This window comes from Rousettus aegyptiacus, unplaced genomic scaffold (assembly GCF_014176215.1).
Source record: "Rousettus aegyptiacus isolate mRouAeg1 unplaced genomic scaffold, mRouAeg1.p scaffold_m13_p_15, whole genome shotgun sequence".
Taxonomy (NCBI): domain Eukaryota; kingdom Metazoa; phylum Chordata; class Mammalia; order Chiroptera; family Pteropodidae; genus Rousettus; species Rousettus aegyptiacus.
In genome coordinates, this window is record NW_023416290.1 from 38,754,499 (window position 1) to 38,826,587 (window position 72,089).

Genomic DNA, 72,089 nt, shown 5'->3' on the forward strand with positions numbered 1-72,089 from the left:
AAACTCTGGCAGTAACTGAATATAATACATTTTAATTATTTTAAAATTGATAATTTATATAATGTACACTTACCATTTCAACATAATCCATAAATCAGAAAACTTATCTTCCAATTGCCAAACATAAAGAGTTTACATAACATAGTTTCTAGAGAGGTCAGTGTCAGAAGACTGAGAGAAGAAAATACATTCATCACTTATCTATTATGCGCCATGCAGCTTGAGTCTTTACTCATGTTGTTCATCTTGTTGTTTTTTAAAAATTCGTTACTTTAACAACTCTCATTGAGAATCCATTATGTGTCAGTTGAATTAGGGGTCACAGTCTCTTCCTTGATAGAATATATACTTGTCTATAGAATTTTAGTCTTATTGCAAGTCTTTGAATGAAGTACTTATAGTTGACTGATGGGCAGAGGCTGTCTTCCACTTCATTTTCTCAGCCTCCCTCATAACTAAGAGGTGGACACGTTGACCCCAGACTTTGAATAGGAAGAGAATGCCATGATGAAGCAGAGGCAATTAAAAAAAATCTTTGCCTTATCATCTTCTCTAGTCTTCCCTGAGATCCTGTAAACCACTTATTATCCTTTAAATAAAGTATTTTTCCCCCTAAAATCAGCTAGCATCAGTGTTTGCTGCTCGCTTCTAAGAATCTGAGTGATTTAATATTATTTATCTTATTTCACCAAGGAGGGAACAAACTCAGAAAAATGTAAGATCAATGTGTCTTCAAAGCCGATACTTTCTCTTTAATACGTCATGCTGTAGAGATGGCTTCTCTTGACAGCAAAGTTGACTCTAGGTTTAATTTTACCACCTGGTGGAAAATCACTGGTGACTTACTATAGTCTTTATGCCTTTCTGCAGTGACAAGTCTAATAAAGGCAGGAACAAGCTTTATCATCTTAACTCAGGTTTTGTCTGTGGTACTAAAATCTTCCATTCATCCAATTTAGTGAGAAAAACAGTACAAGAAATGGCTGAACAAATAAAGCTCAGCACTGTGGAAGTGGCTAATTGGCTTATTGCATGTTTTACTTTTCAGGTCATTGTTTTGCTATCAAGTATAAAAGCACAGTGTTAAAGTAAAACCTGGTCATCTTCTACTAGAGAGGGCAAGGCTATTTGAAGTTTTGCAGAGCTGGGGCTGAGGCTGTGGTAACATGTCGCATTCCACACACTCCTGCTGTTATGCAGAACAGGCTCTTAAGATTAATGTTTGTTTTGAAGTTAATTAGCCCAATGTTAACCTCATGTGCTTTTGATTAATCGGTTTCACACTGGTGGACTCCGATATGCACGCATAATCTAATGCCAACACAGAAATGGAAGAACCCAGGCCAATGGTGGGGAGGGCCTGGTGGCGAGATGGGGGGCGGGGGGAGGTCCTTCCATAAGATGGCATTTTGTTCTCTTCATTCTCAATCGTGTCCAAACAAAAACCTGATTACACTTTACAGTCTCAGAGAAAAAACTTGTGTTTTACAACCCACATCATGATTTCATGATCTATCACATTTCGTGTTTGACCTCACTCCTGACAGTTACAATATGTGTGTTTTGTTAACCTTGGCATATATTTTATGAAATTGTGATGGTTGTTATAAGTCTCTTTGTTGCGTACCAGAGGCTTTTCTGAGTAAATGCTCAGTTTTTCAGATCCTGTCCTTTCCTGTTTTCTTCCCAAATTGAGTACTTGGTCTTTGGGCAGTTAGCAATGTATGTGTGATGGTGGTAGGCAAGTCTTCAGATCTGCATGAAGGTCTCCGGGTTGTTTTCTGGGTCCTTGCTGGGTCCTTGCTTTATGGTTACTCTTGTCCATGAGGTCACTGCTTGGCCTGCTGGCCCTACCGCTAAAGCCTACGGCTGGAGAGTTTATCAAAAGAAATTGTCATTACTGTTCCCCCTTCCTCCCCTCCCCTCCCGAGCCTGCCCCCTTGCTCTGTCCATCCTTCTCCTGTTTTCCCCTACTCATCCTTTCCCTAGAAGGAACCACTCAGGCTTGTCCTCTCTCACAGGGTACATAAAAACCTTTGGATACCCTCTGCGTCATATAAGGGCAACTGGCAGAAGTTCTAGAAAGATAAACTCAGGCTTCACCATGTTTACTGTGTGGTGAGCACCCCATGTGGGTCTTTTCCCATAAATGGGAAGCCAGGCAAAAGCCCTCCCACTTGGTTTTCCCTTCAACCTATCAAATACGCCTCTTGCCCCAACCTGAGATTTTGGCTGATCACTCATCACTGCTAACTCTTTTACTCTTTCTCTCTCATCTTCTAGGCTCCTTCCTCCTCCTCAAGATGACATCTGTCCCATTACCATTTCCGCATCATGATAGGTGGTCAAATTGCAACAAAAGAAATTGGCTTATTCTAAGAGAATTTCCAAAATTTTTATGCTATTTGTGTGTGCATTAGTTCTATTGAAATTGTATATGTACATAATATTTTTCTGCACCTTGTATCTGTAACTTGGCATATCTTTTACACAATTCTCTTAGAGAAGTAGGTATATATAAATGCTTCAATGAATTTGAAAAAAAAAAAAGTCAGGAATCAATAAGTGAAGCCTAGCTACCTGTGTTTCTCTTCCCTAACCCTTTCCTGTTCAGTCGAGGGAAGCATTTTTAACGTTTTATACAGTTTCTGTTTACATTTTTCTGATAATTGTCTCTATGTCACTAGATAGTGCGGTATCATTGTGAGGAGGGAAGCAGTCAGCCGACAGGGAAATTCTCACTCCACCTGGAGATGAACTTGGAATTGAGTCCAGGGGTTATGAGGTGATGCATCAGTTGCATATGCTATGCTGTCTCTATGCAGACTTATAACCATCTATTTCTTATCTAGAGCTCATTACATACTAACTGTATGGGCATGATTAAATTTACTATAGCATCTAAATTAAGCATGCCCAATTATTTGCAGATGTCTTAAAATGTGAAAGCCACAACATTTGTAATAAAGATTACATATATGTATTAGGTATTTGAAATTGATAAATTGAATGTATGACTCATGGGATGTGATCAAAGCGCTGTCTCCCAGTGCCCCTTTCAACTTTATTCAATGGAGGAAGACTTTCCTCAGGTGCTCATTAGTTATTGAAGTAATAGACTGTCCTTCCTGGAGTCAATTTATGTCACAAAATAAGTACAGTTTAAAAACTAGAAGCATCTGGTCCAAGCTATTAATTAACACTACAATCTCTATTCAAAGACACATCTTCTCACCTTCTCCCAGCTAGAACCTGAGGCATAGTGATCACCTACACTCTTTTTTATTCTGTCCTTCTGTGGCTGTTCTCTACCCCATCAATAATGAGGTGTGGGGAGAGAAGAGAGGTAACAGGATGCAAGTGTTGTCTGGGTGGCTTCATACCCTCTGGGATTAGCATGGTTAAAGCCCACTCTTTACATTGTGGTTCATTATACTGGCTCTTTTGAGAATCTCAAACGGGGACCTCTAGCTTGCTGTTTCTTGCTGCAGGATCTCTTCCCCATCTAGAATAGGACTCAAGGTGACCTCTCACTAGCTCTCACTTTATTGAGGCTACAGGAGCTTACCAAATATTTGTTAGACTCATAGATGAAAGATTACAGATCAAATAGATCTTGAGAATGTATGTTCTTGTACGTTGATGTAATTTCTAAAAGAGCAGAAAGCTAATCATATAAAAGGAGAATAAGAGCATGCTAATGTTAGGGAAAACATTCTTATTGCCAAAGGAAGGAGATGTTGGTTGTACAGTGATGAGGCCAAATGGTGTCTTGGAAGTAAATGAAAAATGATTATCTGGTATTACATGGTTTTCCTAAAGTTAGTCAAAGAAGGAACCAAGAAAAGTATCATTAATAATTTTAACTATAAATACAATCAGAAAGCTCAAACAAATTAATATATATTTATGTGGTCAGTAAAAATAATGGCTGTCATTTATTAGAAACGTAGTATGTAATAAGCATTGCGTAAATGCCTTGTGTATATAATCATAATAATTATCCTGTCAACCTAGGTACTATCATTATTCCCCCTAGTAACTGGGGGACTGAGAATTAGCGAGACAATGTGAGTTTTCCAAAGTCACACCAGTTATAGGTAGAGGAACTCAGATTTAAACCCATATGTTCAATCATACTCTAAATCCTTCCTATTATATTATATACTTCAAAACCCTCTCTAATTCCCCTTCTTCCTACAATCATGCAAATGAGGACATCAAAGCATGGAGAGATCAAGAGATTATCTCATGGTCACACAATTTTTGACAGAGCTAGAACCAGATTACAGATCCTTTGATATTCAATCCCAGGATGATACATGTTAGGCATCAGCAGGAGCAAAAAGAAAGAAAAATGAAGAGGTAAAAAAGGAACTGAAGTAGAAAAATGGAAAAAAAGCTAATAGAAAAGAAAATTAGAGTTAACTAAAACAAAAAGGCATTTGTGGTGGGCAGTGGTAGACGCTGTTGTATTTTTCTGTTATCTACCTAGAGTACTTGCATTCTATTCAGCTGAACAAATTATTCCCAAGTTCCCAGTATTGTCTGTTTTTCCCCAGTGGGCTGAATGAAATCTAAGCCGTGTTGTTTTTACATACTTACGAGCTGTTAACAATGTCTAAGTTGTATGGTCAGGCAGGGGTCATTTAAGATCAGATTATTAAGGGCACGCTCAAAAGAAGTGTCTTCTATGGAAACAAATTGGCATTACCTAGCTCTTGATTGAGGGCAATTAGATGGACATAAATTTGGATGTTCTTTTCCATTGGATGGCACCTGAGAGTCACACAGATTACAATGACAGCTCTATCCTTATCCTTGCTTTGAAGACATCCTTCTCTACTTCTGGGGTCACCTTTGGTGTGAAATAATAAATCCTAAATTCCTGAAGAGTTCACTGCTTCAAAAAAAGGACAACCAGGCTCATCCTCAAAGCTGAAGACATGGTGACCCCAGGAAGAGAGGGGAGTTAAAGAAGAAATATCTTCCTTCGCAATATCTATATGGATAGGTAGCTCCAAGCCGCTTCTTAGAATGGTTCCAGGAAGTTGCACACAGTGAAAGATTGTCAAAAAGTTTGCAGAAATATTTTACGTACCCTTGATAGGAAGACCTAAATTTAATGAGCCTCTGAAACCAGGATATAGATGAAGGAGAGACAAACTGCCTCTCTTCCAAATGATCTCTCTCTCTCTCGCTCACTCGCTCGCTCGCTCCCTCACTCCCTCGCTCCCTTCATCCCTGCAATGATTCCTCAACAAGTCTTGTATGAAACCTCTGCAGGCAGTTAGAATTAGAGAATAGAATGTTTCTCTTGCCAGCAAGGCCAGATAGGATGGAAGTCTCAGCTCCTGTTCAATTCCTTTGTAAATGAATGAGGGTGGGAATCTAAGTTCTATTCCAGGAACATGGTCTACCATGTGTCTAGCCATGACTGATTCTAGCACACCTCTCCATGGGTGGTGGGAGTGGGCCAATACAAGCTTATTCCAATAACTTTTAAGTTTTTATGTCTCATCCCATGTTTGATGATGGTCTCGTGATTTTTTTGAGTCTTTATCTGGAAAGTGAGGAATAAGTCATTTTTAGATTCTGATCCCACAAGTCTGTCTGGGGTTCATATGAAATTCTCCAAACTTAGTGCATCTCTATCCAGATCTATTTTATATGATATAGCTAGGTGGAGGTCAAGGTAGTGGAGTCAAGGGAGATAAATTTTCACTCATGATGCATACTCCTAAATCCATGCTAGGGATTCTCAAGTGGAAACATGAGAGCTAAATCTGGCTTTTTATGATCAACATGATGTTTAATTATTTGTCATCATTCAAAAATGAGAACATATTATACTTAAATCTGGGTATCTATTTTTTTTTCTTTAAAAAATCTCAAGTAGCAATAATTAATTGGAGATAAGTAATGGGTGAACAATTTAACAAACATGTCCTCTCCAGCTCATTATAGTCTCCACTATTTCCCATTGTCCCTTCAACATGACACTGTCAATTGCCATATATTATCACACGTACTCAAATCTTATAGTCTAAAAGTATGAGAATAATTTTCACTAATTTGAGCACAGCTGAATTTATAATTGCTTCACATGTTCTGTTGAATTTCTACAAAGAATAAAATGGTTAGAAGAGTTGACTGAGCATTGGAATAGAATAAACAGGTAAAGTCAAGTCAACCTATATACTTTAAAAGTGTATGACGATAGTCATTAATAAAAAACAGTGAGGCAGTGATGTTAGTCGTAAATTGCTACAACGAATACCAATAATTATTGCTAAAATACCTTTCTGATTTTTTGCTTCAGTGAGACACTGTCTAAGGACACGTGAGAAATGCCTAAAACCCTGTTTTCTAGACATGGCTGTGGCTCATTTCTTCATCTCCTTCAGCTCTGCTCAACTATCCTCTATTGGTAAAGCTTTCTAAGCCCACACTATTTAAAATCTCAACACTGCTTAATCCTATCTCTTTTTCTCTTCTCTGTTTTTTTTTTTTAAATGTACTCATCACCTTTTAAAATACTATATTTTAAAAATATTTGTTTATTATTTACCTTTATCTCACCTAAACTAAAATGTAATTTCTATGAGGGCAAACATTTATATTGGTTTGTTTCATTTCATTACCTTAAATTGAATAAGTGTTTAATCAGTCTTTTTCGAATAGTTACTGAAGGAAGAATCAGAATTTGTTAAATAAATAATGTGTGTTTCCATTTTAATAATATAAACTAATTTTTCCAAAGCGAACTATTCTAAGATTAAAGTGTTCTGAATTACTTAAAAGCAAATTAAATCAGTCATTTGCTCATTTTTTACTATAGTACTTTGCATTGCTTAAGATGAAACAGCGGTGATCTCAAGGAAGATTATAGAAGATAGTGTTCCTGTTATATATTTTAATGTAGAATTTTCCCAGAAGAGTATGAATATTTTATGATCAGCAAAAACCATAAATATTTATTATAGTGTTTAGTTTTAATGTCAGGAATTTATAATATCTGGACTAAGGGCAAATCTTAGTCCAGAGGGTTAACAAAAGGCTGTTAACAAATGGGACACCAATTCAGCCATCTGGAATCTCAATATTTACCATTAATTTCATGCTTCTTTGCTATGTATTTACCAGGGCTGAAGAGTAAAATTGCTAAATTCAGAAAGCATCTTTACCCAAGGAGAATTCTGTATATATCCTAAGAGATTATTATAAGCAAAAGTAAGCTAGTCAAAATGAAAAGGAAATGGCACATTTAAACTTTTATTCCTTTTTACGTAATTCAGAACTTTTGTTGTTTTTCTGTCTAAATCAATTTTTGGCATGCCTTTATTTTGCTTTTTTAAAAATCTGTTTAATATCACTGAGAACATTGCTTACGGTTCTGATTTTTATGACTTTCTTTTACTATATTTTTTAAAGCAAGAGAATGTGTTTAAGGTAACACATGTAATAATATGAAACCTCTTTAGAAGGGATTCCAAAGTGATTTATAAAAATTGAACAGTTTTGTGAGATAGTTGTGGAGCAGATAGTTCATTTGTCCTAGTTGATGCATTTAAGTCGAACTTATCTCCATTCACCATATGGTGTATTTTAGCTTTTTCACACATTTTCTATGACCCACATCTCATTGAAGTAGTTGGGGCAATTTACAAACTGTGGTATCACGGATAGATGGCAGGAAGTAGAACAGAAAAAATCCTGAATTCCTCAGTTGTTAGATGAATGTGTTTAGGTCTGACTGCAATAGTAAAAGCTTGAGGAAGATTATGGCTTTTGTATTATGAATATAGAGCAATAAAGACCTTCTATTAGAATACTCAGTCACATTTTTATATCATTATTGTAGGCTTAGTTTCTGTAAGCCTCGGTTTCCTCATCTGTAAAATGGGAGTCATTTGACACATATATATTTTACCTACCTGTTGTACAGAAGTTCTATAAGTTATATATTCTTTTAAAACCATATGAATTAGGCACTAACTCTGCCTTTATGGTATCGATCGGAGAGGGTTAGTGACTTAAGATCTCATAACTAGTAAGTGGCAGAGTCTAGTGAAGCCTGACACAGCTTCCAATACTGCGTTCTCCCCATTATACCCCATGAAAATCAGTTAGCATCTGCCTTATAGGACCCGTGCCATCCAAGAGATAAAGAAATAAAGAGTGGGGAATATTGAGAGACCAAGAGACGTTGAAAATAAGATGGAGAACAAATGAGAGAGAAGTGATACCTCAGAGTCTAAAGATATTTTATTTAAATAATTTTTATTAAGATATATTTGACATATAACATCAGTTTCAGGTATACAATATAATTATTTGATATTTGTATATATTGTGAAATGATCACCACAGTAAGTCTAGTTAACATCTGATACCGTACATAGTTACAATTTTTTTTTCTTATGAGAACATTTAAGATCTACTGTCTTAGCAAATTTCAAATCTACCATACCACACAGTATTATTAACTATAGACACCATGTTGTACATTACTTCCCCATTACTTAATAATTAATAACTGAAAGTTTGTGCCTTTGACCCACCTTCTCCCACTTTAGCCCCAGACCCATACCCCAACTATGGCAACCACCAATCTGTTCTCTGTATCTGTGGAGCTGTTTTGTTTGTTTGTTTCTACATGTGAGATCCATTTGACTTATTTTACATACCGTAATGCTATCAGAGTCCAGCGATGTTGTTGCAAATCTCAGGATCATCTTCTCGTTTATGATTGAATCATATTCCACTGTATATACATACAGAAACTTCTTTCTTCATCCATCCATTGATGGACACAGGGTGCTTCTATGTCTTGGCTATTGTAAATAATGCTGCAGCGAACATGGGGCTGCAGATAAGTTTTCAAGTTAGAGTTTTCATTTCTTTCAGATAAAAACCCAGAAGTGGGATTGCCAGATCCCGTGGTAGTTCTATTTTTAAGTTTTTGAAGAAACTCCATACTGTTTTTCAGAGTGGCTTCACCAATTTATATTCCCCCCAACAATGCACAAGGATTGCCTTTTCACCACATCCTTGCCAACACTTGTTATTTCTTGTCTTTTTGATAATAGCCATTTTAACAGGTGTGAGGTGATCTCATTGTTGTTTTGATTTATATTTCCCAGATAATTAACAATGTAGAGCACCTTTTCATATACCTTTTAGCCATCTATATGTCTTTTTTTTTTTTTTTAAGAAAAATATCTATTCAGATCCTCTGCCTATATTTGAATTAGGTTGTTTGGGGTTGTTATAGAGTTGTATAAGTTCTTTATATATTTTGAATATTAACCATTTATCAGATACATGATTTGCAAATATTTTCTCCCATTTCGTACATTGTCTGTTCATTTTGTTGATAGCTTCCTTTCTGTTCAGAGGCTTTTTAGTTTGGTGTAGTCCCATTTATTGATTTTTGCTTTTGTTGCCTTTGCTTTTGTGTCTAAAGATATTTTGATTTGAGTGAAAGTGTTGTGGAGCCTAATCATGAAAGCGAAGCTGTCATATTCACATTATACTTATCCAAATTCAACTACATGTGTTCAATATAAAAAATCATCTAATACCTATTATGAGATGGACATTACATATTAGCTAACTATCTTTGCTTGGTGCCTACCAAAACCAAACAAACAAAAAGCAAAAACAGCAATTCAATCTCCTGTTGGAGAGAAAGCATGCACAAAATCACAGTGTAGTTAATGATGATTTAATGGTATTTGTGGGTAGTTTTGACAACATGCAGTTTCCCCATTACGCACTTATTTTAGAATAAGCCCATATATTAGAGGTGATCTCATTGTGGCATTAATATAATGATTTTCTATGAGTTCAATGAATTTTGCATAATCTAATTTATAGAACTGAATGTTTTTTATGGTGATATGCTTATAAATCTATTATTTCCTAGTTTGTTCATATCTATGTAGTTTGTAACTTATTCACATATTATATTCAGTGCATAAATGATGGTTACTGCTCTCCCAACCCCAGAAACTGCAATGTATTCGAAATGTACACTCTACATTTATAATGAAAACAACAACACAATACCAACTCGAAAGTGAATTACCCTGGATGACACATAAAGCAGAAAAACCTACCCAGAAAAATGCTTTTGAAAACCTTGGAAGAAATGCGCCACCAAAATACAAATATGTTTTCACTTAAGAAGAAAGAAAAAATCTCTGGAAACTGGTTTACATAGGATTTGGAGTTAACATTCCAATTTTCCAACTGATTGAAACCATTGGCTATTTTATTTACCAACGTTCTGTGGATTTAGTACCATCTGCTGTTCATTGTTAGGGCATGCAAAATTCCTGGGGTTACATATTCTCCAGCAGATTTCTTTGTTATGGTCCATTTTTGTAGGCCTGTTGGTTCAACTTTCATTGGTACCTCCAGTATTTTTACTAAAATCTGCATTTTGATATAGCTCTTCCATGAACTGAACTACAAATTCCTAATTTACAGAAAAAAAAGCAAAGCGTATGTAAACTATAATAGCTTAAATTATTCTGACCCTATTAACTACATTTTACTCTTTACTTTCAATAACTAGATTTGTTTTCTTCCCTTAATTTTTATTTGTTCCTCAAACTAAAATCATTTAACTTTGTTGTTACCTAAGGTGTTGTTAAGTAATATTTCACTCCATCAGACCATTAAGAAAGTTCACCCTGAGCTGTTGCTAACAGTATTGGGTTGGTTTTATCGCCCTGCCCTCTTCCCCAATAAAAAGATGTATTGAAGTTTTAATCCTCCAGTATCTCAGGATATGGTCTCATTTGGAGATAGGGTCTTCAGAGACATAATCAAGTTGAAATAAAGTCATTAGAATGAGCCCTAATCCAATATGACTAGCATCCTTATAAAAAGAGGGTAAGTTGGGAACACACACACCCTCCCTCCCTCCCTCCCCGCCCCCTGCCATGTGAAGAAAAGAGTTATGTGGCCGTAAGCCAAGGAGCTACCAGAATCTAGGCGAAAGGCATAGAACACATTTTTCTTTAGTGCCTTCAGAGGGAGTGTGGCCCTGCTGATACTTTGATCCCAGATTTCTAGCTTCCGGACCATGAGACAATGAATTTCTGTTAAGTCACTCAGTATGTGGTACTTTGTTATAGGAGCACTAGCAAACTAATACCCTTAACTCACTAATCTTGGTGCCCATTCTATCTCATGTATCTTCCTGTCTTTCTGAACTTTCCAAATTCTTTGCCTTTTTCATTGTTATTCCTTTATCATGCACTGCCCTTCTCTGACTTCATATAGTCAAAATTTACCTTCCATTTAAGGTCATGTTGCTCCAAAACCAGATCGTTTATGAAGATATCTTTTTGTGCTTTTGTTTCCTTCGGATACTCTGAAGTAAAATTGTTGAATCATATGGTAATTCTATTTTTAATATTCTGAGGACCCTCATATTGTTTTGCATGGTGGCTGCACCAATTTACATTATCACCAACAGTGCACAATGCTTTCGTTTTCTCCACAGACTCGACAACAATTCTTTCTTGCTTTTTTTTTTTTTTTGGATGACAGCCAATCTAACAGGTATAAGATAATATCTCATTGTGGTTTTGATTTGTATTTCCCTGGTAATTAGTGATGTTGAACACCTTTTCATGTACCTCTTGGCCATGTGTATGTATTCTTTGAGAAAATGTCTATTGAGATCCTCTGCCCACTTTTTAATTGGATTTTTTTGTCATAGAGTTTAATAAGTTTTTTTGTGTGTGTATATTTTGGATATTAACCCCTTATCTGATATTATTTGCAAATATTTTCTTCATTTCAGTAGATTGGCTTTTCATTTTGTTGATGATTTCTTGCTGTGCAGAAGCTTTTCAGTTTGATGTAGGCTCACTTGTTTCTTTTTGCTTTTGTTACCTTTAATTTTGGTATAAAATACAAAAAAATTATCTCCAAGACTAAAGTTAAGAAGCTTACTGCCCGTGTTTTCTTCTTGGAATTTTATGGTTTCAGTTCTTATGTTTAACTCTTTAATTCTTTTTGAATTACCTTTTTGTGTCTGGTTTAGACCCAGTTTTTTAATTTTTTTGCATGTGACTTTCCAGTTTTCCCAGCACTATTTATTGAAGAGACTGTCCTCTCTTATTGTATATTCTTGGCTCCTTTGTTGTAAATTAATTGACAATATAAGGGCAAGTTTTTTTCTGAACTTTCTATTTTTTTTCTATTGATCTGTGTGTCTGTTTTTGTCCCAATATCATACTGTTTTGATCACTATAGCTTTATAAGATAGTTTGAAATCAGGAATTGTGGTGTTCCAGACCCTTCCTTCTAAAAAGTGCTTTTGCTATTTGGGGTCTTTAGTAGTTTCATACAGATTTTAGAATTGTTCGTTCTACTTCTGTGAAAAATATCATTGGAATTTTGGTAGGGATTACATTAAAACTCTAGATTGGTATAGGTAGTATGGACATTTTAATAATATTAATTTTTCTAACCCATGAGAACAAAATATCTTTCCATTTATTTGTGGCTTTTATTTTTCATAAATGTCATAGTTTTCTGTATACTAGTCTCTCAGCACCTTGGTTAAGTTTCTTATTTTCTTTTTGATGAAATTATAAATGAGATTGTTTTCTTAATTCCATTTCTCAGTTTGTTATTAATGCATAGAAGTGTAATAGATTTTTGAATATTATCTGTATATCTTGCAACTTTACCGGATTGTTTATTATAACAGCTGCTTTTTCTGGAGTCTTTAGGGTTTTCTATATATAACATGTCATCTGCAGATAGTGACTTCTTCCTTTCTAACATGGATACCTTTAATTTATTTTTCTTGCTTTATCGTTATGGCTAAGATTTCTAATACTATGTTGAATAAAAGTGATGAGAGTGTGCATTCTTGTTTCTGATCTTAGAGAAAATGCTTTCAGCTTTTCACCATTAAGTATGATGTTAACTGTGGGCTTGTCACACATATTATAACCCACTTTGTAGAAAGATTTTATCAGAAATGGGGGTTGATTTCTGTTAAATGTTTTTCTGCATCTATTGAGATGATCATATGATTTTTTAATTTCATTTTGTTAAAGTGATATATCACATTGATAGATCTGCAGCTGCAAATAAGATGAAGTTTTGCTCATTTTCTGTATTTTGCTTGCTTTTTAGACTTTGCCTATTTGTCATTACAAGTATTCCTTTGTCTTATTTGTTTGCAAAGGTTCTTTTGTAGTCTATACCCAAGGTCAGCAAATTTCCATCTGTGGGCAAAATCTGGCTTGCTGCCTGTTTTCATAGAGCAAATGATCTAAGAATGGTGTTTATATTTTTAAATGATAGGGAAAAATAAAGAGAAGATAGATTTTGTAACATGTGAAAATTACATAAAACCAAGCTTTAGTGTTGATAAATAAATTTGTGTTGAATATAGCCAGCTCATTGATTTATGTATTGTGTATTGCTGGCTTTATACTAAGGTACAGAGTGGAGCAGTTCCAACAGCAATCGTATGACCCACAAAGCCTAAAATATTTATTAACTGTCCTTTTGCAGAAAAACTTTGCTGACATCTGGTTTGAGAGAGAGTTTCTGATTGATTTCAGACATTGTAAATTCCTTCTCCCAATTATGTTAATTTTTCCATTATAATTTTCAATCAATAGCCATTATTTTGATTAATCAATGTTTACATTATTTTTATCTGATATAACATTCTTTTAAGGTCATGTTTAAAAGGTTTATTTTCACTCCTATTTTGGAAAATACACAAAAGTGTTTTCTCACATTCTCTATAATTAGTTTTATAATTTAACTTTTACATGTAGGTGTCTTATAAACAAACTATAATTCTATCTTTGCAAATTACATTAATGATGAGAGCTAATTTTAATTTTTCTTTGTATAGTGAACCAACTTTTCCAAATCATCTAATAATCATTTCTTGAATATATGGTGTCATCTCTATCGTATATTAAGTTCCTATATGTTCATGGGTCTGTCGCCAAGCTTTCTCTTTAGATCCTCTAACCATTGTCTATTTACTGGTTATTGTAATAACTAGAAGAGTAAGTGTTTGTCTTTCCTTTTTAAACTACAAGTCAACTTATTTGCATACTTTTATTTGTCCATGTAAATTTTAGAATGTTTTTTTCTTAAACACTCCAAATGTAATTTTTTTTTTGGATTTGGTTGAGTTTATAGATTTAATTGGGGGATAACTGATATCTTTATAATGTTAGGTAGACTCAGCCACAGCAAAGAATATACTCCAATTATATTCAGATAATTATTTACATACTTTAGTGAAGTTTAATATTTTTTAAAATGGAGTTTTACACATTTCTCATAAAGATAATTTTCAGGTACCTTAAATTTTTGTTGCTATTAGAAAGACACTTTTTAAATCATATTTTCATAGTTAGTTTTGTTAGAGAATCCCATTGTTGTTTATATCCGGATTTTGGCTCTTGCAATCTTGAACTCATTAATTCTTATTGTTTGCTAATTTAGTTGATTTGTCTAGGTAGATGATGATATTATCTGCAAACAATAACATTTTTATAGCTTCTCTTATAAGCCTTATGCATTATTTCTTCATCATCATCATCATCATTATTGTTGTCATTATCCTACTTTATAGTATTGACCAGGAGTTCCGGTTAATTTTTCATAAGATGTAATCCATATACCACAGAAGTCATTAGTTTTAAAGTGTACGGTTGGGAGGTTTTTAGTATATCCATAAAACTATAAAAACATCACTACCTCTAGTTGTAAAACATTTTAATCACCCCCAAATGAAACCCTGTACTCATTAAGCAGTTATTCCTCATTTCCCTGTGTCACCAGCCCTTGGCAATCACCATGATTCTTTCTGTCTCTATGGATTTGCCTATTCTGGACATTTCATATAAATGAAATTATATAACATGTTATCTTTTGTGCATGGCTTCTTTCACTTAGGATAATGTTTCCAAGATTTATTCATGTTGCAGCATGGATCAGTATCTCATTCTTTTTGTAGTTAAACAAAATGTGATATATCCATAAATAGAATATTATTTATCCATTGAACATTTGGGTTGTTTCTACTTTTTGATATAGCTAGTAGTGAAATTGCAGAGTTGCAAGGTAACTCTACATTTAACTTTTTGAAGAATTAAACTATTTTCAAAAACAGCTGCATCTTAATTCTCATCAGCAATACGAGGGTTTTACATATCTTTGTCTATGCTTATATTTTTAATCTTTTTTTTTTTTTAAATATAGCCATCCTTATTGGTAGGAAGTGGTATCTTATTGTGGTTTTGACTAGCTTCTTCCCAATAATTATTAGTCATTTGTATATCTTTGGAGAAATGTCCTATTTTTGCAATCAGGTTATTTATTTTTTTGTTATGGATTGTAAAACTCCTTGCTAATATGGATTCCTTTTATTTTTCTTTCCTAATTGCTCTGTACAGTGTCGAATGGAAGTGGCAAGAGCAGACATCCTTGTCTTGTTCCTAATTTTGGAAGAAAATCTTAGGAGGAAAGCTTTCAGTCTTTCACCTCTAAGTACGATGTTAGCTATGGATTTTTAGTAGATGCCCTTTATCTTGTTGATTCTTCGATTCCTAGTTTGTCTAGTATTTTATAATAAAGGGTATTGGGTTTTGTTAAATGCATTTTCCGTATCTGTTGAGATGATCACATGTTTTTTATTCTCTTTATGAATATGGTATGTTACATTGATTTTTCATACATTGAAACAACCTTATATTCCTGGAATGAATCCCACTTGCTCATAATGTACATTTTATATGTTGCTGGATATGGTTTTCTAGTATTGAGGATTTTTGTGTCTATATTTACAGAAAATATTAGTCTATAGTTTTATTTTCTTGTCTGTCTGATTTGGGAATCAGGCTAATATTGATCCCATAGAATGAGTTAGGAAATTCTTTTCTCTTCTATTGAAGAGTTTGAGAATTCTTGGTGTTAATTTTTCTTTTAATTGATAGAATTCATAACTGAAGCCATTTGTTCTGGGATTTTCTTTGTTTACTATGTAATATCTTGATACGAATCTATTCAAAGTTTCTATTTCTCTTTGAGTCACTTTTAATAGTTTGTATCTTTCTAGGAATTTGCCCATTTTATTTAAGTTACATAATTTGTTGGCATAAAATTGCCAATGGTACGGCCTTCTGATCCTTTTTAATTGTGTAGTCAGTAGTTATTCCTCTTCTTTTATTTCTGACTTTAGTAATTTGAGTCTTCTCTTGGTCAATCTAAAGGTTTGTCAGCTTTGTTGATCTTTACTAAGAACTATTTTATTGATTTTCTTTATTGTTTTTCTATTCTCTATTTCATATATTTACATTTTAATCTTTATTATTTTATTCTGTTTGGTTTGAATTTGGGTTTTCTCTTATTTGTTTACATTTTTAATATAGAAAGTTAAATCGTTTTGAGATTTTAAAATGCTTTTTAATGTAGGAAAATTTTCCCACAAGCACTGCTTTAGCTGCATCCCATAAATTCTGCTATATTGTTTATTTTTTTCATTAATCTCAAGGTATTTTCTAATTTCTCTGATTTCTTCTTTCATCTATTGTTTATTATTTAGTTAATTTAGTTGTTTATTTTCCACAGATTGTTGAACTTTCCAAACATCCTTCTGTTATTGATTTCTATTTTCATGCCATTGTGGAACATTTTGTATTATTTCAATCTTTATTATTTATCTTGAGTCTTATTTTATGGCCCATCCTAGAGATATGTTCTGTGTGCACTCACACACACAGAAAAATGTATATTTGGCTGTTGAGTGTAGTTGTCTGTAAATGTAAGTCTGGGTAGTTTTTATTGTTTTCCATGTCTTCTATTTTCTTGTTAATCTGTGTAGCTGTTCTCCCCTTTATTGAAAGTCAGTATTGAAGTCTTAAATCATTATTGTTGACCTATCTATTTCTCTCTTCAGTTCTGTCAGTATTTGTTCAATGTATTTGAAGCTCTGCTGTTGCATGCATATATACTTATCATTGTTATATCTTCTACCTCAATAATACGCAAAAACTTTGTTCTTATATATCACTATTCTCTCCTCCATTCTTTGTGGTGGTGGTATGAAAATTTCATCCTTATATATTATGTACCCATCAACACTGAGCTGTAATTTTTATTTTATATATTTTTAATAAGATAGGAGAAAAAAAGCTACACTTATGTCATCCCTGTCCTTAACATTTACCTATGTACTTAGTTTTGCCTGAGCTCTTTATTTATTCAAGTAGATTTGTTACTCTATAGTGTTCTTTTATTTTTGCTTGAAGAAATCCCTTTTTAGTATCTCTTCTAGAAAAGGTCTGCTAGTGAAAGATTTTCTGTTTATGTATTAAGTTTTTCTTCATTTTTGAAGGATACTTTTGCTCAGTATAAAATTCTTGGTTGACAGTCTATTTTTTAGTACTTTGAATGTTATTCCAGTCCATTTTAGCTGTTAATCTTCTGCTGTTAGAAATATACTGTTAATTTTATTGAGGCTCCCTTGTACATAATGGGTTCCTTCCTTCTTGCTGCTTTCCAGATAATTTTTTTTATATATAGTGGTAAAAACACTGAGCATGAGATCTACCCTCATACAATATTTTTAAGTGTACAATACAGTATTATCTATAGGCATAATGTCATACAGCAGATCTCTAGAATTTATTTTGCATAAGTGAAATTTTATACCTGTTAATTAACAACTACAATTTATTCCTCTCTAAACCCTGGAAAATACAATTTCACTCTTTATTTTCATGAGTTTGACTATTTTGGATAACTCGTAAAAGTGGAATTGTATTTTTCCTTCTATAACTGGCTTAATTCACTTAGCATAATATCCTCTGGGTTTAACTTTGTTGTTGCTTATTGCAAAATTTTCTTCCTTTTTAAAGCTAAATAATATTATATTGTATGTATATATCACTTTTTCTGGCATCATTCTTCATTCAGTGGACACTTAGATATTATTTACACACATTGGTTATTGTGAATAAATGCTACAATGACATGGAAATACTCTTCAAAATCATGATTTAAATTTTATTGCCTAAATATCAAGAAATGAAACCACTGGATCATAGGGTAATTCTATTTTGTTTGTTTGTAGTACTTTCATACTGTTTTCTATAGTGGCTATAACATTTTGCATCTTCTTCAAATAGGAAAGAAGTGTTTCAATTTCTTCACATCCTCTCCAACACTTGTCTTTTGATTTTTTCATAACAGCAATTCTAACAAGTATGAGATGATATCTCATTGTGGTTTTAATTTTTATTTCCTTGATGATTACTGATGTTCATGTCACCCTTTTCTTACTGTGGAGGATATTCTGTACATGCATGCCTCTCTTTCCATCAAGAGAGAATTATTTTTTCTCCACTTGAATCTGTGCTGGCCTATAACTTTCAATAGAATGTAACAGAAGAAATGTTATGCTAATTCAGGCCTAGCCTTTATGAGTCCAGGCAGCTTCTATACTGTCTTAGATCCTTACACACCAGCTAAGAATTCTAACCTTCTAGCTTGAGAGAAATAGGTCCAGACTCCATGAGGAACCAAACAAGGCCAATGTGGAAATAACAGCCTCAAATAACTGATTGCAGACAATACCGATTGGAACAGAACAACCACTCAGCTGATCTAAGCCAACCCACAGAATCATGAGAGTAAATAACTACCAAACCCCACTCCTTAAGACATCAAAATTACAAACTTATTGCTGTATCCAAGTATCCCTTCAAGCTATGCTTTGTGAGCAAGGGTGGAAGGTCTCTAAACACTCAGATTAGGAAAATAAAATGCCCTGATGCTCATCAGGGGTGGGGAGGGTGGACCTTATCAAAAGTTAGCAAAATTCAAAGAAGGTTTGAAAAGAAGGTTGTAATAAAATATGTTTGAAAAGTCAAACACATTTTTGAAAAGGAGTTATGAAATTTGTTCAGAAAAGCAAAGGGAAATGTATTAAAGATTGGTAATGCAATTATGAAGTTTGTTCAGGTAATAGACTAATAATTTTTGTTCAATTTTTAACTAAATGTATGACATGAGGGTTTTTTTGTTTTGCTTATGAATGGGCTGATTTTCTCAATTTTATAATTTTTGTTTTTATATTGACTCTTTATAGTAATTGGAACCAACTATAAAAATAAGTTGTAATTTTTTTTTTCTCTATCTGGCTCCTTCCTTAGTATCATTTTTATATGCCCCTTCAAGTTTATGTATTACTGTCGGTAAGAGGGGAGGATTGTTTAGAAGATTGAGACTAGTTTGCTCTCTAGGATAGGCATACTTTGAAGACATCCACAACTGAATGTTGGCACTATGACCAAGACTGGTCTGGGGAGCAATCATTTATCACAGAAAATAAAAATATTTTGCAGTCAACATTGTTCTAGTCCAGTAGGTTATTTTTATTTTCAAGATCAGATGAGGAAGATTTGATTAGTATTTGTAGGGTATCTAAAGCCAGGATGGGCAATACAGAGAATATTTACAATTTTAACACACCCATAATAATTTGACATTTATATATTTTCCCTTTTGTTAGAATATTTGAGCTTTCAGTGTTTAAGATTTTTAGTAAAAATTCAAGCACAATTGTCAGTTTTCTTAATAATTTTCCATGTCAAGAATCTTTTTTATCTTTGGTTTTCAATAGTTTGATTATGATTTGTTTAGGTGTGATTTTTTTGAGTTTTTCCCACTTGAAGTTTGTCAAGCTTCTCTAATGTATTAATATTTCTCAACGAATCAGGACATGTTCAGCTATTATTTCAAATATTCTTTCTGCCCCCTCTCTTTTCCCATTATGTATATACTGGAACATTTGATGGACCCTCACATGTCTCTCTCTGTTCCTCAATTCTTTTCCTTGAAATATCTTCAAGTTTCCTCATTCTTTTTTCTTCCAGTTCAAATTCCTTTTAGGTCTCTTTGGCGAAGATTTCATTACAGATATTGTATTTTCAACTATAGAATTTTTCTTTAGTTCCTTTTTTATCATTTATCTTTACTGATAATCTCTACTTGGTGAGATGTTATTTTATACTTTAGAGATGATTTTCTCTAGTTCTTTGATCATATTTCAAATAGCTAATTAAATCTTGTCTAGAAGTTACATTTGTTTTCCTTCAGGAAGTTTCTATTAACTGATTTCCTTGTTCATTTGCATGTGTTTTTATTGAAAACTGGACATTTTGAATAATGTGGCAAACTCGAAGCTCCAATCTCCCTCTTTCCCAGTGTTTTTTTTTTTTTTTTTGCTTTTACTGTCTGTTGTCATTGCTGCTGTTTGTTTAATGATGTTCCTGAACTAATTCTGTTAAGTCTATGTTCTTTGTTGTGTGGAGCCACTGAAGTCTCTACTCAGTTTAATGGTTGTATAATGATTTGACAGTGATTTCCTTAAATGGCTGAAATCAGTAAGTCTCCCAGTCTTTGCCAAGGGGCCATGTGTATATGTTGGTGCAAGCTTTCTACCTTCAGCCAGGCAGTTTACAACCCTGCCTTAGCCTTTACTTCCTTGACATTAATGTTAGCCAGAGATGAGATCTGAGGTGCTTTCTCAGGACTCTTCTGAGCACATGCACAGCCCTCCACATGTGTATGGCCTTCTAAATTCCTCGGAATATGCTGGGATTTTTTAAAGCCTCCTTTCATCATCTAATTTTCTTTTTCTTTTTTTTTAAAGTTTTTTGATCAACTTCTTTGTCCCAGCCATTATTTTCATCTCAGACAGCTGAGACATTAAACAATCGCTGCTAAATATCTTTGACAAGTGCCTCCAGGAAATGATTATTTGCATTAGGTAAACTTGAATTTTTTAAAGGGTTTAAAGGGAACTGTCAGACAAGTCACATAATGACAATTATCTGGGCCTTTGGAGAAACCCCAACCCTATTCTGCCCCTTTTAGTGGCTGTTATGCTGCTGGTCTTCCTGTGATTGTGAGTTTTCAGAGCTAGCATAGAGCTGGAGAGAAGAGTATGAAAGTAGGCCAAGTTCAAATACTGCAAGATCATTGTTCTTAGAGATTCATCCATTTTTCTTGAATAAATGCTCTCCAGATTGTGTTAAAAATTTAGTTAAATCTTTTTACAAGATTCTGAAAAAGTTGATTTGACATTTTTTGCCAGTGTTTATGTTGCCATATAGGGGAGAGAATTTTAGATTATCTTTAGTTCACAAGTTCAACTGACTTCACTCATTCATTGAATAATTTCTGATACAGCATTATCCTTGGATAACACTAAATGATTATAATGCATAATTTTAAAAAATATACTGTTGGAACTTTTAAAACTAAATTTTGAAATTTTTGTATTCAGATGCATAAGTAAAATTATACTTTTCTTTTTCTTTAGTCATCTGAATTTGAAATCCTAGCTACATTTGTCCTAGGTGACATTCTAACTAAGGTGCCATTCAGAATGACAATGAATGGTCACTGATTAATCATATGGAGAATCAACCAATCAGAATGTCACAACTGATACAGCTATATAGGTGAGAATTGACTGAATATTACCTTTTCATATAAATTAGGCTATTTTCTTTGGCATCTTCTGTCAGAGTGTTATCGTCTGTTTCTTGAAGGTTGGCAGACTCATCTATAAAACCTAGGTCTATTGGCAGGGGTATGAGGGGGTTGTTGGCTGTAATTTAAGTTTCTTTAATGGTTCTTATTCTATTCAATATTTCCATTGACTTTTGATTCAATTTTGACATTTTATACTCTTCTGGGAATTGAATATTTCGTGTAGGTTTTAAAACATATTAATACGAAGTGTTTCTAATACTCTTGCTTTTGCCTTTGCCTCATTTGTGACCTTTGTAGAATTTTTCCCTCCTAGTCTGGGATCTAATCTACAATCAGGCATTACACTGAGTTTTTATGTTTCTTTAGCCTTCTTTAATCTGGAATGATTCATTAGCAATTTCTTTGTCATTCATGACTTTGGCATTTGAAGAATTCAGGTCAGTTATTTTGTAGAATGTCCCTCAATTTAATTTTGTCTGATGTTTTTTTATAATGAGATTCAGGTTATATGTTTTTGGAAGAAATGCTTTCAATATCATGTCCTTCTAGGAGTCATAATTTTCTTTTTAATGCAAATGTTTAAGAACATGTCATATGGTTTCCAAAACTATAGGATTCTAAAGCAGTTATTTTCTTACAAATTTCCAATTTATTACATAATAATCAGAGGACAGAGTATATTGACTTGAAAAGTATTGAAGTTTTTTTTTGTAAATATTTTATGTGTACCTAAACAGAATATATATTACAGTGAATAACAAATTCTCACTTTTATTTACATTATTTTCCTCTTTCCTACTGTAAAGCTTAACATTGGGGAAGGAAGTATGAATTAATTTTACTGTTACCTTGTTGCTCCTTCATTTGTATTCAGTCTTCCTCTGTATCCATCTCAGATTTGATGGAGAGGAAGAGAAAGGTTTTATTTTCCTGCTATTACCTGCATCTGTATTGATGCTCATTAGTTGTTGAAAGTTGAATGTTTCTCTAAGGATGTTTTCAATGGGTTCCCCAAAGATTTCTCAGCTGGAAACGCTTGACTATCATTCCCTGATGCAGGAAGTGACTATAGCTGATGGCTCATTGTCTTTTCCCACCATACCAGGCTTCTGCCTCTAGTGGTAAATGTGCCCTTCTTTCTACTAGTAGCATTGCTATTTGACCTCCAGAAAACTGGCATCTAGCTCTCCAGTCATTTCTTAAAGTGCCTCATTAGACATTAGGACATACCTCTTTCTTTTACTTATGAGGGAGAGGAAAGAAATGCTACAATACTCTAAAATGTTTTACCGTGTGAATTTTCTCTCCTTACCTCTTTAACTTACACATATTTGTCTTTGAAGTAATCATGGACATCAAGTGCCACCAGCTACTTAGCAGCTACTTCAAAGATATTTAGTCCATCATGTTGGAATAGATACTACCATTTTGATTTTGCCTCAGGGACTCTGCCAAAACACATAGAAAGAGATCCATTTTGGTATTTAGTTATAGACTCATTATAATAATAATTATGTTCTCTAACAACAATGCAATGAAATTAGAATTTGAAAAGAATGTTTTAAGTCAATAAAAACTTACTACACAGCTATAATAGTTAAGATAATGTAGTACTGGAACAAGATTAGACATATAGACAAATGAATAGAATAGAGAGCCCAGAAACAAGGCCATACATATGTGGGATCACAGGCTATGACAGAAGTATTAGTATAAATTAATTAACAAAGAACTACAAATTACAAATGGTTTTTGGGAAACTGATCATCCAAATGTAAAAAAATAATAGCTATCTGCATATATAGGATTGGGTATATGAACCTGGGATGAGAATGATACACAGCACCTTCAGGATAATGCTTTTACTGAGGAGAGGGGGAGGGGAAATGGGGTGTTAGAGTCATCAATTGGGCTGCAACTATATTTAATGTTTGGCTTCTTTAAAAAAATAGCCTAAAGAAAATATGGTATAATGTTAATATTTATTGTATCTGGGTTTGGGTACATGAGTTTTCATTATGTTAGTCTAATTTCCCATATGTTTGAAATATAACAATATTTTTAAAAATCTCAGCAGGGTGACACAATAACAAGATAAAATATAGGAAAGATAAATAAAAAAATCTTAACCTTGAATTAAATAGAAACCCCACCAATTGGATATATACACAGTAAGGGGCATGTGGGTTAAAAGAAGAATTTGTTTAAATACCGTGATTTGATTTGACTACAGTTTCATGTATCAATGCCACTAAGGCCTGCCAACAAATCTAATTTTTCACAAAACTAAGCAGTACGAGTAAAATGTCTAAAACAGAAAACTGATAGTAGTATTAGACATTGCTTCGGTCAAAACTTATGTCATTCAATTTTATAGAAACTAGAAGCTATTTAGAGGACAATGACTAGAATTACGAGAGGAATTCTGGGTTGTGTCATGGGCAGCACCAGCAAATGCTCGGTTAAGGGAAGGTAACTTTCAGGAGGAGTATGGCAACCATTGCTGCTTATGGCTGTTCTGTGGAAGTGGGATTTGACTCATTTGCTGTAGCCTGAGGGGAAATTATAAATGTCATGTTTCACCCTAACATAAAGAACTTTCCTATATGATATGATCTTCCCCAGAAAGTAGTAAATTCCTCACCACTGGCATTGCTTAAGCAAAGATCCTGACTATTTGGTTTTGAATTGTTGGTTATGGGCTAGACCAGAATAGTGATACCAAAATTTTGGGTTTCATGGACCAGTACAACTTCAAATGAATACCTGAAGAACCAACAAAGAGTTCCCAACTTTCTAATTTGTTAAGGAAGATTGTTATAGATAAACTGAAAAACATACATGGAAACTACTTCTTTCTATCATTAATGAAGTACATCATCTCAGATTTTTTTTTTCAAGGAGAGAACATTGGCCACTTTGCACTGATATTTTTTAAAGAATATATATGTTCAAATAGAAGAAAATTATAACATTTTGGTTTTTGTTGTATGTAACTGTTTCCTTGATAAAATATCAATTCAGGAGCTCATACTTATAATTGTATACAACAAAGTATAATTCAAATATTCAAGCTATTTTTTTTTTGATGTCTGATCTTATTTGTTAGTCTTACAAAATCTCATTTTCGATTGGACTCAGACTTAGAGGTAGAAGCTCTCAGAGAGGACAGTCTACGGCTCTTGACTATCTGTTCCTGGCATTTCTCTTTGGCCTCATTCATGCTCTTGGCCAAAAGTTTAGCATATTCTGCAGACTCTTCCTTATTTTTTTTAGTATGCTGTTTCTTCAGAGCAATCTTTCAACGTTTATGTTGCAGAACACATGGAGTGACAAGACGCTGAACCTTGGGTGTTTTGGTCCTAGGTTTCTTACTTTCTTTGTTTAGGGGCTTTCTCACAACATTGGTGGACGTCATCTTCTTTAGAGAGATTGATAAGTTTGCGGATTCTGCTGGCTCTTTTGGTCCCCAGATGGCGAGGCACAGTAGTATCAGTGAGACCAGGAATGTCTTTCTCCCCTTTTCTCACAATGACTGAGTCAAGAACATTCAGATTGGCATCCACAATTCAACCCTGAACAGACCTGCTCTCTTTCCCCAGTCTTCCTCGTTCTATAACAGGAATGCCCCTTACTCAGAAGCAGTGGGTCAAGGCAGCCTGCTTCATGGGGAAACCTAGTTTGCCATTCCCATCACTGATTCAAAACATATAACTCTTCCATTCTTCACCCAGAGCATCAGCAGCAGCCTCTGTGGCAATACATTTCTCATGAAAGGTACAAAGTTTTCATTCATCATCCATTTCAGTGAGCTTCTGGCACCAGTGCCTGGGAAAGAGATGTTCAGCTTTATCCTGAAGCAGCCGATCCCCTCTAAGGTACCATGAAAAGGGCTCAGGATATTCTCAAAATTTACTTTTGTTTATGGTCATTGTCAACCATACTGCTTGGCTTAAAGGTAGAAGCAAATTCAAAATGTCATTTCACTTAATTTAGAATTTACAGGTGAGCTGAGAGAAGCTAAAGGACAATAGCTAGTACAGCTCTGGCACCCCTTTTTGCCTTTTTTTTTAGGACCAAGCAGATCAGGATCTAAGAGCCAGGTCTGCTACAAAGAGAGGAGCAGGGCTAAGGGCTCCAACTAATTCTTTACAAAGAGGACCTCCCAGCTCAGAAATAGGAAGAGATACCCCACTACACGGCAGGGGGAGTGTGGTCCAGATGGCTGCTTACAATGAGGAACAATAAGGCCAGAAATCAATAAGACTGTACTTCCTCACAGATCGGGCTGATCCAAGGGACAGCTGCCTTTCTTAACCTCTCCACTAGATATTTTGGGGCATAATGGTTTCTTGTAAGGGGCTATCCTGTGCATTATAGAATTTTTTTGCAGTACCCCTGGCCTTTGCTCATTACATGCCAGTAGTATTTCCTGCAACTCTAGCTGTGACCATCAAAAATGTCTCTGGACATGCCAAATATTCCCTAGGGGGCAAATTGCTTGCAGTTGAGGACCACTTGTTTAGAAGATCTTTAGACTTTTCTCAGCCTGGAGATGTAAGAATCAATTTTGAATAGCACCGACATGTATAAAAAAGGATTCTAATAGTGACCCTAGAATCACTTGTTTTTGTCATCTTTAGTACACATGAAGATCAGGTAGGGGATAAGGGTAGGCAGTTTTTTGAACTCTCACCAATTGAGTCAGAGATCTTTCTTCTTTAGGACATGATAAAAATATCTGGGAACGAGTTTCAGCTGCATATGAGTGCAGGAAAACTGGTGAAGCTTTAAATGCTGTTGCTGCCCTCTTTGCATTAATCAGTCTTGATGAAGGCTATGGCCCTTTTATCATACTTTCTTCTTTTTTAAAAAAAGAATACCTGAAAGTACTTGGAAAACATTTTTAAACTTTTGTAGTCTGACCATTACATTTCCATCATCCTCCAAAAGCCATCAAAAAGTTAACTTCATTATTTGGGGAAAATCCCTACTTACGTAGGCAGCTTTCTCTCAAACACATACATATGGCTTCTCTTATTCTAGGTTTGGCTTTTTGCCTGGATCAAAAGTAGGAACTGATCCGCACTTGCTTTTGAGAAAGGGATTTGTGAACCGATTTTGTTTTCCAGCGCTGTTTTATAGAAATCTGCAACCACATACTACGCAGATGTAAGTTGCCACCTTTGTTTATCCTAATGGAAAATTATACTTTGTATGGAGGGACTAAAAACTGTCTATAAGACAACATGGGGACTCGAGGAAACATCAAGGGGATGAAGTGCTATACCAATGAAATGAATATTTTCCGGGATTAAATATGCAGAATAAAACAAAGAATAAAGAACACAGATGTTGGAGCAGAGCATTGTTCACATGAAGATAATTATTTGGTATTAGTAAAAACAAATCATATAATTTTAATACAGGCTAAAATTCATTTCAGTTTCTTGATAGAGCTGTGTATGGTATCTGGATCCTGTGCTTTCCAGAATTTTAACTCTTGCTTGTCCTCAGAATCCCATTTATTTTAATAGGAGAAAGAAATCTAAGGCACCAATTATGGTCTGCTATGTGCAGAGGTAGCTCAAAGAACGTAGACCTAGTAGCCCAATAGTTCTAGGATTCCTCTCATGCGTTAGAAGTCATTAGCTGCTTAGAAAAGTGGTATAATGGGATGGAGCCAGAGTGACGTGTTTTGTTTGTGAATGAAGCAAGACTTCTTGTTTCAGGTATAGATATTGTCAGAGGCAAACCCAGAAATAAACAACTGAAAAACAACCTTTAACATTTACCATCTCCCTGTGGTCTCATACATGGTTCTTTTACCTTTGGGGATGCTTTAGAATGAGAAATGACCTTTCAGGAAGGTCAGCATCACACCTGGAGTTTTGGGCTGGCAGAGGTCTACTATGTATTCTCTCACCCACTTTTCTTAGGAAGTTAAATGGTTATGATCTCATCTCTTGCTTTTTTGTTCATATTTTTCCTTTCAAAACTATCTGGATGCAAATTCATCTAATTTTGTTGCTTTGTTCACAGTTGTAAGAAATTGCCTAAATATGACGTGTAAATGTTTGACTTTTTTTCTTAGAATGCTTAGAATTTAACTATTGTCTGAGTTTTTTCATATCTGTACATAAGATGAATGCCATTCTGTATGAATTTATTATTGCTAAATATGAAGGCTTTTTATGACATTTCTATAAACATCCTATAAACAAATTGAATTTTCATAGTAACCATAGTGTTATCAGATTTTCCTTGTATTTTTCTCATAGGTTCTTACATGAGGCTAGAAACCTTTTTTGCTCTTAAACTGTCCATGGACTCCCTTGGAGCAAATGTTGCTTCAGGATAGATGGTTATTAGTAAACCCATCCAGCAGCACCAGGGTGGCTTGAACATTCAAGAGCTCACTGAGAGCATTACCGTAAGAGATAGGATGAGACCCATAGAGATAGTGTGATAGGCAGTGAAGAAGAGGGAAAACTGTGATCATGGTGTGTGCCATAGTAACATGGGAGGAAATGAATTCTCTATCTGGTGACACTGGGGGAAGTTTAAGGCAGTGAGTGAGTATTAAAGCAAGCAGGGATGCTTAACATCTAATAAAGTTATAAAGACCTTTACAGAGTCATCTCTTTGCACACTGTTTACCCAACCTCATGCCATGAGGAATTTGATAGAAAGGCAAAAGAGCAGATTGCTAACTTCTTAACAAACTAGTTAATAATCTTTTGTTAATAGTAGCTCGATATGTCCTTGTCTGCATCTCATACATTCCCAAGAGTGTTGGAAGAATAGCCTATGTCAAGTTAAAAAAGATCTAAGAATTAATAGCCACAGAAATTCATCTAAGAGGGCACTGACATAGGTCTCACACCAAGAATTGTGGCTTATTGGTGGTTAGCCATTCCAGGCTTCTGCAGCACTTGGACACGGTGGCTATTTTGTTCACTCAACTCTAGTGCCCTCGATAATACTTAACACATAGTAGGCTTATAATAAATATTGTTGAAAGAGACTGATATTCAGTGATCTTAAATATCTCATTCAGTATTGTACAGCTCAAATTAGCAAGCATCAAAACAAAAATTCCAATCCAAATCTACCTGGCTTAAAATTCATGCTTTCTTTTTCTTGTGTTTATTCATGCATAATATAATCTATCATGATTATATTATTTGCTAAAAATAATGTCATTTTTAGAAAAGCAAATTATGGGGTACATCAAACAATACACAGAGGTCTGATTAAAATATTGTATAATAGTCAGTACATTTAATAATGGATGACTTTATGAAGCATAATGACACCAATACTGAGGAACCTAGCATTTACATTAAAAACCAGAATATTGACATCTTTGAGTTATACGTGTATTTCTCTGAAATTCCATTCTTTTATTTCCTCCCTTCTAGAAGTAACTGATTTATAATTCTCTTTCCTTCTAAAACAAAATATCCGTATATGTAGCAACCCTTAAGTAAAAAGCCATTTGTAAAATTTATAGCATGTAATTTAGGTAGTTACATAATTATACACGTGCATATCATATATAATTAAACAATATGTAATTTTCTTCAACGCGCTTTTTTTCCCACTCAACATTGTTTCTATAATTCATCTATATTATTGCCAGCAGCTATAATTCATTCATTTTCACACCTATATAATATTCTGTGATTATGCCATACTTTATTCATTTTCCTGTCAATAGAATTTTATCTGATTTTTTTCTAGTCATTATTTCAATTACTACTTTTCAATTATGTGATTTTTGTATATTCTGGGACTCATGTTTCTCTAAGTTTTGTTTCTAGGAATAAAATTCCCAGGGTATAGGCAAATTTATGTTCAGATGTACAATATAATTGTTACCAAATTAGGTGTTTCAAATTATAAATTCCTTAGAACTGTGTATATTTTTCATCACTCTACTTCATTGCCAACAATTGATGTTATCTCATTGCAATCTTAATTTGCACTCCTCTGATTACCAAAGAGGCCGAGCCGTTAGTATTGTCTTTCATTTTAAATGCCTGTTTAGTAATTTATTTTTGTGAGTGTGGAGGGGAGGGTGTTGTCTTTTTCTTGGCAATTCATAAGAGTTATTTTATTTAATGGATAATAATCTTTGTTGAATCTATATGTTGCCGATAGTTTGTATTTCCATTTTCTTTATGGTATCTTTGATAAACAGAAAGTCTTCCTATTAATGAGGTTAAACTTGGCAACTTTTTCATTTAAGGTTAATATTTCCTCTGTTCTGAAATCAAAAAATTATCTTTTATATTTTGTTCTAAAAGCTTAAGAGTTTCCCTTTAGATTTAAAATTTCAATCTACCAGGAATTTGTATATGCATCATGAAAACAAACACTAAATTTTATTGTTTATAGCTTAAATCCTTTATCCAGTGATCAGTAATATCACTATCAAGTTCTATTATGTGTAAGTCTATTTCTAAAATCTCTACTCTATTGGGTATTCCAATGGTTAATTAGTCTCTCCTTTAGTTCATTCACACTATATATTTGATATAGCTTTATAATAAAGCTTGGTAGGTGGTAACACAATTTTTCCCACCTTATATTTCTTCAGCTATGCATTACCCATTATTGGGCCTTTGCTTTTTAAAATAAGTTTTAAAATTAACTTGTTGGGTTTCTCAAAAACCTTGTTAAAATTTGATTCACTCTGCAGTGAAATTTAAAGGGAACTGACATTTTAATGATATTGAGTTATCTATGAACATGGTATATTTTGATTTTTATATTTCTTGGTGTTTTGCATATCATATTTTAAAATATTATTGTATTCATATATTTTTGATATATTTTAAATTATATGTTCTAAATTTATAACTGATATATATGAACACATGTGTTTTTGGTATTATAGTCAATCAACTTGATAAACATTACTTCTAATATTTTATTGTTAGATTCTTTGAGTTTCTATCATGTTAATGGTGACATTTTTGTTTCTTTCCATATTTGTAGTAAGTTGTCTTACAAACTAGATAAGACCTCCAGCATATGTGGCTATTGAGAATCAGAAATGTAGCTAGTATGAACAATTAAATTTTTGACATAATTTTGTTTAAATAGCAGTTGTGGCTAATAGATACTATATTGGACAGTGTAGATCTAGTATTTTTTTTTCTGTCTTAACATAGAAGTTAGTCACCATTTTATTTATATTTCTTTTTAGATTAGTCTATGTTTAACAATTTCTTTGATCAACATTTCTTTTTGCAATTCATAAGTTATTTCTAGAATCTTTCCTTTATCATTCAGAATGTACATTATTAGCAAACTGTCTATTTTGATTATGGCTTTGAAAAATAATTCCCTCAGAATTTTGAAGATATTATAGTAAGAATTTTTGACTTCCACTGAAGCCGTTAAAAATCTATTGTTAGATTTTTTTTCCTTATAGGTGTTCTGGGTTTTTTCCTGCGCCTTCTAGATATTTTCTTTATCTTTGGTGTTTTGAAGTTTTACTGTAATGTTTTACATATAGATTTTTCTTTTATTCTATTTGGTATATATTGTGGATCCTACATCCTTAGTTTCTATCATAAGTGCTCAGCAATTCTCGGCCTAATTCTCAACCCTTCTGTTATGGCCTTTAGTGTTCTCTCTGTATTATTTTTAAGGAACTAAAGTTAGATATACATTTGACCTTTTTGTGTATTCTATCCTCAATAGTTCTTAACCTTTATATTTTCATGTCCTTATCTTTCAGTACTGCAAGTTCTTCAATCCTTCTAGTTCATTGTCTATTTAGCTATATCTAATATGTTATTTCATGTAACTACTGAGCTTTAAATTTCAATGAATCTATTTTTTATTCATAAAATTTATACTGTCTTTTTACAATCTGCTTGCTCATTTTTAATAATCTCTTGTGCCCTTTTCTTTTTTACTGTGTTTTTAAATTGCTTTAGACATTTCATAACATTATCATTCTATATTTTCCATCAGCTAATTCTAATGTCTCCAGGTTTGGGCGGTTGGCTTATTTTGTTGTCTGATGACTCTTTCATGGTGGCCTATTGCTTTTTTAAAAAATGTGAGCTAATTACACAAATTTTGAGAATTCAGAAGGTCTAACGTAGCATGGCTTTCTGCCACATAGGATCTGATTTGCTTCACTGGAGCCAAGACCACATCTCTCCACAACCACTTTAGCTCCTATGGAGCATCCTGCCTTAATATTCAGCATCCTCATCTAGCAGAATGGCTTGTCTTCTGAGCCCAGGACTGCTATTCGAATTGGGAAACCTTGACTTTTGTATTTGTTTACTTGCACTATTCAGGGTTTATCTCACTGTCTGTTCTCTTCTCCACATATCTTTTATCTTCATCTTTGGGGACTTCCTAAGCTTTATATTGAACACTATTCTGCTTTAAAAAACAAGTATGTTGTAATTATGTAGGCTCTCCTTGATTGCCATAGGACCACTTGGAACATCTTCTCCATGATTCTATTAGAAACAGAAATCAGTCCATGACTTTTGATAGCACTCAAGCTTCTTCTAGAACCTTGCAGCATTGCTGGGTTTTGAAGTGCTTGTTAGAAAGCCTCCAGCACTTGGATTGCATTGATTCACTTTATATGCCAGACTTTTTTGAGCTTTATGAAAACCTAATTATGTTATCTATCAGGAAATGAAACTGATTTTTTAAAAAGAAAATATGGACAAAATAAAATACCGGATTATATCTGAAAAGAAGACATAGGTTTTATATATATGGTCTTCCTTAGGAAAATAATTTCCAAAATGGATTAAAAAATATGGTTTAATTTTACGACATTCATTCCCCTGGCTCATATTATCTAAGGATATAGAAGAAGATGGCTCATAGAAAGAACTAAATTTGGAATCAGAAAAATGACCAATCTCAGCTTAGATACTAAGCATTTGTTTTTCAATAATGTAATTTAATTCTGTGAGCCTGTATTTCCTCATTTGTGTAATGGAGATAATTTCTATTTCACACAGTTATAAGAATTTAAATCAAACAAAATAGTATATGTGGAATTACTCATATTGCTTTCCAGTAAAGGAGAATAGAATATGCCACCCCCACATCTGCCTCTTTGGCATCAGGATTATCTTGAGCTGGTTATTTTTAAGAAACAACAGCTAGAACCTGTGAAAACTAACCAGTTGTCTCCTTTGTAAGAGACCTTTATATTTGTAAGGGAAGTCTCCATTGATAAGTATGCTCCCCTTTCTGTACCAGGAAGAAAAGGTTAACTTAGAAAGTCTTATTAATGGAGAAACAACAACTTAAATCTGCATAACAACAGTACCCTTGCTTACTGTACTTTGCCTGATAACCTCCCACAACTGCCTATTTTGTCTTTAGCTGGAGATGACATTTAAGGTGATTGGTGGGGCCATTTTGGGGAGTTACTCAGTTTTCCTGGGTATCTCCCATATATACATGCTATTATTCTCCTGTTAATCTGTATCTTAGGATGGGGGTGGGTCTCAGCCAAGAACCTAGAAGGGGAGAAGGAAAATTATTTTTCTCTCCTATACAAGCACAGAGTAGGCACTTGGACAGTATTAATTTTTCTTTCCTTCTTCTGAGGACTTTGAGCTAATGTGATTAAATGTGTGATTTCTAAACTGTATCTTGAACTTATACTTGTCTTAGAAGTAAATGAATATTAATATATCAGCCTTATCTCTGTATTAAATTGAGAGTTAATTTTAAAAAATAGTGCAAAGTGAACTCCTACCTATACAAATTAAGTTACTTTCAAGATATGGGAAGTTAGGTCTGATTGTAGTTAAAAATGTGAACAATGCTTATATAGCTTTAGTTGGGCAACATCTGGAACTGATTTTCAGAACTTTGATTAACAGAACCAACCTGATGAATCCCAGATGTTGAAACATGGCTGTGTTTCTTAGACTCACTGGATTATGAGTGTGAATACATGGAAGGAAGAAAAACATTTACAAGAACTAGGTGTCAAAGTAGCTGAGGGCGTATTTGGGTGTTAACTTAGTTGCAGGGGTAGGTCTTTCTAAATGAACAACCTTTTTAAAGTTTTATACATGTTATTAAGCAAAAGGTTCAGTTTTGGATAACCTCAGTAGTATGTCTTAATAACTTCGCTCATGTTCGTTCTTGAAGAAATGTGTTTTGAACAACTACTATGTCTATAGTCCTGTGATTAGAAAGACAAATAAAAAATAATCATTCCCTTCCTTTGAGTCACTTAGTTTAATGAAAGAGGCAGGCCTGTGAACCGTGATTATAACTTTTGTATTAAAGGGCTGAGTGCAGAAATTAACCACATCTGCCAGAGAAGATAGAGCAGTTTCAAAGAGGAGACACTATTCAGATTTCTATACATTACTTCTACAAGCCAGAATCAGCTGTGCTGATTTTTTCTACCCTCAAGCTTCTTTTGGCTTCTCTAATAATCAAACAGATATGAGACAGATTAGCAAGAAAAAAAATAACCAAATTTAATACATACATATGTATGGAGACCCCACATGCATGAGTTCAGAGATAGAACATGGGAATATAAAACATTCTGAGGTAGGGATGAGGTAAGGGGCCTCAGAGGCTTCAAAGGATAGTTGCAGAATAAAAAGAACAGATACTTAGAAGTTTGTCTTAACCTATAGATAAGTCAAAAAATGTTATATCCAATAAACTCCCAGTATGGGCAAGACTGCTAATTCAGATCTTCCAGGTAATCAAGGGAGGGGCAGAAGCTTCTACTGAGCCCTCAGCTAAAGTTGCCCTTAGCATACCGTAGAAGCACATCTTGGGTGGTTAGCTCTGGACCCCTACAAATACAACTTGCACATACTTGTGTGTACCATAAATCGCGGGACTATTTGTCATATTGCTAACCACATGCAGACTTCATTTTTTTCCCCCTCAGATTCAAGCAACTTTTGTCTAGCATAATAGCATTGTGACTCACTAGCTTTTCCAGTCTTATCCTTCTACTTTTGTTTGCCTACTTCCTTAATCATGGGTATGTAGATCACAAGGACAATAGGTTTCCATTAAACTAAAGATAACATTTGGCTTCAGGAGTGTTTTAGCCTTAGGCTCATCGAGGCAGAACAGCTCCACTGATCACTTTCCCATGGGACCAGACAGGATGACGCCTCGGGTGATTCCAGAACTGGACACAATGACCAATTACTGCAGCCCCATCCGATCAGTAGCACCCATGACCCCCACTCCCTCAGTCTCCATGGCTAATGATCTTTCTCTATATAATTTACCCCTTTGAGACACCTGGAGGGCCAGGTCTTTGAATGGTTGATATGTCTCTAGGACTTTCAACTGTCTGAAATAAACCTTTACGTTCCTTGCTGTGAAACCTGTACGTACCTCATTGACCATAGATGTGCACAGGCAGACCCTATGTTCTGGTAACGATGTCATAAAATAAGTATTTTGGTAATTCAATTCAGTGTCATGGTGGTAAAAACTTCCCACTGTTTGGTAAAGCTTCTAGAAAAACAATAGTTTCGTCTTTTTTTCCCTTCAAATTATGTCTTAAAGTGAAAGAATGCCTTTGCCTCTCACAACCTCCCCCTTGCTGCCATACACGCCCAGTGCTGTACACAGGAAAGAAAAATCAGAAATGTTCTAAGTTATTTTAGAAGCCATTCAGAGCAAAGAGGCAACTTTTGTGCCATATTTTAGTTCTCATAAAATCTGCTCCATTTTTCCCCCAGGGAAATATATCAACTCTGAAAAGAAACAAAAATGTGTCCTCTAAGGAGAACCCAAATTACTGCCCAATTGACAGTAATTTTGAAAAGAATTAAATGCATTGTTAACAGCCTGCTTTCAGAGGTAGAAGTAGAGATTAAGTATTAAATAGTAACCTGATGACAAGACTAAAAAAGGCTAATTCTTACACAAAATTTTCATTGAAAACTAATGACCGCTCAGGCTCAAAGGCACCCCAACTCCTTTCTTTATCCAGGCCTGACTAGGAATTTTTTGCTTGTGTTTTGTATTTAATGTCTCAATACCTCCTTCGCTATAGCTCATCAAACATAAACTGTCCATTTACTCCTGTAAATTCGTTCTTTGAAGTGATAAATGCATCTGTTCTCACCTTTAGAGAATCTACACCAACAGGGCTGTTCTCTCAGACAGTTTCCTGAGCCATCAACCCTTAACCCAGCAAATGCCTACTTATCCTTTAAAACCTGGTTTAAATGTCAGAAAGGGCTCCCTTGGTCCGTACAGGCTTGGTAAAACTTAATTTGCCACACACCTCTGTTATTAGCTTATCAGATGGTCCTCAACTTGTCTCTATGTGTAAGCCCAGTGTCTGTCTTTCTCGGATGATTGCAAGTTTCAAGAGAATGGGAACTTTTGTATGTATATTCATCATGGTATCTTTGGCTCCTTGTATTCAGATAGTAGATACTTGTTGAAAAGAACACCTAAAAAATCTATCATTGTAATAGTTTATGCCCTTATAATATCTTACCCTGTTTAGAAGGTACGCTTTACCTTACAGCCTTGGACACACTGTTCTCTTGGTCTGGACCAACTTTCTCCTGAACGATTACTTCTTGACCTTCAGGTCTCAGCTGAAACCTCACCTCTTCATGGAGACCTTCCCTCACCAATCTAAATGAGTGAGTTATTTTCTATTACTTTACCTTTTTTTTCCTTCATGGTGCTCATCATGATTTATAGTTATATATTGATTTTTCTCTCGTTTACTTATTTAATAGCTGAGTGTAGGAATGTGCCATCTATCTGGCAAGGTGTTGGAATAATTTTATATTTTTTTGTAAATGTTTGGCAGATGTCTTTCTAAATATACTGTGTTTTTTAGGCACAAGGGCTGTAGTATTTTAGTATTTAACCTGCTTCTTTATATACATTAGGAGTTTATACAGTTTTTATTAAATGAATATATGTTTTAGAGTCATCAAAAAGAACTTTCTTGCTAAGGAAAAGATCCCATTTATTATATAAAGCCTGACATTTATATTCTTTATTAGAAAAAAAAAAATCCAAGTGAAGAATTGCATATCTAAAACATCAGTTACCAAAACATAACTATATAACTTTTATTCAGTAAGTATTAACACCTGGTATGCAAAAGTGCTATTGACTTTTCTGAATTAGATGGGGACCATGTACTCAAGCCATTTTATTGTAACTGGGGTGGCCCTTGCCTCAACATATTAAGGGTGTTACTGTTGGATTTCAATCCATCATGAGAAAAGATGATCGACATCTTTTCTCACCTATTAGGAATACAGCAAATCTAAAACAGTCCCCTTTTCAGAGGTCCCTAGGGCTAACCAAACATAGCCGGACTCTTAATGCTACCCCTAAGAATGAATAGGTCCCCAGGGACGCTAAGGCCCATCCTCTCCTGAAGCTTCTGGGCAGAGTCACCAGACACTCATAAGCCCAGGGGCTAAGCTGGGTTCTCTCTTAAAAGCACTGTTGGGTACATTGGGATGATGCCTCTTTAAAACTATTCTTCCTTCACTTTATTGGTACAGTCACTTCCCAGGCTCTAGGACAGTGTAAGGGAAGAAAGATAATTTGCATCCTGTCCTTTGAGGGTCCTGGCTGAGACATCCGTCTCTAATAAAAGATTAATAGGAGAAAATAAAACCAAAAGTTTCATAACATGTATACCTTCTGTATACCTGGAAGATACCCAGAAAAACTAAGTAAAATTACCCCAAATGGCCCAACCAATTGCCTTAAATACCCTCTCCAGCTAAAGACAAAAGAAGATAGTGGGGTGGCGGGAAGGGAGCCAGTTATGGGAGGTTGCCAGGCAAAGCATAGTAACAAGGGCAGAGTTAGCTATGCAGACTAAAGTTGCTACCTTCTCCCTGGACAAGAGGTTTTGGAGATTTAGGGTCATCCTTTCCTTCCTGGTACAAAAAAGGAGACACCTTTACAAATGGGGATTTTCTTTATAAATGTAACGTTCCTAACAAAAAGGCAACTTCTACTCTGTTTTCAGAGATTCTCCGGTGTCTGCTGTTTCTCAAAAATAATCAGTTCAATGTAATGACCCAGAGGCATACTTTGGAGTGATATATTCTGATTCCATTCAACAGCTTTGGGGGTGGGGGGTCGAGATGACAAGAGTGTTGGGCAACTCTTGGGTCACAGCCAACTCTCCCAATCTTAGGGCGGCTCTTATAAGAAAGATAGAAGTTCTGCTTTCTTTCCAAAGATAATGGAGCCACCGAGTCACACCAATCTTTGTTGTACAGAAACTTTTGATAATTCCAAGTGCTTGTGTCTCCTGAGGGTAGGAGTGATAAGTCAGTGTTTGCAGAGTGCACCCCACTTCAGTCACTCACCTAGCCTCCTTTGAGATGAACCCCATTTTAAAAAAATTTTTTAAAGCATCTTTCTTGCTAAGGAAAAGATCCCAAGTTTAATCTGTTTTAGCAACATCCAAATATAGTAATGTTAGGCGAGATTGGATGTTTGCAGATACAAGGAATGATATATGCTAAAGGTATTAGAATATGCCACCCCAAAACATGCCTCTTTGACATATGGATTATTTTAAGCTAAAGGCCACCGAGAATAAGCCGAAGCAGGAAAACCTCTCAAAACAGGGCATAAATTCTCCTTTTGTAAATTAAATTTCTGCTTATAGAGATGTCGCCCTTTCTAGTATCAGGAAGATTCTTAACTCTTATCAATGAAAAGGGCACCTACTTAAATCTGCATGACAAACCATACTGTCCCTGGTAACCTTCCCTTAACTGCTTCCCTTGCCCAGAAACCCATATCATTATTATTATTATTATTATTTTGGTTAACCTGTCTTTGGCCAATCTGATGTGCAGAGCCCCAAACTGGAGAATCTAAGATGGGTAGAAAAAATTATTATTATTTTCCTCTCCTACAGTATTCTAGAAATATATAAATAATGTATAGCACAAGTTCATAGCTGGGAGAAATCACATTTACTTGTGGAAATCGGGACAATTATGAAGGAAATGGTCTTAGAAGTCCACCTTGAGAGCAGGACAAAACTTGAACATGTGGAAAAGTGGCAAAGACCTCCAAGTGAACAGATGTAAAGCCACAGCAAGGAGAAAGCATGGGACGTGACTAGGGAAGAGAACCAGAGGTCATTGCTAGAGCCAGATCATGGACGCCCTTGACTGGTGAACGGAGCAGACTCAACTTCAGTCGGGAAAAAGAATTTTAAGAAAGGCTATAATATATGTATCGAAAGGATGGATTCAGGAGCATGATTGGAAACTATTAAAATATTCCAGGAGAGAAGTTACTGAGAGTTTGATTTAGAGTAGAAGCAGCGGGAAAGAGGAAAAATATGGACTGTATTAAGAGGACAGGGACAGACGGTGCCGTAGAGAGCAGAGTTAAAGGAGTTGCTGGTTCCTGAAGGAAAGATGAGCAGGCATCATAGTGCAACTCACTCCAGAGATTCAGATGCTGGTTCTGCCTCAGGGAACAATCATTTTAAACATCCTTTCTGAATTTTCTTTCAGAGTTAGAATATAACTTATACAAAACCATTTAACCTGCCCAGAGGTCTTTTATGGATGTGACTTCTGTCAGGTGTGATTGCTTTTTTTTGTCCAGTGGGCAAAAATTTACTTTGAGGCATCTATCCTCAAGAATTGTTTGTCCTTTCTTTTATTAATTAGGGAAATAAGAGCTCAACATGTAGTAGCTATTAAAAGAGGCTAATACTTTATTTTGGTTTCATATACTTGCTTTCATTTTATCTTGATCATAGCACCATTAGAGAGGCTTTGCTGCTCTTTCATAGGTAACTGTACTTTGTTTAGCTGTCATCAAAATTATCTGTGAAACTAGAAAATAATAAACAGCTACCCACAAGCAACTGCAGCAAACCCGGCAATAAGAATCCCAATGGACATACATAGGCACCTGTAGTTTTAAAGAATGTGAAACAAGAACCACCAGCGTGCTGTGTCAGAGCCCAGGCTCTGTGGTCGGACCTGGGCGCAAGTGCCTTTTCAGGCAATTACCAGCTGCACGATCTGGGCAAGTCACTTGGCTCCTCTGAGCTTTAGTTTCCGGGTCTACATAAGTAATGGGGTTACAGTGATCGGTTTCATTAAGTGAAAGGAGAACTGGTAGAATCAGTAACAGCTCATGCTGCATTTCTTATTTCCTTAGTGCCAGACATTCACTAAGTTTCATATGCAATATCTCAGTTCATTCTCAAAATAACCCCGGGGTAGGTACTAGCAGTTTTTCCATGTTAAGGATAGAAAATTGAAGGCCTTTGAAATATTAATTTGCCTGAATTACAAAGCTAGTAAAATGCCTAAACTGAGATTTAAGGCTTTGTTGGCTGATATTAAGTTGGTGCTTTTAACCATTATTCTATACCATCTTTATAAAGTACTTAATACAGTGGCCAGAAGGCAGTAAGTAACAAATATATAATATTGTTATTATTTTCTTTAGCTTCAAATCAAATAACAACTTCAATGGTATATATATATACATACACACATACATACATACACTCCGCAAATTATTTAATGGATCTAAAGTTTAAAAATGTCAAACTGGGCAGAATTAGATGAAGGCAACAGATTTTAGAGGATTAATGTAATAAGATACAAAATGGGATTTAGAATAGAGAATTAAAAAGAGAGAAGAGATAAGGATCCCTGAATGAAGAGAGAGCAGATGGAGTAGGGGAAGGACCAGGAAAGGAGCACCATCGTGATACCATCTTTGCCTCGTGCCCTAATGAAATGGGAAGGCAGTAGTTGCAGCAGACCCATTTGCAGCTGGGAGTCTACACTACAGGCAACAAATGATGGCGCCACCACCAGGATGGGCAGTAGGCCAGCCATCTTATCCCGCGGACTGGCTGAGGGGATAGTGTGAATTGTATAGAAGATTTATTGTTCACCAGTACCCTGGAAGGAGACCAAAGTAGAAGCCCTGAGAAGAAAATGGTAAAAATAGTGCTACAAGATTCTGTGGGATTCTTACTAAAGTGTTCCACACCACAAGGGTCTATGAGCAGTTAGCGGCTTGGAGCTGCCAGCATGCTGGAGAGAGAGAAGCCTTAGCTTGTGAAAGGTAGAGGTCTATCATGTCCAGCAGGGGGAAGTTAAAGTCATTGGTCAGAAGTTCTGAGGGCTTGAACTTGATGGCTATAAAGAGTACAGGGTTCTGCATGAGCTTGGCCTCCAAGAGGGGAGTAGATCTCATAGCTTTTCCCTGTTGTCTCAGTAAAATCACTGCCTGATGAGTGCCAGTAAACAGGTACTAATGCCATCATGATTCCATATTAATGCCTTGTTGTCTGATTCCTAATATCTTCAAATATTTGCAGGGAATTACATTCTGAATTTAGTTGGATCTCAAAGTTGCATCTACCACCTGTATTGCTTGTTGGCATCTCCTGAAGCGTCTGGAGCGCATGGCTTCCCCAAGAGCATCATACTTCTGAGCCATGCTCAAGACAGTTATGCTTTTCATACTCACCTCTGCCTGACCAAGGTAAACTTTCTTAAAGAAATATGGTGCCAGGTGGAGACTGAACTTTATGAAACATGGTCAGTCGTTCTCTAAAGTACATGTGCTATGCTATTTCGACAGGGTTTTTAAAATGATGAAAATTAAGCAGAATATCGTAGATCTGTCTGTACACAAACAAGTTTGATTTGCGAGGCAAAACAATAATCATGCTTTTGTTTTCTTACACTGACCAACAGTTTGATTGATTACACTGAATGAATCAGTGATATTTGTGCTGTCCTGGCTGTGGGCACAGGGTAACTGAGCCTTGTCGGCACAGGTGAGCAGAGAACGTGGTTGCTGTTGGTTGTTTTAGTCAGTATTGTCCATATTCAGAACATTAACAGCACAAAGTTCGTCACTGTGAAGCTTTCACATTCAGAATGTCAATTAAAAAAATGCGGCTGCTTTTTAAATGATCTGTATGGACAATGTAACGTCGTTAACTGTGTTCGAGGAGCCTGCTATCGTTTTGTGCCCCTTCTTCCACCTCTTTGCTTTCTTCCAATGCTACTTCGAATAATAAATCTGAGCCATAAAAAATACCAGAGAAGTTCACCTCAAAAGAAAATTTTAGGCAAGTTTCGAGTGAAAACAGAATTATAATAGAAACCACTACACATGCCTGCTTTGCTGAGAACGGCCTCGTGTTTTCCCAGCCGCCCGGGGCTCATGCAGCAGGAGAGCCCGTCCCGGATTCTTTGTGGCTCCAGACGACTTTGTTTCTTTCTTCCCTCTGTCTCAAGGCCTATGAAGCAACATTAGCCCTTCTGGCTCTAGACCTTGCTATTTATTTTTTTTTTATTTTTATTTTTTGGCTTTCTTCTGTTTCAATACTCATATTCTGTTCTTCTGTATGAACAAAGCTAAATTCACTATTAAAAACTGAGGGAGTGAGAGCTCATTACCACTTTTGAACACCTGTTATGGGACAGGCACTGTAGTGCTTTGTATGCTTTATATCTAATAAAACTCTATGAGCAAGGTATTGATGTTCACATTTTATAGTTGTGGAAACTGAGCCTCAGAGACTAAGGAAAGTGCTGAGGTTATATAGTAAGTGACAAAGTTGCCGTAAGACCTCAGGACTGTCACCCTCCAAAGGCTGCACTCCTTTAACTGTGCTGAGACTGTCTGTCCCTTCTAGCTTAGCATGGATTTTCATCCCAGGCATGGGACACTAATCTTTCAGTGATGACTAGGGGACTTCTGTCTTTGCCTAAGGATTAAGTTTCTGCTATCTTTCTTTGGTCAGCCTGTCTAGAAACCATATCTCTAACTGGGAATCCGCTAGACTGTGCATTCCTACCTCACTTCAGAGGCTCTGCTCTTTGCAACCTGCCATACTTCTGTCAGCGCAATTGATCACCAAATGCTAGAGGCTGCAGCAAAGTTTGAACTTTAAAGGCTGAGTTTCTTGAAGTGCTTTTAAACTCACAATTGAAATTTTCTGATTTACCTTAAACATACTTCAGATGCTCTTTTCTAAACTGTCCTTCCTCAGACCAGTATCCATCAGAATATAGTTAGAAGAAACAAAAATCTAGCCATTTTCAGTGGAAAATAATTCAAAACAAGGAAGAAATAACCTCTAGACAGGTCCTCCAGGAATGGCCCTCAGCAACAATGAGGAGCTCTCCAATCAGTGGAGCTGCTCCTTGACTTTGATCAAGGAGGTAAGAGTCATAAAGCCACCACACTGCCTTTACGAGTGTGCTGGACACCACCTCAGACAGACCCAACATCTATGGCTGTGATGGCTCCCAGAAAACAGCAATAAAGTACATCGACTTCTGACCCACTTCTATCTTCTGGACAGAACATGAGTGGATTGCATTGGAAAACTAAAAACTGTATTTCAAACACCCTTGTATCTAGGGTTCTAAACATGAGCCAGGTTCACCAATATCTGCCACACAGAAACATTCTACAAAGCAGATGGACTAGAGGACCAGTAAAACTATTCTCCTCATTCAATAGAGGGGCGTATGGTAAACACTGACAGTTTTGTATTAAAGTGCAAGAATTTCTGGTAAAAAGTTATAATAATGCCAATGACAATAAACCAATGAAACTAAATTATTTGAATAATTAGTGTCTTGCCCTACTGAGTGTGTATAAATATGCTTCATTGATGATCATATTTGATGAAGGGCTTTCCTTTGTCAAGTGCATAAATAACCTCTCGACTGGAAAAGAACTGTCTTAAATATTCTGTGACTGTAACTGCACACAAACTTCATTTCTTTAATGTAGTTTTTCTCTGATTCAATCTGGTTTTGCCCAGATAATGTCATCATGTTTCACTTTCTTCTGCCTCCCCTCTCCCCTTATCTTCTATAAGCGTGCTCCTTTAATCACCGAGCTTTAGGACTTAAGAGTAACAGAGCCTCAGTTCTATGATCAGGACAATAGGGTTTGATTGGACTTTAGACCAAGGATAAATAACATTATGATATTAGATGTGTTTCAGCCTCAGGCCCATCAAAGCAAAGCAACAGCCCCACCAGCCAATGGACCAGATGGGATGGCAACATGGCTGATTCCAGAACAGGATGAAATAATCAATTATCTAATCCCCTTCCAATCATCCAGTCACAACCCCAACTCCCTTAGTTTCCATCACTGATATTTCTATATATAAATCTGTATTCCTGAGACAGGACTTTGAGCAAGAGGTTACCTGTGTCTGGGACTTGAAGTCTTTAATAAATCTCACTTTCTTTGCTGTAAAATCTGCACCTATCTCTTCTTTAGCCTAGATGTGTGCAGGCAGACAGAACCTTTTTTTGTCCTAACAACTCCATGTAAAGGTGCTCAATGTGTTAACATAAGGTCTACAATCCTTATGGTATAGAGAGACTGGAAGAAAAAGGAAAGATATCACATTGGAAAATGCCAGACCTGTATTATATTTCAGATTAAACTAAAAAAACCACCACTATTATAGGGAACCTAAACCTAATTCAAAGCTAGCTTATCAAATATAAAGAAGAGTGGGGGTCACCAAGCAACAACGAGACCAAAGGCTAAGGTTTAGTAAAGAAAATGTTTCTAGGTTTCAGAAATAGTAATATTAATGATATAATTAAAATTGATAATTTACATATAAAATTTTCATGATTTTAAATGACAGTGTCCCTTAACCAATTTATTGCTATAAAGAAGTTATTATAAGAATAACAAGATACATTTACCCCTACATGAGGTTTTTTTTCTATGAATTGTTATTAATTGGACTGTAAACTATCTCAAAAAACTTTATCGAAAACATATTTACATATAAAACAGTGCAAAAAGCAAATCATTTATCTCAAGAATGACATAGCTTTAAAGAAGGATAGCCTAAATACAGTAACAACTTAAAATATCTAAACAATGTAAAGTTCTATTTTGGTTCTTTTAAATCTATCTTGTCTATTGTTTCTGGTGGGTGGCAGGGGAGAGAAAGTTGCTAAAGCTATTCTGCCATATTTTTCCAAGCCATTTTAAATAGGTTTTCAATTTTTAGTTCTTAAATAACAAATTTTTAATTTTATTTCCTATTAGGCTATTTGGTTCAAGAACTCGAATTCTTGGAGTTCTGATTCAAGATGGCAACATAGGAAAATCCTGAGCTAACCTCCTCCCAGGAACGCACCAAATCTACAGCTACATACAGAACAATGGCCTCTGAAAGCAAAAGAAAATTTAGCTGAGCAACTTCTACAAATCAGGTGTATGAGGAAAAATCTACATGGAAGTGGGTAAGAGAGGCAGAGTCACAATCTTGCCATAAACCTCATCCCAGACAAGTGATCTACGATTGGGAGGGAACTTAAAAGTCTGAGCTTCTCCCTGAGGAATAAAGGGTTTGAACCCCACATCAGATTTGTTAACTTTTAAGTTCTGCCCCTGAGAGATGAGCCCATAAAACATCTAGCTTTGAAAGCCAATGGGGCTTATGTGCAGGAGACACACAGGATATAGTGAACTGAGAAATAGTTCTTAAAGGGCTAATATGCACAGACTCACCTGCTCCAGAGCCCAGCACAAAGGCAATCAACCAAAAAGAACCCAGATTTTCTGTGAAAGAGACTTACTTGCTTGTCTTAAGGCATCAGCCTTGAGGGCTAGTCATCTAATTTAATATACTTCTAGGGGCCCACTGGAATACTCTCCAAAGATAGAGGCTAGCAGGCACTGCTGTAACCATGTAAATATTTACTTCTTTAAAATTTATTTTTCTTCTCTCTTTGATTCAAATTGGCTTTAGGCTCACTGGCTTCTTCTCTTTCCATATCCTTCTGCTTACTACATGTCCACTCTCTTATCAAGTCCTTAGATCAGGATCAAATAGTCTTTGAAACAAAGCCTCAGGTCTGTTGACCATAGAAACAGAATTTTGGTCAAACTAAAAATGACATCTTGCAGCTCCACACCCATGAAGGTGACCAAACCTATGGGCATCCCCTTGAAACCATAACATACCATGACTGACATCAGGACCTGATGCAATGATCAACTACCTCCTACTCTAGCCCTGACCAACCAGGAGAGTCCACGACCCAACTCTCTTAGCTACTAATGAGTATTTACAATTGATGCCCTAGAGGCCATCAGAGAGTCAGGTCTTTGAGCGCTACCTCACCTGTGTCTCTGGGCATGGCACCACTTCATTTAATAAACCTCTTTCTTTGCTGCAAACACCTCTCTGTGTCTCTTTTGGCTTTGATGTGTACAGGCAAAACAGACCTCTGTAGTAACAGTACTACATTTGTGCTCTTCCTCTGCCTTGCTTCCGGTTGTTCCTATCTTCTGGAAAGGAGCTTACACACTTATCTGGTGTCCTGAATTTAATGTCTGCCACCAGGAGACACGTCTAGATCACCTGGCTCTGGTTGCCAGTGTGGCTTATGCTCATGGTTTCTGCAAGAGCTCTAAGAAACAGAGAAATGTTTTTTAACTGAATGCCACACACAGGAAATAGCAGAGAGACAACAGACTAAGGTGCCAGCCTCTCTGTGAAAGAGGCCTAATAACTTATCTTCATAGCTGTGGTCTGAAGGGCAAGCTTCTGTGAAGGAGAGACTGTCCCATGATGAGACCACTGCTGCACATGCAAACCAGATCCAGGCAAGAACAAGGATTGTATCCCATAAATCCCCTCCCCTATGCTGCAGGCTATGCTGGTTCCTGGAACAGACTATCGTCCTGCCCCAGGCAAGCACACAAGGCATTTTTCTCTTTCTTGGACTGGACATACCCCAATACTTCCATGCATCCTGACTTGTACTTTATAATTCATTAGCACCTGCCAATTGGCATGAAAGGATATCTACTTTATCTTGCTACTGCCCAAGATGTGCCTCATCTGTAACTTTCCCTTAATAAGCTGTTAGCTGTCAGACTGGAGTGGCCTGAAAAGTATAATAGAGGGGATCAATAACACATTAGATGATGTAGAAGAAAGCATCTGTGAATTCCAAGACAAGGCAGTGTAATTCAACCTTCAGAGAAGCAAAAAGAAAAAATAATTTTAGAGTAAAGTTTCCTTAAGAAACATATAGCATGACATCAAATAGACCATTTGCATTATACATTTCCCAGAAGAAGAGAGAAAGGCGAAAACTTCTCTAACCTGGGAAGGAAACAGACATTCAGGTCCAGGAAGCTCAGAGAGTTCCAAATGAGATAAACCCACAGAGACCCACGCCAAGATACATTATAATCAAAAAATTGAAAGTTTAGGAGAGAATCTTAAAATCAGTAAGAGAAAAACAACTTGATATGCACGAGGGAACCCAAAAAGACTATTAGTGGATTTTTCTGCAGAAACTTTGTAGGCCAGCAGGGAGTAGCATGATACGTTCAAAAAACTAAAATGAAAAAAAGCCAAAAAACAAAAAACCCTGCCAACTAAGAATAGCAAATTTGAAATTCAGAATTGAAGGAGAGAAAGGGTATTCCAGATAAACAAAAGCTAAAGGTGTTAATCATCACTAGACAATCTCACAGGTAACGGTAAATATATAGTAAAATTCAGAATAATCTACTGTTGAAAGGATGAGGGGTTAATCACTTGCAAAACTAGTCTGAAGGTTAAAAGATAAAGTAGTAAAAATAAGTAAAACTATAATAATTTTTGTTAATGGACACTCAAGCTAAAATGATGTAAATTGCGACATCAAAAAAAAAATATCGGGGAGGAGAGTAGATATGTAGAGCTTTAAAATGCATTCAAATTTAAGTTGTCAACTCAAAATAGACTGTTTTAGATATAAGTTGTTTTATATAAGCCTCATTGAAACCACAATGCAAAAACTTATAGCAGATACAGAAAATAAGAGCAAGAAAGCAACAAGAGAATTGCAAAACAGAGAAAAACAATGAACAAAATGGCAATTAGTACATACCAATCAATATTTACTTTAAATGTAAATTGACTAAATTCTCCAATCATAAGACATAGGGTAGGTGAATGGATAATAAAACAAAGACCCATTTATATTCTGTCTAAAAGAGACTCATTTCAGATGAAACGACAGAGACTGAAAGTGAAGGGATGGAAAAAAAATTTCCGTGTAAATGGAAACCAAAAGAAAGTTGCAGTAACTATACTTATGAGACAAAACAACCATTAAGACAAAATGTATGAGAAAAAAAAAGTCATTATATAATAATTGGCCAATCCAACAAGAGGATATAACATTTGCTAAGTATTTATGAACCCAGCATAGGAACACCTAAATATATAAAGCAATATTAACAGACCTAAAGAGAACAATACAATAACAGTAGGAAACTTTAATACACAACTTTCATTAAGGGATAGGTTATATAAGACAAAAGATCAGTCAGGAAATACTAACCTTCAAGATGTCAGAGCGGATTGACTTAAAAGTTATAACAGGAACATTCGATCCAAAAACAATACACATTTCTTCTTAAGTGCACATAGAACATTTTTTTCTGGATAGATCGTGTTAGGCCACAAAACAAAGCTTAATAAGCTTAAGAAGACTGAAATCATATCAAGCATCTTTTTCTGACCACGGCGGTATAAGACAAATTACAAGAAAAAAACTGAAAAATTCACAAATATGTGGAGATTAAACGTGCTACTAAAGAACCAATGGGTCAAAGAAGAAATCAAGAAAAATACTTTGAAACCAATGAGAATGGAAAGACAACATACCCAAATTTGTAGAATATAGCAAAAGCAAATCTAAGAGGAAAGTTCCTATTGATAAATGTCTACATCGAGAAATAAGAGCTCAAATAAACAACCTAACTTTTACCTCACAGAACTAGAAAAAGAACAAAATCATAGTTCACAGAAGGAAATAGCAAATATCAGAGTAAAAAAAATGAAATTGAAACTAAAACAATAATAGAAAAGATCAATGAAATGAAAGACTTTTATTTTTTTAAAGATGAACATTTACAAGCCTTTAGCTAGAGTCATCAAGAGACAGGACTCAAATAATTAAAATCAGACATAAAAAGGAAACTTTACAACTGGTAACACAGAAATACAAAGGATCATAAGAGACTACTATGAACAATTATGGAACAATCTAGAAATAAATTCCTTGAAACTAATAAATGAGACAACCTAGAAAAAATATATTCTTAGAAGCATGCCACCTAACAAGACTGACTCATGAAAAAATGTAATCAATCTGTTCAGAATTTCTTAGTAAGGAGATTGAATTAGCTATCAAATATCTCTCAACAAATAAAAGCCCAAGACCATGTGACTTCATGGGTCAACTCTGCCAAACATTTAAAGAGTTAATATAATCATTCTCAAACTTTTCTGAAAAACAGAAGAGGAAGAAACACTTTAAAACTCATTTCATGAGGTCGGCATTACCCTAACCAAACCATACAGGGATATAACAAAAGAAAAATATAGGCTAATATCCCCAACGAACATAGATGCTAATATTTTGTTGAGAATTTTTACAAGTCAAATTTGACAATACATTAATATTCACAATTATCAAGTGAATATTATTCCAGAAATACAAGTATAATTCATGTGCAAATCAACGTGGTACACATTAACAAAATGAAGGCTAAAAATAATAAGATCATCTCAACAGATTCAGAAAAACATCAGCAAAATACAATATCCATTTATGATAAATCTTAACAAAATAGATATAAAAAGAACCTACCTAAATACCATAAAGGCCATATATAACAAAGCTACAGCTAATATCATGCTTAATGGTGAAAAGTTAAAAGTTTTTCTAATATCAGTAACAAAACAAAGATTCCCACACTTGCCACTTTTATATAATATTGGAAATCCTAGCAAGAGAAACTAGGCGTGCAAGTGCGCGCACACATGCACACACAAACTTAAACAAAAAACAAATATAAAAGAAATGAAACTGTCAATATTTACAGATGAAATATATCTAAAAAAATTCTAATTCTATCGAAACACTGTTAGAACTAATAAATTCAGTAAATTTGCAGGATACGAAAATCTATAACAAAATCTCTTGCAATGTACATACTCATGATAAACTATCAGAGAGAGAAATCAGGAAAACAATTCTATTTACAACTGCATCAAAAAGAATACTTAGAAATAAATTTAATCAAGGAGGTGAAAGACTTACACACTGAAAACAGTAAGACATTGACAAAAGGAACAAATGGAAGGCTCTTCTGTACTCATGGATTGGAAGAATTAATATTGTTAAATGTCCATACTAACCAAAGCAATCTATATTCAATCTAAGCCTTATCAAAATTCCCTGGCATTTTTCATAGAAATAGAACAAAGAATTCTAAAATGTGTATGGAACCAAAAAAGACCCCAAATAGCCAAAGTAACTTATTGTTCTGAGGAAGAACAACAATGTGGAAGGAGTCACACTTTCTGATGTCAAAGGATATTACAAAACTGTAGTCATGAAAATAGTATGGTTAGGGCATAAAAACAGATATAGATCAATAGAACAAAATAGAGAGCTGAGGAATAAACACACCCATATGTGGTCAATTAATTTATGACAAAGAAGCCAAGAATTTACAATGGGGAAAGGACAGTCTCTTCAATAAACGATGTTGGTAAAACTGAACAGCCACATGCAAAAGAGTTAAAGTGGACCACTGTCTTACACCATGTACAAAATCTAACTCCAAATGGATTAAGAGTAGACCCAAAATGATGAAACTCCTCGAAAGTAAGACCCAAAACCATTAAATGCCTTGAAGAAAATCATAAGTTATACAGTCCTTTACATATGTCTTGACTATAATTTTTAATCTGAAACCAAAAGCAAAGAATAACTAAAAGTTTTCGCAGAGCAAAGGAAATTATCAACAAAAATGAAAAGGTAACCCACTGAAAGAAAATATTTACAGACTATGCATCTGATCAGGGGTTAATATCCAAATAATATATATACAAACACAATAACAAATTAAATCTAGTCAAAAAGCAGTCAAAAAATAGGTAAAGACATTGTTCCAAAGAAGACGTACAGATGGCCAACATGTACATGTAAAGGCACCAACATCACTAATTATCAGGGACATGCAAATCAAAACTACAGTGAGCTACTACCTCACACCTGTCAGGATGGCTGTTATCAAAAAGATAGGATATAACAAATGTTTATGAAGACATGGAAAAAAGGAATTTGTGTGTACCTCTGGTGAGAATGTTAATGAGTACGGCCACTCCAAAAAAATTTGAGGTTTTTCAAAAGATTAAAAATAGAATTACCTTATGATTTAGCACTCTACTTCTGGGTATTTATTCAAAGGAAACAAATACACTAACTCAAAAATTTGTCTGCATATCTGTTTATTGCAGCATTATTTATAATAACCAAGACAAGGAAGCAACCTAAGTGTTCCTCAATCAATGAATGAATAAAATGTGCTGTACATAATCAGTAAATTATTTTTAAGCCTTATAAAGAAGGAAATCTTGCCATTAGCACCAACATGGATGGACTCGGAACACATTCTAGTAAGTAAACTAAGCCAGAGAAGTCAAATACTGTAAGATCTCACTTATAACTAAACACCAAACCAATAGAAACAGAAATCGTGTGGTTGCCAGAGGAAAGGGTTAGGGATGGGAAAAATGAATGATGAGGTTCAAAAGATACAAACTTCTCTTTATAAAATAAATAAGTCATGGAGATGTAATATATAGCATGGTGACTATAGTTAATAATACTGTATTGTATATTTGTAAGCTGCTAAGGGAGTATATCTTAAAAGTTCTCATCAGAAAAATAACTATTGAAAAATGTTAAATAGACTTATTGTAGTCATTATATCATAATATGTACGAATATCAGATCGTTATGTTGTATACCTGAAACTAATAAGTTATATGTCAATTAGGTCTCAAATAGTTTTGAGCCTTGGAAATTGGATTTAAAAAAAATATACGATTTATATAAATATAACTGCTAAGTCTGTTATAGCTCATTCAATTTTATCACAAACTCATGCACATCATTTCAGCAGATGTATTAAGCAGTTACATATCTCCACTTAAATGATACCATGTTTGAAGTCAAAACTGAATCTGTATTTAAAAGATAAATGCAAAATTATTACTATCGGAAGAAGCTGGCAGAATTACTTATTTCCACTGAAGTTATAAAGGGAGGTTAGTTTATTGAACAGGTTTGAGGTCATGTTCCTTTGATACAGAGTCTGAGAGAATTCATATTTTTTGAGGGAGTGCTCACATAAAATCTGTAAGAGGAAGTAAATTGAAATAGGGAAGGTGAACTAGAGCAAAACCGGCAGTAATCTGTGGGGTGAAGCCGCTGTCAGCTGAGGACAGTTCCCCAGGGAAGGGGGACATCTAAGCTTTCGATAGTTACACGGCAGGTGGTGGACGCATACACTGGCTTGGAAAGGGCATGTGGGATGGAGACCACACATCTGTTGCAATGCGGAAGAAGAAATTACAATTAGCATAATTCACAAGAATCCTAATAGTTGCTTTTCTCTTGTCCAATGTAAGGAGAACAAAGCTGATGAAAACGGCTGTTGAAAAGGTGAGTCTGAATGATTATCTTTGTACCGCAGGATCATCAAACTATAGATGACTGCAGGACCAGCACGAGGCGCCAAACAAAGGGCAGTCAGATCCATATATTAGCCAATGGGCTATGACTAAACCAAATTTAAAAGATGACCTGGAACAATCAATCAGCTTTCTTAGTTCGAATACCTGATATAGGCAGTATTGGGAGCAGTATTTGAAAAATCAGGTCATGATGGTATACTATATAGTCTAAAGTTGTGAGGGAAGCAAAATTATAAATAAGCAACAGCCGTGAGGTAGAGAAAAGGCATATAGAGTGTAGAGATTGAGGAAAACTAGTTACCAGAGAAATGCAGGGTGGGAGACAAATCAGCATCACAAAGCATCACTGAGTCACACTGGTAAAGCTCCAAAGCAAAGAACTGCAAGTCCTGATGTTACTTTTATCAGATTGGGAAAGATTTTATAAAATATGATCAGGAGACACTAGACTGAATATAGATGGCGCCCTGGAGGGGGTGGATACTGTTGGCCTAACCTCGTTTTGCCAAACACTGAAATGCATCTGATGTGCCCGAAAGTGGAATTATTCTGCATAAGAGACACTAGAGAAATCTGGAGGCCGAGGTGCTGCCAGGGGGAGAACAGTAAAGACACCTAAGCAGACTTTTAAAGTTGTTAATATGTACACTGATTTATAGTGGGTTTTTTTGTTTGTTTGTTTTTGTTTTTTTTTTTAGGAAGTGTGATTCAACTATGGGGATGAGGAATCAGTTGACATCTGGACCACCCAATATTACTTCGTAAGTGTCCCGAGAGAGGGATGGAGGTGTACAGAGAACCTCAACCGACAGGAAGAGCACTTGCCAGTCATGAAGGATTTCTAGAGGAGCAGAAGCCAGAGAGAGGCTCAAAGACTGGACGTGGCTGGCCTGGTGAAGAGCAGAGACGTGTGGGTCATTGTTCTAGACAACGATAGGAAATATTGGACTCGATTATTTATCCAGGTCCTAATCACTGTGATTCAGTGTCCCTTTATAGTGTTCTGCCTGAATATAAGATCTTGGGCATTCTGATCTCCAGGTGGAAAAAAAGAGCTTGGGTGGCCTGGGCCAGAGTTTAGAAAGGGGGAGTCATTTCTACTGTGCTATGAGGTATCTGAAACAGTGATAAGGTAAGGAGGCTGGAATATGGTTAGCTTATCATAATTTGCCCCCTTTTCCCATGAGAATAGTCTATAAGAGGTATTAAATATACAAATTTTTAAGTCAAACAGAATGGAAAACTCCTCAGGAACTGTTAGATCTTATCATTTGAATTATGAACTGTTTGAACCAAAAAAACAATGTGTGTTTGTGTGTGTGTAAATATACCTATAGATTCAGTTTTATAAGGTTAAGGAAAACTTAGACATCCTTTGTGGTTTCTGCATTTGCCATTTGAATTTAAGGTTTGGTCAGTTGATTTCCTGAACATGCCATTAAAATTGATCTCATGATCTGATGAAGCAGCTACAAAATATACAATAAAATGAATAAAACAATAACAAAAAAATGGAGTGGTTAGATTGAGAACAAGTTCATAGTATAACGAGCCCTTATTGTGTGTGGTGGTAGTGTTAGTGTGCAAGTGTGAGTGTATTTGTGAGTATCCAATTTTATAAGGGAACATTTAATATTAATTCAGCAGAAACATTTCAGCAATCAGTGACCTACCTAGCAATGAAATTCTTGGGTTCTTTTTGGAAACACTGTATAAAGCTACTACAGATCTTTCCTCCACCTACCTTCTAGAGAATATCTAAGATAATTTCACAGTCTTTGCTGCTTCCAATGCTAATATCGACACTTGGAGCCTTTAATTTAAAATGTAATATTTTTTCTGTTCCCACTGAGTGTTATAAAACATAAAATACAGCCACTACAAGAAAAAGCATTAATCATATTAGTTCAGGGTCAGAACTTAAGTGAATGCTTTCAAAATCAAAACTGTGTGCCCTGATGCGATACTATGTACTTATAAACAGAGCTTATGCCATCGACCACTTGCAAAATCTTGCCAATATTATTATTGCCATAAAAATTGGAGAATTGATTAGTGGGTTACTTAAAACTGTAATCTTAGCCTTTGGAGTACTTACTTAAATCTAATTTAAGAAGAGTTATTTAATATTTGTTTTAACAGAAGTTTACTTAGAAATTTAAGATTAGAAAATAGTTTCGGACAGTGCTGTTGAAACTAAAAAGAAGTTGGACATGTGCCTTTTTCCCAAGGTGGTCATATTTCCCTTAAGGCCAATTTGTCATTGATAAAATACCTGTCCAAAACCATTCATGTGTGTTTTGAGAACCTACAATCAATCACACTCTCTGTTTGGATAGGCAACTATTGTTTCCTATGTAAAGATGAATGATGATAGGTGAATGTACTTTTCGTTTTAATTTTAATGATGTCTATTTTTCTGAAACTGAAAAAAATACTAGGATGGTATTTTGTATGTTTGCCTTATTTCACAATTAAGTTCTTATTAGCAACTCAAAAAAGGAAAAAGTCAAAGGGCTGTCAAAGGAAAAAGTTAAAAGTCTTATGAGTTTTTTTTAATGTTGTGCTAATGGCAATTTCTTATGAAATTGTTTGAATATACTGCCAATGATAGAACTGGATGTTTATAAAAATAAATTATTGAAGATTTTTTCATTTTGAAACATTTTGGTTTTGTTTTTTGAGGTACCAAAACCATGATGCTATTCTACTATCTGAAGGCCTTACATGTTCTACTATCTCCCAGCTCTTTCTTTCCCTATTCTAGCTATAGAATACATAAGGTATAGTGTGCTAATATATGTAAATTTTTAGTTTTGCCAATATAGGATAAATAATAACTTTAAATTGGAATCTCTAAAAAAAGATATATACCATAGGTAAAGCTTTTCACTTAACCATTTTCTCAATTATTCACTAAATGTTAATTGAACAAACATCTGTTGTTAGGCACATTTTATGTTGCACTATAATTAGTTTCATAATCTATCTCTTATCAGACTGAGAATTTTTATCTCAGTGGCTAGGTTAATGGCTAACATTTAGTACATTTTATATACCTACTTGACAAGCAAGTAAGTGAATGTTAAGATTCAATGATGATTTTTAAAAAGAAAAGAAAAAGAAAAAAAAGACACCTAACATTTATTTAGCCTGTAGTATAGATTAGATTTGTTGTGAATCACTTTAATTATGCTTATTTTATTCAGCTCTTACAGTAAGCCTTTGAGGAAGCATGAAAATAAATCAGGGAAATGTAGTGGTTTGCTTAAAATCAGTGAGCTGGTAAGTTGGAAGTGGAAGATGAACTCACTTCTGTATGATCCCAGAGTCCATGTGCTTAGATTGCATTAGCTGGCCACCAGGCAGAAACCCTTCCCACTCTACAGATTAAATAAAGAAAAAAAAAATTGTCTCACCACTTTATTATGTTAAAAGAAAATTTAGCAGGCCTCAAAATAGATTGCATTGAGTATTTATTTTAATGAAGTAGAGACTACTATGCTTTCTGCAAAACTGGGATGGAGGACTACAATAGCCATTGTTAAATATTGCTGTAAAAATGCTACACAATCAAAAAAGGTAAATTTTAATAGTAAATATAGAAAATATTTTTTTTGTAATTGGTATGTTGGGATACCTGGAAGCATATAAAAGCTCAACTAAAATTTAAGTAAATGTATTTAAGTGGATAGATGAATGATGCACAAGAAAGCAATGACTTTTAAAAAAAATTCATTCAATAAATATCATGTGAAGTTACTATTATAAATTATAGGGATATAACAGGGAACAAGAGAGACAAAAATCCTGCTCTCACTGACCTTACATTCTTAAGAGAGGAAATGAATAATATTTATTCTAGGAATTAGTGCACATATAGTGTATGTGACCAGATACTCATTTTTCTGAGTGCTTCTCTGTCTCACGCAGACATACACACACAAACTTATTTAAACCACATGACTTAACAGCCCTATAATATATATTCTATTATATTCCTATTATACAGATATGGAAAACAAACTATAAAAAGGTAAGAAACCAGGGTCACAACAGTGTGTATAGGAGACAAGTTTAAAATCTAGGCAATTCATGCTCCTATGTCAGGTTTGATAAGTGTCATAAAAGAAAAGTAAATCATAATAGAAAACAGAGTGGCAGGAGTGCTATTTTATTTAGAGTATTGAACAAAGGCCTTGGGATGAGATGAAATTTAAAAGAGACCTGACTGAAGTAATAATTTATTCATGATGTTATCTTGGGATTAAAACAATTCCAAGCAGTGAGAACAGTAAATGCAAAAGGCCTGTAGTTGGTGGATACTTGATGTGTATTAAGAATACTGAGGAATTCAGTGTAATCAGAGTAATGCAAGCAAGGGAGAGAATGGAAAAATGGAGAATGGTCATAGAGTTAGGCTATGGGCCATACTATGGGATCTGTAGACCAGTATGGACTTTGGATTATTCTGTTAGAGATGGGAAACCATTAGGAGAATTTGAGCATGTATCTGGCATAATATAACATTTTTAAAAGGCTCATTATAATGACTTTATAAATATTAGACCATAGACTTGCAAGATTGAAAGCAAAGATTACATAAGAAGTTTTTACAATTGTCCTGGAAGAAGAGCACTTGGATCAGGTGTTAAGAAGTGGGTAGTTTTTAGGTGAATTTTGACAGTACCACTAAAGAGATTTATTGAAGATTAGCTTGTTGGGAGGGAAGAAGAAGGATAATTACACAGTTTTAGGGCTATGTAATTGGGTGAGTAGTTGCTGTTTACTGAGAAAAGGAATACTGAGGGGAAAAATCACATTGGGAGTAAGGAAAATTCAGGAATTTTATTTTGAACATTTTGAATTTTAGATGATGATTAAGCATCTAAGTGTAGATGTTGAGTAGGTAGTTAAGTCTGGAAACTGAGACTATAGCTATACATTTAAGAAGCATCAGGTCATGAACAATTTTAAAATTGAGGACCTGAATGAGTTCTCTTAAGGATGAGTATAGACAGAGAAGAAATCTGAGAATTGAGTTATAAGACATTCTGACATTTAGAAGTTGGGGCAATGAAGATGGTTTAGCAAAGGATCTTGGGGGGAAATGGCCAATGAATTAGAAGGAGCTTTAATTGCCTTATGTCCCAAAATCTAAGAAAAAAGTTTTTCAGTAGAGAGAGTTATCAACATTGTGAAATGCTGCCAGTGGATTAGATAGGATGGGGGCTAATGATTGGATTTATTTATGAGAAAATTACTGATGATCTTGTCAAGAGCAGTTTTGGTGCAGTGTTGGCAATCACCCATTTGAAATGGGTCCAAAAAATAATGGAAAAGAAGAGATGGAGAGAGTAGGTATAGTAAACTCCTAAATTTTGCTGTAAAGATGATAGTTTATGGGAACGTGTAAGATTAAGGGAGAAGTTAAATCAGTATTAAAGATATCATAACATGTGTGCATGTTCATGAGAGGGATTTTGTACAGAGGAAAAATTTATAATGTAGGAGAAAGAGGACCATTCGCTGGAGTGAGGTTCTTCAGTAAACAAGAAATATGCAGTCCAGAGCACAAGTAGAGTGTTCAATTCCATTATAAAGTATATGTATTTTAGCCATTATAATAGGAGAGGTCAATATATGAATTAAAATATAGAGGGTTGATAGATTTGGAGATGGGATGATGTAGAAGTTCCCTCTTGATTGTTTCCATTTCTACATGAAATAAGGAGCAGAATCATTTACTGAGAATGAAGAGGAGAGATACTGTAAATTGAATCGTGTCCTGACCAATGAGACAGAATTTTGAGATGACACCTTTCAGAGAAAATCTGGCTTAGATCAGGTCATGATGATCGTGCCTTCATCATGGGATTAGTACTCTTTAGAAGAAGAAATACCAGGATAGTGGGTTAAAGGTGGAAGTGAAGGAAGATCCTCAACTCGCCTCATATGAACACACCAAAACTATAACTGAAAAGGACTTGAAAACTAGCAGAAAGACACTCCATGCTAAGGATGGAAAGAAAAAGCCAGAACAAAATGGGCAGGGGGGCAAAGAATAGTCTTGTCAGAACCCACACCCTCAGTTCAGTGACCCACCAGTGGGAGGAATATCACAAATGTGCAGCTCCTCTCTGAGGAGCAAGGCATTCATGCCCCGCATCAGGCATCATAGCCCTGGGCACCTGCACCATGACAACGAGCCCCCCAAACCATTTGCCTTTTAAAACTAGTGAGTTTTATGACCAGAAAACCCAAAGGGCTATAGGAAACTAGGACTCCTCTCTTAAACGTCCCACGCACAGACTCATTCACTCCAAGTCCCACTGCTGAGGCAGCAGTTGTAAAGCACCTGGGCCATATGTGAAGATTTCATCAACTAATCTTAGAGCATGTGTCACATAGGCAAAGTTACATTAGAATCATCTCCAGGGATGAAGGCTCTGGTGAGCACCTTTTTTTTCCCTTTACTCCCTTTCTGCCCTGCAGCCTAGCCCTGGTAGGTGCCATTTTAGGCACCCTAATCTACCCTGCTAACACTGCTAGTCGCATGCCAGTGTTCCCCTGCAGCCCTGGCCCAGTGCTTCTCCACGACAGCCCTTGCCCTGCCAGCACACTCTGCACAGGGGACATTGCTTGAATGTCTGACACTGGTGAGTAGGGTGGCCTGCTTTTCTGGTCCACATGGGACTTATGCAAGGAGACAGTTAGTTTTTGACAGGCTACTACCCCCGGGGCCCTACACAGACAACAGATTAAAACATACACTCTGTTTTCCAGTGACCACTCCCTTCAAGATGGGGAGAGATAGCTGTTTTGCCTAATACGGACACACAGAGAGTCAAGGAAAATGAGGGAATGAAATGTGTTTCAAACAAACAAACAAACAAAAAAAACAAGATAAAACCCCAGAAAAAGAACCCCTAATGAAAAAGAGATAAGTAATGTCCCTGATAAAAAGTTCAAAGTAATGATTATAAAGATGCTCAGCAATACCAGGACAGAATGGATGAACACAGAGAGAATTTCAAGAGATAGAAAATATAAAATAATTCCAAACAAAAATCAGAGAGCTGAAGAATACAATAATTGATCCGAAAACACACACACACATGGTTTCAAAAACAGGCTGTATGAAACAGAAGAATGGATCAGTGACCTGGAAGCAAAGCATTGGAACTCATACAAACAGAACAGCAAAAAAATTGCAAGAAGTGAAGATGGCTTAAAGGACCTATGGGATAACATCAAATTGAATAATATTGCATTATCAGGGTCCCAGAAGGAGAATGAGAGGAAGAATCAGAAAAAATATTTGAAGAAATAATTACTGAAAACTTCCCTATTCTGGGGAAGAAACAGATATCTGGGTACAGGAAGTCCAGAAAGTTCCAAACAAGATGAACCCAAAGAGATCCATAACAAGACATATTACAATGAAAATCTCAAAGGTTAATGATAAAGAGAGAATCTTAAAAGGAGCAAGAAAACAAAATAAAAGGAGGGTGGTATTTATTACAATGTAGAGCTTTGGATTCTGTGCAAATTTAAGTTGCTATTAACTTAGAATAGACTGTTATATACATAGGATATTATATGTAAACCTCATGGTAACCGGAAGGCAAAAATTATAGTAGACACACACACACACACAACATAAAGCAATCTAAACATAACACTAACACTGAGGAAATTCATTTAACCACAAGACAGAAGAAACAGAGAATCTACAAATTCATTTAGAAAATAATTAACAAAATGGCAATTTGTACATACCTATCAATAATAACTTTAAACATAAATGGACTAAATTTAATATCTATCCTTCTCAAACTTGTTCACAAAATTGAAGATGAGGGAAAGCTTCTAAACTAATTTTACAAGGCCAGCATTTCTCTGATACCAGAACTAGAGAAAGATACCCCACAAATGAAAAGAGGCCAATATCCTTAATGAATATAGATGTAAAAATCCTCGAAAAAAATTTAGCAGACTGAATTCAACAATACATTAAAAATATCCTACACCATGGTCACACAGGATTTATCCCAGAAATACAAGGATGGTTCCATATTCTCAAATCAATCAACGTGATACATTAACAAAATGAAGGGCAAATATCATGATTATCTTTATAGATGCAGAAAAGGCATTTAACAAAATCCAATATCAATTTATGATAAAAACTCTCAATAAAGTTAGTATGGGGGAACGTACCTTGACACAATAAAGCCCACAGCTAACATTATACTCAATGGTGAAAACCTGAAAGCTTTTTCTCTAAGATCAAGAACAACACAAGAATGCCCACTCCTGCCATTCTAGTTCAACTTAGTATTGGAAGTCCTAGCTAGAGTAATTAGGCAAGAAAAATACGTAAATGGCATTTAAATCAGAAAAGAAGTAAAACTGTTGCTATTTGCAGATGACATGACACTATATATAGAAAATACTAAAGACTCCACCAAAAAGTCCAAGAACTAATAAATTCAGTAAAGTCGCAGGATATTAAATCAATATGCAAAAATCTGTTGCATTTCTATACAGTAATAACAAATTACCTGAATGAGCAATTAAGAAAACAATCCCATTTACAATTGTATCAAAAATAATAAATACCAAGAATAAATTTGATCAATGAAAGACCTGTACACTGAAAACTATAAGACGTTGGTAAAACAAATTGAAGAACACACATAAATGGAAAGATATTCTACATTCATGGACTGGAATAATATTTTTTAAATGTTCATAATACTCGAAGCAATTTACAGATTCAATGCAATCCCTTTCAAAAACACCAGTGGCGTTTTCCACAGAACTAGAACAAATAATTTTAAAATTTGTATAGAACCACGAATGACCCTGAATAGCCAAAGCAATCTTAAGAAGATCAAAGCTACAGATATCATGCTCCCTAATTTCAAACTATATTACAAGCCTATAGTAATCAAAAACATTATCTTACTGGCATATAAATACACAGATCAATGAAACAGAAAAGACAGTCCCCATAACCCACATATATATGGACAATTTCTGACAAAGGAGCCAGAAACATACAACAGGGAAAGGACAATTTCTTTAATAAACAGTATTGGGAAAACTGCACAGCACATGTGAAAGAATAAAACTAGACTGCTACTATATGCCATACTCAAAAATTACTCTAAATGGATTAACGGCTTGAATGTAAGACATGATATCATATAATTCCTAGAAATACACATAAGCAGTAAACTCCTCAACATCTGTCTTAGTAATGTTATATATATATATATACACATATATGTATATATGTGTGTGTGTGTGTGTGTATCCATATCTAAAACCAAGGGAAACAAAAACAAAAACAAATAGCACTATATCAAATTTTAAAAGTTCCTGTACAGTTAAAGAAACAATCGAAATATAAAGGCAACCTACAGAATGGGAGAAGATATTTGCAAATCATATCTGATGAAGATTACTATCCAAAACATAAAAACTCACACAACTCAGCAACATAAAAACAATCTGATTTAAAAACGGGTAGAGGAAAACCACAGTGAGATACCACCTTATATCAGTTACAATGGCTATAACGAAAAAGACAAAAAATAACAAGTGTTGGAGAGGATGTGGGGTAAAAGAAACCCTCCTACACTGTTGGTGGGAATGCAAACTGGTGCTGCTGCAATGGAGATATGTACGGAGATTCCTCAAAAAAAAAAAAAAAATTAAAATGGAACTACCATGTGACCCATCTATTCCACTTCTGGGTATTCATCCAAAGAATGCATAAACACTAATTTGAAAAGATATATGCTTTCCAATGTTCACTGTAGCATTATTTACAACAGCTAAGGTATGAAGACAGTGCCTATCAATGGATGAATAAAGAAGCTGTAGTATATATACATAATGGAATATTACTAAGCCATAATAAAGCAAATATTCCCATATGATTTTACTGACAAGTAGAATCTTAAAAAAAAAAAAAAATGGAACAAAACCTACAGTTACAGAGAACTGATGGTGGTTACCAGAGGGGAAGGGACTTGTGGGGAGGGTGAAATAGGCGGAGAGGTCAATTGCATTGTGATGGATGGTAACTAGACTTACAGTTGTTAACAATACGTAGTGTATACGAATATTAAACTATAAAGTTGTACACCTAAAATATATATAATTTTATATAGAAATTTTACACTGCCCCCCAATATAAAGTAAAAGAAATATTAACAATATAGGTAAATTCATAGTACCATACAGGGTCAAATTACCAGAACACTAATATTCCAAGAGTTTGCTATGGTTCATTTTAGAGTGTAAGAGAGTTGTATGAAATTTTATTTAAGAGACAGGTGCTATCTTAATATTTAGCATTTTACCTTGAAGGTGATGAAGAATTACATTGCTAGAGGTGCCTACTCTAGTTTTCCGGCGACGCTCTTGTCAGGCTATGTTCTCCAGACACTACATATATATATCATGTTGCTGCATAATTACACTTTGTCCATGTATGAGGTAAGATAGGTGATAAGCTATATGATATTACTGTTGGGGAAATCCTTCCCATATATCTATTTCTTTGTTCTCATTTGCATCAGTAGAATTCTATCTTACATGACTTAGGTAATAATTATAAAAATTGAAGAGGAAGAGGAGAAGGGGAAGGAGGAGAGACACCACAGGACTTGCTTTCTCTCTTCCTCTCTCTCCCTTTCTTACTCTCTTTCTGCCGTGTGAGTACACAGTGGGTGGCCATCTGCAAGCTGGGAAGAGAGCCTTAACTGAAGAACCAAATTGGCTAGCACCTTGAGCTTAGACCGCCCAGCTTCTAGATATATGAGAAAATTAATTTTTGTTATTTAAGCTATCCATCTCTGGTATTTTGTTATGATAGCCAGGGCAAACTAATACAGGTGTTGGAGATTTGAGAAGTTATGTAATAGTAAAAATGAATTGACCAGAAAGTGTAAAAGTAAGTTTGGCAGGTAGCGATGAAGGCTTAAGTAGGATTTTTATTCATAAATTCAAAGCTGGACTGTTCAGTGTGGTTTTGAATTTTGTTTGAGCTGTTTTCAGTGACTTCGATGCAATGCAGCAAGTGTTGAATAAATTGATTTGAGTTATTATGATATATGATGAAGGAAAGGGGGAAAAGACATTAGGGTTTTCTCAACCACTTAGAAAATATATTGCATAGAGATCGGATCAACAGTGGCAATACAATTTATAATAATTATGAGTGTGTAACATATAGGATTCATTAAATAAATTCTGCTGAGAGATATGATGGGTTTGTAATGTGTCCCTTTGGCTAGGCTGAATTGTATTTCCCAGAATTCCTGTTTCTATATTTTCAGTTAGAATGGGCCAACAGAGACATTTTTGTAGACTATTTGAGAGCTGGAAGTTGAGAAGGAGCCATGTTGTAGTTCACACACGGTAGTGATGTCCCAAGCCTTGGTGCGAAACAATGGCTGGGTCTGTGGTTTAACCATTTTCCCTTCTTCATCTCTCCCACTCCTGGCAGATGTGTTTTTACCTCCATTATGAAGGGCACCAGCTTTCTATGCAGCACGTCCACACCAAGGTCATAACTTTCAAGAACTGACATGAGTTTTGTTTTTTGTGGATTCCAGCTCCTTGTGAGTTAGAGCTTGTCTTTTCTCTTCCCTACGCCATATCCATCTTCCCTTCCTGACTTCCCGCTCCTTGGTCTTTAAGCTGTAGCATCAGATGAAAGGTAGAAACCTCATGGACACTGCTTTTAGTCAGTTTTCATTATTGCATAAAACCCAATCCTGGTCACAAATACCTTATTTCACATATGGTGGTTCTGCTTCTCAGATAAAATTCTGATATAAGAGATTATGAAAGATTAAGCCAATGGAGAACATATATTATAAACTGAGAAGATTGACTGTTGTATAGGTATCAATTCTCCCCAAATTTGTTAATGAATTTAATAGCCCTGATAAAAATACAGCTGGATATGTCTTAGAACTAAAAATGTCAGTATGAATAATTTAACAATTAGTATGTGACAGCATAGAAAGCCACTCCACTGAATCCACGAGGAAGCCTGGTGTGAGAGTAAGAATAGCACACAGAAGTAGCCAGGTTTTGTGCCATCCTTGGAAGCATTATATACTTAAATTGTGTGAAATATTTACAAGAAGCCACAAACCGGAAACCAAGATTTTAATTTCAGATGGCGGGAATTAAGTGGAATAAAACTGTACTTATAGCTTGCTGATATGTGCTACTTTATGTGTGAAAAATTCATTTTCTAAGTGCCACACACACCAGCTCATTTAATCATTGCAATAGCCCTATGAGGTAGGTACTTTTATTCCCAATTTTCAGGCAAGAAAATTGAATCAGAGATTAAAGACTTTGCCCGGGATCATACCGGAAAGTGACGGTAAGGTCATACCAGAGATTGATAGAGGTCAGAAGTTTCATTCTACCCCAGCCTCTTGCATTTCCTCGTTGTGATATGAGCTGTGCTATTTGAGAACTTCACCCTGGAAGATTAAGGCAGGTGACAGAGGGGCCAATACCTATGAGGTTCCCTTGAGAGGAAGGCAGCAGTAATTCATCTTGTAACTAACTGAATGCACCTGGACTGTTGAAGATGGAGAAAATCAACTCCATGAGCAGGGCTGAGTAAGAACAATTGACCTTATCATTATCCTTGTGGTTTGCAGGGTTGTGGGAATAAGGCTGACAGAGTGGCCCAGGGACAGACCACTGAGTGAAACATATTATGGGGCAAGAATCACGACAAAAGTTGTTTAACACCCTGACCTTATGTGTGGGGCATTTTAGTGCACACCAATGCAAGGGCACTCGTTCAACTCACTGTTGTGCCAAGGTGGATCACCTCGTACGACAGATCATTAATCAGAACAGAGAGATGTCATGTTGCTCCAGGCCCATGAACTTGTGGTCTCACAGCCGAAAGATGAGGCAGCAACAGTGGCTAGAAAATGTTCTGCCTTTGGAGACTAGGAAATGGTTGGTGCGTGTTAGAGGAGAAGGGATTTAAAAGATTACTATTCTTCATAAAAGGCCTTGTAAGGTTTCAGTCTTTATGTTCATATGTCTCTGATAAATAATGCCCTAAACACTATAATGAAATTCAATTCTTCACAGCAATTCTACCCCCGAGAATCTACCATAATAAAATAATCCAAAATATAGAAAAGAGTTGTATGCTCACAAAAAATTTCATCGGATCATTAATAATTATAAAAAACTAAAAACAGAATGCCTAATAAGAATTAAATAAATCATGGTACATTCATTAAAATACTATGTACCACTAAAAATAATTGTGAAGATTATGTAAAAACATGGAAAAATGCTTTTGGAGTACTGTTAAGTGAAAAGAGTAGGATATAAAACCATATGTTTGATCATATTTAAGTACACATATTTATATCAAAGGCTTAGATGACAAGAGACCAAAACTGTTAGAAGAAATAGTTGAAGGTAGCCGGTAGGGAAATTGAAGATTTACCCTCTTTGTTTCTACCTGTCTGAATTTTCAAATGTCTGTTCATAGGTATGTTTTTAGATTAAAAATAAGATGTATAGAATAACAATAGCATAAACAATAATGTAAATTTAATCTTCAGAGAGAAAGAGGATCTGTCTGTCATAAACAGGCCTGGACCTCTTAAGTCCATCATTTCAGCACTTCGAAAATGTAATTCAATGTTCCTATTATAGCTGTTACAGGAATAGCTTTCAAAGTGAAGCTTGTAATAGAACCTAAAATAAATAAATGTTCTAGATATGTGGCAGAGCTTGGTTTATTTTGAATCAGTTGACTTGAAAGCTTTGTTGTAATTAACTTGCATGGGCAAGCTGAAATTTTACTTGAATATTTGGTTATATTGTGTACATTTTGCTTACTTCACTGGAAAAAAAACTAATATTGTACTGGGAAAGTGTGGGGGTGGGAAATGAGGAGACATTATGGACAAATGTGTTTTAGATTAGAGACTCTTGTAGACTATGGCTCCAAGGTGAAATTAGTCATTGGCATGAATTCTCCTTTTCAAAACTGTTTATGGTGCAGAAGCAATGGTGTGTGTGCAGGCCAGGTTCTCCCAGGTTCTCTCACGTTTCTATGTAATCATGTGAACTGAGACTGAGTTAGGAGATGGCAGCCAGGGCTTCTAATTTGTGACCCACTAGCATAGTATTATTTTTTAAAAAAATTCTCCTAAAGGACTGGTTGCTATTAGGGCATAACTTTTCAGAAATATTTAAAAGCAAAATAAATAGCAGTTCTTCATTATTTCCCTAAAACTAGGGTTTTAGTGTTTTTTAAAGGGAAAAATATCCTTCCATTGCAACAACATAGATGGATCTTGAGGGCATTAGGCTACTCATAAATACAGGGAATAGGTTGGTGATTGCCAGAGGTGGGATTAGGGGTGGGGGAAATGAGTGAAGGTGTTCGAAAGCTCCAAAGTACAAGCTTCCAGTTATAAAACAAGTGCCCTGGGGATGTAATGTGCAGCATGCAAACTGTAGTTAACAGTACCATATTGTATATTTGAAAGATTCTAAGAGAATTGGTCTTAAAAGTTCTCATTAAAAGAAAAAAAGTATAACTATATGTAGTGATGGATGTTAACTTATTGTGGTGATGATTTTACAATACAGACATATATCGAATCATTATGTTGTACACCAAAAGCTAAAACAATGTTATTTGTCAATTATGTCTCAAAAAAAAAAAAAAGATAAAAGATTTGAAGAACAAAAATAAGTAATGCTTCTGGATATAGAAATCTGAATTCCACTGATGTACTCATAGATACTGTACATAAATTTACTTCCATCAAAAAGTACCTCTTGCCCTTTTCCAAATGCAGCATTAGTTATTAGTTATAAAAGATAATAGCAAAGAAAATATCATAACCTAGGCCCTTCTATGCATTTTGACCATTTGAAAATTTTAGAAGATAGACAAATGTAATAGATCAGGTCTATATTTTTGCTCTTTTTCTTTTGCATTTCCAGTGAGATAATTACCTTACAGGAATTTGTATATTCTGTCTGACACTACTATTTGTACTTTCAAACTCAACTGCTGCCTTCAGCATTGTGCAATGTTTGGCTAACATCACATTTTGGCTGTGTCAGGAGTTTCTTGTGTTATATACATTATTGTAATAGATTTTATTATTGAGTCCAGATATGTTTATATGTCTTTCTTGTTCTCAGTTTCTGGAGGTTAATCTGTCTAGCAGTGTTCCTTTTCTCGCAGAAAGGAATTTAGGAATCCTCGAGAGTTGGATGAAACTGGCACAAAAAAATGAAAAAAAAACAAAACAAAAAAAAAACCCCAAAACTGAATGAAGTCTGGAGAGAAAATTGCTAAGTAAATCAAATCTTCCTTAGGTCAAAAAAGCCTCAAATTAAAAGAATTATTTTTATGTAGAGTCCTTTCACATTCTTACTATTAGAAAAGTGTTTAATGATAGGTACTTAAGTACATAAATTGTGTATAGGCTTCTGAAATTGAAACTAGCTCTACATTTGGCCAGGAAAAGAAGAGCCACATGGCAAAGTGGCCAGTACAGTAGCTTGTAGCACTTTTTTTTGATTAATCAATATGATGGACAGGTGGACACAGATGGACTTATCTTGAAAGCCTTTCTGGTCAACCTGGTTTTCACAGAAAGGGCTCCATTTTTATCTCTGTCCCAACATAACCAATATATGAATACAAATGAATCAGTGGATATAATCTAAAGTTTTATTTTTACTTCCTATTGCTCCTTTAAATTTTTTATTGAAGGAAGCTGTTTCCTGTCCATGAGATGAAAACTTAGCACATCCAAAAATGTTTATGCTCACTTTTTCACTATGCCATTACTTTAAGTGATAATACACGGTCTCTATGCAAAATGTAAAAATTAATTCAGAGTAAAATAAATTAGCATTTTAATCTTTAATCCAGAGTAAGGGGCCCAGGCCTGTAGATGGCAGGTTGGGGCATTTTAGAAGGAGAAAGACAAGCTTATCAGTAACTTTCATGAACTTGGACTCATCAAGCTGTAGTTTAGACCATGCCATGGTTGAAGAAGGAGACATAAAGAAAGAGAAATAGGAAAGGTAAGTTCTTTTCTGGCTGTGTTTTTATGAGCTAGCTTCTCATGTTGGTCCTGGCAAGTGTTTGTAGCTGATGCTTTCTCCTGTGGGTACTTTGAAGAGCCCTGAGTGACACTTTTCAGCAGCAACTCCCATTGTAATAGCATGGGTAATGTCTCTCTTTCTGCCTGCAACCCTGGTTTGAGATTGTCTCCATCTTGGTGCTGCATCCAAGTCCTTCTGTGCTCCAGACCAGCTCTCTCCTCCATAAGCCCATGTGTGGTCCATGGGAATCACACATTCCATGACATTTACTGGTGGAAGTATAGTTACTTTGCAAACATAGCTCTATCCTCACTTCATTGTCCTGAAATAGGCTACTTTAGCTTTCTCAGTCCATGGTACCCCCCAACTACACAGAAGATCAGGACTTTCAAGTGCTCTAGCTGCAGCCCTTACTTGCATAGAGACGAAGGGTGACAATCTCCTCCCCTTTCTCCCTTGGGAGTGGAGGTGGGGCTCATGCTCAGCTTTATCCATAGAAATGTTCTGCATAATATCCTCTTTCATTCCCTGCATCCTGACACCTTTTTATATTCTTGATCTGACTAAGGGAGCCCAGTTTTTGTACATTTTTTTATGAATTCGCATTTTGTCTGACCCCTAGCTTGGCATGCAGCACCTTTTGTATTTTGTTGCCTGGACCAAAACTTCAGTGAACACACTGTTACACTGATGTGAACTCCAATGGTTCATGTTAACTTTGATCTTGGCCTAAGATTGCCAGATAAAATACTGGATTATCATTTAATTTAAAATTCAGATAAACAATGAGTAATTTTCTTTAGTGTATGTCCCATGCACTTTCAGAGATATATGCAAACTAAAAAAAGTATTCATTGTTTATCCGAAATTCAAATTTAACTAGGCTTCCTGTATATTATTTCCTAAATCTGGCAACCTTCTTCTACTGAAAACTCTTTAAAAATAAATATTTTGATTAACATTTTATTATCTGCAAGGCTGTATGTATATATTTACATCTCTCATGTCCAATTTTGATAATTAGGTGTAACCTGTACTAGAGGCATAAAATAATTGTTCAGTAACTTGTTTTGATGGCAATACGTATGGTTCTGTTCCTGAGCATGTAGGGTTTTCTATTTTCCTGGCAATTTATCCTCTACCTACATATGTATAATCAATCTTGAGGATAAAGACAGTTTTTTTTTTTTTTTTTTTTAGTGATGTTGAGGTCTGGTTTTAGAGGGTTATAACATGATGAAAAACATTTTGATACAGGAAATAAGCTGTTTGTTCTGCTTTTAAACACTTATTATCTTTAACTAGTAAATATTTGTTATTTAAAATGTCTTCTACAGAGTTCAAAATGTATTACAAATGCCTCCTATTAAGGCTATCTGATTCCACTGTTGATATTTTTAGATATCGCGTTATGATTATGCTTTTTATGGGAACCAAATGGATTGAGCAATCAGGTTACAAAAATTGTAGAGCAAGAAAGTGATTTATCAAATCGAGGCTTCAGCTCAAGATTTTCAGTTCACATGAGATTCATCTAATGACACAATCTTTGTGAGAAGGAGTCATACTGTAGTTCTGTGTTCTTGAGATCCTGCTTGGTGGTAGATGGAGAGAGAGAGGATTTCCACAGTAAGATGGCTGAGGTGTATTTAGAATGTAGCATGTCTGAGAAGAATGTGGAAAGGTGTTTTATGCAAGACAGAATTCTATTCAGCCACACATTCTGAAAATTTTAGAAGATAGCATGGTAGAAAAAGAGAATTTATAAAAATTACCCGAGTGATGCTTCAAATATTTAATAAGTGTTTCTGATTATAGATGACAAAGTTTATTATTTTTCTTTCATAGCGTGAGAGTTTATAACCTTATCACTGTAATACATTACCATTTTATTTCTAATCTGGAGAGGATGGAGAATACTATGCAGTTTGGGGTGGAATTGGAGGAATAGCAGCAGCTTTACAAGAATTACCCTTTTAATCATCTTAAAACTCTTTGAGGTAATACTCCTCATTCTATAGATGAGGAAACAGAGAAATTAACGAACAGGGTGGCTTTCAAAGTGCTGAAGGTGAGAGTTGAATAGAGGTACCTGACTCCAAGACTTGTCTTCCTAACAACTATGTTATGGGCTTGTAATAAACCTGTTTACAATACAGCCTCCAAGGTCTCTCAGCAGGGATCAGATGTCACAGGCTTCAATAACACAATACTGAGTTGTAGGTACTGGTAGAAGGAAACGAGGTACAGAAAATGGCAAAGACTGAAACTCCAATTCTGAGCATAGGCAACGATTCCTGTCTCTCTTGGGGAAAGAAGTATTTTGAATAAAGGATTTCTATTTAGCTAATTGGTGAGTAAAAAAACAAAACAAAACAAAACAAAACAAAAAATAAAATAAAAAACCTTTCTAATCTGGACTCGACTCTCTCATTTTTCTAAATTGAGCACAGAGGGACACTTTCTCCTCAATTAAATGGTTTCACTTTTATTTTTAATTATTCTGGCAATTTTCATCATGATAAAGCACTTTCAACTTTTGTGTTATACACTTTAGCCATCTTCCATTTTTATGAATATTAAAGATCATTTGTAAAGTATCGAACGGTATCAAGAGCATAATCAGTTACACTAAGAGATAACTATGAATAATCTTAGTGCACTTGCTCTCAAAAAATTTCCTTTTAGTATTTTTAGTATTCATATGTATAGATGTTATATGTATATATACATTATATATACAGTTTCATACTATGCTTTTTTACTGACATGATAATCATGACATTTTCCCCATGTTATTAAATCATTTTTAAATACTACAATATTCATTCATAATTCTTTTAGGCATTCTCCTCTTGTTAAACTGACCCGTATTTTAAAAAAGATGTTTTTGCACATTACTGATATTTTCTAAATACAATTGTTTATGTTTGGAATGAAAACGTATTGTGGAGACTGTGCAGACTTTGATGTGCCAGAGTTGTTGTAATGTTCTGACTAGTGAAAGAGAAAGCATGCCAACTGATAAGTCACTTCACTAGAGATCCATGCTCATGCTCTTTGATAACTTGATATCATTAATGCTCTTGTCCAAATCAATAAACTTTATCAGAGACATCTCTTTTAAAAGTAGGCAAAGAGTGGTGTTCCCCATGCCAATATTTGTATTTTTGTTATAACCTTTTCGAAACTTTTATAGAAAGTAATAAATACAAGCCTCTCCAAATAACAATGCAAACTTCAATTTTAATGATTTTTTCCCCCCACTAAGTGGTGCTTAAGTGTTTAATGTCTTTCTGGGATTCAAAATTAAGTATTACTGCAGTCTATGATGAATACATTGTGATATATCTGTAAATTTTGAGTTTGAGGTATTAAATTTGCTTTGTGCTCTGGAAATAGTTTCTTGTGTTTTCATATGTCTAATGAATATATTCTAATATTGTTCTCTGTTTCTACTTAAACAGAATCTTGATTTGAATATAAGGTAACTTTGATAATGATCAGTTGATCAATCTATAATATGCCTTTCTTTTACAAGAAGTGATGGACATCCAACAACCAGTGTTTCAATCTTGGTAGACCGAGTTCCTACCTGGAGCACCTGAGTAGTAGTTCAAACAGAATTTTGCCTCATCTGCAAAGCCAAGATAATGGTGCAGAATGACCAGGGAACTTGGTGCAGAATACATACACCTGATTCAAGTCCTCAAACAAGAACCTTGCC

At 35.2% G+C, this 72,089-nt stretch overlaps 1 pseudogene; it reads right to left on the bottom strand.

The window, feature by feature from the left end:
• Positions 1 to 24,697: 24,697 nt before the first annotated feature.
• On the bottom strand, positions 24,698 to 39,759 carry LOC107512181 (annotated as a pseudogene).
• Between the last annotated feature and the right edge of the window lie 32,330 nt (positions 39,760 to 72,089).